This window comes from Plectropomus leopardus, chromosome 18, assembly GCF_026936395.1.
Source record: "Plectropomus leopardus strain MGB_pleo_1.0 chromosome 18, ASM2693639v1, whole genome shotgun sequence".
Classification (NCBI taxonomy): Eukaryota; Metazoa; Chordata; class Actinopteri; order Perciformes; family Serranidae; genus Plectropomus; species Plectropomus leopardus.
The window spans coordinates 4729684-4786070 of record NC_142193.1 but is presented as its reverse complement, the minus strand read 5'-3'; the positions used below and the strand labels follow the sequence as shown (position 1 = coordinate 4786070).

The window sequence follows — 56387 nt, the reverse complement described above, 5'->3', positions numbered from 1 at the left end:
GGTATTAATGCTCATATACCAGCTACTCATGCATGCAGAGACAAAGACGCCCGCAAATCACACCATCATTCAAAGATAAGTGCTTCACTGGCTGCAGGCATGAGCCTCTTACATGTGACAGCAGATCATTGCCCATCAATCAGATCCACACCTTTTCATTCCACGGATCAGATCTCACTTTGCTGCCAACTCAATGGATTAACTCTCAATGTAGATGCTGAAGGCATCTAAAATAACACTCCTTCTCTTAATGTTAATGTAAACACAAAACAGTTTGTTGTCTTTGCAGATGTTTGTAGAGTCAGAGAGAGGCCACAGTGTTCTCAGAGATTGTGAATGATAGACTTAGTACAGCATTTGTTGGCGGTGGATGAATAAATGAATTTGGGTAGAAACCAGATACAAAACAAAACCAACTATCTGAAACCATACCCGAAGTAATGTAATACATTTACTAAAGTTGACATATTTGTACTTTTCTTCAGTATTTTTATGCTATTCTACTCAGGTACACCTCAAGGGGAAATATTGTATTTTTACTCCACTAACTTTAGCTAATTTTGCATGTAGAATACCAACATAGTATACACTTTACTATGCAGTATTAGATTACTAATCTACCTAGAAATACATGTAGAATCTAAAATCCTTGGGTTCAAAAGGTTCACACTATAGGAACACAAAAATATGCCACAGCTGAGACTTCATACAACAAGCTGCTTTCTGCACAACATAGGAGAGCCGTGATAATCTCTGGGTTACCATGACAATAAAACAAACTGTCAGCCAAAGGGCGGTTTCCCACATAGAACAACTGAATTAGGTTGCTGTCATTCAGGTGGGAGCTCGGTGCCAGAGGGCGTTTCACTTGTTGCTGTTGCCATCACTGTGAGCTCTTTGTCCTCTCAGAAAAAAATTGCAACGCCAGCACTAAAAGCATCTACTTTTCGAGGAGATACTGAGTGTTATATCACACAGCCGAGAGGGGATGTGTGGGGGAAGTATTTATATTCTGAAGTTAAAGTACCAGCCGGAACAGATAGCAATAACCTGCATTTACTTAAGAACCGTGAGTTGTTATCATTTTGAGTTACATGTACTTGAGTGTTTGTATTTTATGCTACTTTCTAATCAACTAGTTTAATTTGACAGCTTTTGTTGCAGATTCAGGTAATGAGTACAACCTATCAGTAATTAATAAATACCAGCTGCAACTTCAAAGTGATAATTGCACGAATGCATCAAAAATTACAATCCCATAATATAAAACATACTAATCTGAAATGGGCCATTCTGGATGTTGAAGTGTGTACTTGTAACCAAGTAGAAATGCACTGTGGTAATGGTATTTTCACACCAGGAATAAATTGGAGTACTTCTTCGACCACTGAGACAAAATCAACAACCTGAAAGTACTTCATTGCAAGTCAAGGTTTTGCATAAAAAATCCTTAACTACAAGTACATAAGCATCTCAGGTTCATGCACTAAAATATATATATACATAGCGTAAAAATACGTGAAATATTCTCAAGTCTTTAGTTGGCACTCTTAGGACGTGTTGGTCGTGACTTGGCACAAGTCTTGGGACTCGTTGGCTGGTACTAGTCTCATGCAGGGAAAAGACTACACAATATTAGAGGGCGTCAGCTTTGATCTGGAATGACGATGGGCGTTGGCTGCCTCAATCAAATGTACATTTTTTGATGAAGACTATCATAGTGGACTAATAAGTCCCAAGACTAGTGGCAGGTCAGGACCTGCAAGCCCATAGACAAGAGCCAAGTCAGGACCAACAAGCCTAGACTAGTTCAGTGTCAAAACCAAAGACTAGTGCAAAGTCAAGACCAACCAGCCAAAACACTAATGCAAAAGTCAAAATGGACAGGTCCATAGACAGGTGTCAAGTCAAGATCAACAAGTCTAAGGAATAATGCCAAATCAACACATCTATATAAACTTTAAGTACCAAAAGTAACATTGCATGTAGAGTGGTCCATTTCAGAATAATGTATATTTCTGGCATATAATTAACAAAGCCTTATTTCATTCATCATTTTAATGTTGCAGCTGAACTAGGAGCATCTGTATTGATGCTAAAATTGGTGCAATGTGAAAGGACTGTTTGTTGTTTGGCAGCAGATTTTAAGTTGGAGTAAAGCCTAAAAACTGCATTACAGTCTTCTGACTGAGAGGTTATAAATTACTTTGGCGGAAGTGAAACTAATTTTTGCAATATTTCTGTGCTGCAGAAAAAACATGGCAGAACCAGTTTTGTAATGTGATGTAACTGTTTAAACACTGACCTGAACTCTTGCACAAGTATAACCTGATCAGATAAGGAATCCTGCTGAGGTGTAATGACAATGAAGGAAATGTGGTGCAGTGTAGAGTTGAATTTTTCATCTTAAAGTAGTGGGGCAGAAGTATGAAGTAGCAGTAGATTAAAAATGGCATGAAATGACCAAAAATACAAGTACCTCAAAATCATACCTTGGTGCTGTACTTCATGTACTGGGTTACATTCCACCTCTGGGGGGTGTGGATCATCACCCCTCCCCTCACCTGCAGCACGGCCCACCTGAGCACCTATAAAAGGAGCAAACTGATCCATCTCTCCTCACTTCTCTTCTCTCCTACAACCCTCCGCCTGAGAAGACAGGCCAACACACACCTCCTCTTTTATTACTCCATCATGATGAGCTTTTCACATAGGACCACGATGGGTGGTGGCCTTGGAATGGGGCGATCATCCTATGGCAGAGGCATGAGTTCATTCAGCATGCCAGGAGGACCAATAGGTGGTGGTGTTAGGGTCTCCCAGGCCAGCAGGACCTTCTCTGCAGGCGGCGGCGGCGGCGGTGGCTATGGCTTTGGTGGAGGTTTTGCCTCTGGTGGTGGTGGAGGTGGAGGTTTTGGCGCAGGTGGTGGTGGAAGTTTTGGCTTCGGGGGAGGTGTCGGTGGTGGTGCAGGCTTCGGGGGAGATGACAGCCTCATCGGCAACGAGAAGTTCACCATGCAGAACCTGAACGACCGCCTGGCCGCCTACCTGGCCAAGGTGGCGGCGCTGGAGAAGGCTAACGCTGAGTTGGAGTTGAAGATCAGGCAGTTTGTGGAGAACAAGGTTGGACCCAGCACCAGGGACTACAGTCACTATTTTGAAGTCATCGCAGAACTGCAGGACAAGGTGAGGAAGAGGGGCAGCATGGGAAACGGTCATTTCATTTTCGAAATGTAACCACAAAAGAAAAGCAATATAGAGGAAAAATTAACTCAAGACAAACTAATTGAGTGAGGTATCCATAGTTAACAAAGTTGTTTTGTACTAGTAACTGGCAAGCGTTTTGGAAAAAACAAGGAATCATTATCTCATGAATTTGAGAATAAAACAAAAATCAAGAACAACAGTAAAAAGAGGAAAGCAGCCCAACAATTACAGACAAGGTTTTGTAATTTGAAGCAGTGAGAAGTGAATTAGGGCCCCCAGTGATCAGATGGATGTCGCTGTATAAAAATAGGTCGACCACACCTGCGTGTAAGTGATCCAGGTGAAGCTGCCACGCCCGAAAAACTCAAGCTGCTGCACACAGACTGCCTGGTGTGCAAGCAGAGCTGATTTAATATTTCCCCCAAATTCTGCATTTATGTTTTTTTTTTATCTGGCTGAAATATTTGTCGACTGACAAACCCAGTAACACTTTAATAATTGTTTAATGAATTTTTTTTTCTCCAAATACTCTGGAAAAGCAGATTTTCTCTCCCACAGATCCAAGTTTTGGACAAAATGAAACGTCATTTGAACTGTAATACCTTTTCTTTTACCTTTCATGGAGTAAACATAACAGAATAATAAGTACTTAATAAATCCTTATTAGTTTACCTGCTGTGATTGGGTGGAGTCATGTGGCTGTTATTGTCAGGCTCCAGTGATGTCGACTACACCCTCATAACCTAGGGTGAAGCTTACGCGCAGCTCACTATTACAGATTTCACCACAACATGACCAATGAGTTTTCTTTTTTCACCCCACCCCCAACCCCCTTCTTAAACAGGTTTATTTTTGTGTCATAAAAAAAACCACTGTGATTGGTCGAGTCACACTGGTGAGAAATGATGCCGTACAATCTCATTGGTGGCTGAGACTCAAAAAAAAAAATCTTTATATTTATCTTACAGTTTCTATTACAGTATTACTTTTGAAATGTAAATGAAGCATTTTGGACTCAAAAATTAAGAGAATAAAGTTAAATTTGATCCTTTATCATCATTAAGAAAATGAAAAGCTCATTGTATCTCAGCGGTGTTATGCTATAGCCTATAAAATACGTCTCAAGGAACAGAAACAACAAATGTTTTGGGGTTATTTTTAATAAAGGCAACATCAGAAACATGTATTTTCAGGCCTTTTGATGACACACAACAAGCTCACGAGTTCATGGGTGATGTCTGAAATTACTCAGAGTTACAGCACTGTTTTTTTTTTTTTTAAAGTAAATATGGTGCACTTTACTGTATACCAATACTCTTTTATGAGTTGTCATTACAGTACATGTAAATCTCTAGAGTCACATGGATTTGTACATTTCACTTTTGGTTAATAATTGGATCCCTTTGGCATCATGTGGTGTGTGCTGTAGCAGAAGCAGGATTAATGCTATCTATGTATCCATTGTGGCTGGTGATATAACATCTTTACTATGTTTTGCTTTTGTGTGTTTTCAGATTAAGGATGCCATTATCCTCAAAGGTAATGTCATGCTAAGCATCGACAACGCCAGTCTGGCTCAGGACGACTTCAGACTCAAGTTAGTACCTCATTCTTTTATTTATCCTTGCCTTTTTTTCCTGCAAAAACAGAAACCTAAACAATATTTATAAATGACACATAAATAATGCAAAGTAAAAGGCAAACAATTCTGACACATAACTAAAAATAGATACTGGGTCTCCAGTGTTTTATTATCAGCAGCATCACACCCTCTGCTGGCACACACACACACACACACACACACACACACACACACCAAAAGAAAAAAAATCAACAAGTGCAAACATGTCAGATATTATTCAGGTTTATATAAGAATAAATCAGATTCTAAGTTTGAAAAAACATATGCTGTGAAATCCCTTCAGAGCCTTTATAATCCTGTGAAGAAGTTTGTGAATATGTAGTAAAGATTTATAGAGCAAGTAAAAATGTAGAATTTTTAACCATATCTGTAGCATTATATTGTTTTATTTTTGGATGCTCCTCATTGTTTTACTGTTATACAATAAATAACAGGTTAATAGCTGTTGCTGAATATCTCTGTGTTTTTGACCCTAATGTGATCCCGTACGTGCAGGTATGACAATGAGATGTCAATGCGTCAGTCAGTGGAAGCCGACATCGCCGGGCTGAAGATGTTGTTAGGAGACATGGGTGTGGCCAAGAAGGACCTGGACATGCAGATTGTCAGCCTGAAGGATGAGCTCGAGTCCATGAAGAAGAACCATGAAGAGGTAACAGAGTTTTACAAAACTTCTAAAAAGAAGAGTTCTGTTAACTGACAATCTTTGTTCAGACAGTTTACTTCTCTTGTTTTGTTTTTTTTTTGTTTTTTTTATAACCGCAATGTTTTGGATGCATTAAATTTAACTTCTGAAAACTGAATTGCAGGCAATATAGAAGCTTAATAAAATAGGTTCAACCAAAACATTGTTTATTATTAAAGGGGTTCTTAGTCAGTTTCAATTCTGATATTACCTCCCCCTTCCTCCGACTGCAGGACTTGCTAGCCATGAAAAATCAGATGAGCGGTCAGGTGAATGTGGAGGTGGACGCCGGTCCTCAGCAGGACCTCAACCAGGTCCTAGAAGAAGTGAGGGAACACTACGAGGCCATGAACGCCAAGACAAACAAACAGTTGGAGGCTTGGTTCCGGGAAAAGGTGGGCGTGAAAACTGTGATAAAGTAGAACATCAGCATGCATGTTTTGTTTGATGTATTTTGACCACATCTCTCCTTCTGTCAGTCGGAGGAGCTCAATAAGGAGGTGGCAAATGTGGAGATGACGATACAATCAACGACCTCGGAGGTGAAGGAGGTGAAGAAGCAGCTTCAGGCTCTGGAAATTGAGCTCCAGTCACAGCTCAGCATGGTGAGAGCACAGAGATCAATCAATCAATCAATCAATCAATCAATCAATCAATCAATCAATCAATGTTGCCGTTTCATAGGCAGTGTCAGTTTTTAGGATTATCCAATTACTAATTCTATCTTTGTTAGCATGAAGTGACCCTCAATGAAGTCAAGTCCACGTAGACAAAACAGGCCCCCAGGAGTCCATATAAACAATAAAGACTCACAGGTGTTCACATACAGTAGAAGAGAAAGACTTTCAGGTTACCATGGAGAGACAATAAAGACTCCCATCTGTCCACTTGGACATGATGAAGATTCCCCTATGTCCACTTAGAGATGATTAAGACTCTCAGGTCTCCACATGGAGACAATAAAGCTGCCCAGGTATCCATATAGAGACAATTAAGACATTCAATTGTCCATGTAGAGACAAGAAAGACTTTCAGGTGTCCAAATAGAGACAACAAAGACCTGTAGGTGTCCACATAAAGACTCCCAGTTGTTCATGTGAAGATGAGAAACTCCCAAGTGTCCACATAGAGACAATATAAAGGTCTCCACATAAAGACAGTAAAGTCTCAAAGGAATCCACTGAAAATGCTAAAGACTCCCCGGTGTCCAAATACAAATTTACAAGAAGAGGAACTATTGATCCAAAGTGTATGTGTCATTGAGACAATAAAGACTCCTAGATGTCCACGTTGAGACAATAAAGAATTCCAGGTGTCCACACTGACATGATAAAGACTCTCAGGTGTCCATGCAGAAATGTAACAGAATCCCAGGTGTCCATATAGAGACAATAAAGACTCCTAGGTGTCCACATAGAGACAGTATAGTCTCTTGGGTGTCCTTGTGGTAACAATAACAAACTTTGAGATGGTAATATGTTCAAATCTATACCTTGTGGATTGCTTTTTTTGGACACCTAATCATGTGTTTTTGCTCACATCTGGTCCCTCAGTGGTCCAGTTTTTGTCCTCTAACTCATCTGTCTCCCTGTAGAAAGCGGCCAGTGAAGCCTCACTGGCTGACATCCAGAACCGCTACGCCATGCAGTTGCAATCATACCAGATGCAGGTGACCAGTATGGAGGAGCAGCTGGTGCAGTTGAGGGCCGACCTGGAGAGACAGGGACAGGAGTACCAGATGCTGCTGGACATCAAGTGCAGACTGGAGATGGAGATCGCGGAGTACAGGAGGCTGCTGGACGGAGAGGGCAGCGGGTAAGAAGGGATCAGAAGGGATCTAATGTCCAACATTTCCATTTCTGGTAAACCAGTCCAACCTCAGCGTTGAACTGAGAGTTTTGATTAGCTTCAACACTAACTTCATTCATTTCTGATATAGATCATAGCAAAACAGATTTCTTTAACTTTCTGTGATGTCTCTGTTTCTCAGATCTTCAGGTGGTTCTCTCTCTTCCTCCACCACCACCACAACCGTCAAGGTCATCGAGGAGACCATCTGAGACCAAACACACATCTGTCTGACCCGGAGAGGAGCCAAATCTCAATGCATCCACTCAGAAACGTAATGAAGAGTGTCTCTCCTCTTCATCTGGCTGCTGTTTTGTCACTTCACACTCATTTTCTGCTTTAACTAAAACCATAATCAGTCAAAATATCATGAATTTGTGAGGGAAAATCACATATGATTGATAGTTTGGGTTGGGAACAACTTAACTGCCAACAAATCTGTCTGCTGCCTCAAGAAATAAAACTAAAGTCACCAAATGTGTCTGAATGTTTCGTGATAAAAAGCTACATAAATTATTCTTTCTTCATTTCTTTTTTACTTAGCATATAGCATGTAAAACTTGCCATGTAAATAAATGTATTGTGCTAACAAAAATATTCTTCCATAGTATGTTAGCATTAGTCCCTAAATAGTTCATATAATATGTAAACATAGCATGCATAATTGGACATTGTTAGTCTCAGATGTGTTCATATGTTCATAAGCATAAGATGCTTGCCTCAGCTTGTATACCCTAATTTATTCTATTTAAGCAATAGTTCAGCCATTGATTAGAATTACTTTTTTAGACGTGTCCAGTACGAAGTCACCTTTGTTTTAGTAACAATTTGTTACTCTTTGCATGGTTACTTTCCAGGATAATGTCTATTAAACTCTTAAAACATTTGAAGTTTCTGGACCTGTAAAATGAGCTGGCTTGTATAGATGTACCTAATAACGTGGCCACTCAGGGTATATTCAGAGTGAACAATGTCCAACATGAAAACAACAACAACAACAACAACAACAACAAAGCTGCAATAACCTTTGAAAAGAAAATCAAACAACAACCAACCAACCAACCAAAGAAACAAACAAACAAAAACAGCCAACTGACAGAAACTGAAAAAAAAAAATGAACAAATTTGATCAAAAGAAAAGGTTAACCTCTCCGCTACCTATGACACATGGAAACAAGAAGTTAACAGAAATAGTTCAATGTCATGTTGTTGACATCAGGACAAAAAAAAAGGGTATGAAATGTCAAAATTTGGTCTCACATGGTACAGGATGTCAAATTATTGTTAACTTGCTTGCACCCACTGTGTAAGTCTTAAAATGAGGTCTGGTCATGATATTGCTTTTTTGAAGCAGCAAGGCCTGATGTCAACTGAACAGTATTTTCCTTCTATTTAAAGGGTGCATTACACAGATATTAAGATGGGTGAAATAATGAGAAAAATATTTACATGCTCTAAAATGTGAACATAGCAGAGAACAGAGCAGAGCTGCTGTTGGTTGTTGCTCTACACCAGACTCCCCATTAAGAGACTCTGTGGTGGAAACTGTCCAGCATGACTGCAGTTCTTTGTTGTTGCCCCCTGCTGCCTGATATGTCCACTCTCAAGGCATCGTGACTCTCGTCGCAAACAAGCCTGTTAACTAGCCATCTGACCTGTACTAGTGGTGGAACAGATCAAATATGTGATGAGCCTGTGACTGGTAGGTCTATTAATCTTTTATACTAAACTATAAACAGAAATGTAAGACAGTGATGGTAATTAAAGAAGGTATAGATAATGGAGACGAAAATGGAAATTAAAGCTATACCGACATGCGTGCCTGCAGCACTGCTCATACTTGAAGCCACCCCTGCAGAAGTCAGTGCCCACTTGGGCCACTCCAGTAAAGAAAAGTCTGGACATGCCACTGGTTGTGGTAATCTCAATGTTTGTTCAAGTGTTCCTTTTCCTGATAAATTTGTTTTTTAACAATTTGATACAATAAAAGGGGATTTTTCACCATGAATGACAGCTGTGTATGCCAATCCGTGTGCTCATGTTCAACGGCACAATAGGGGTTTGTCAGACAGGTGTTTTGGCAGGAACTCCTTCATCGTGGAGATCAAAACTGTGTGGACTCTGGCTCCAGATGATGTTGTCTCCTGAATACTTTGGTACACTGAAGCATAGCCGTCAGTAAGTGGGGACGCGTCGTCCATCTTCATAAACAGTATATAGTTTAAACAGTGTAGGTGATACAGCACAAAAGTAAACAAGTAATCAAGTATCAAGTCAAGTTTTTACAGACAATGACAGCCATCAAATATTTGTCTAGCATGTGTAAGTCCTAACAATTAGCAACAGTTGATGTTGCTAATTTACAAATAGGAAATTAGGTTACATTAAATGCTGCTCTCTTACCTGGCATATGTCTGTCGTGGATAATCCTAGCTCAGAAGAGTTGGTACAAAGTACAAAGTATTAGATCAACATGTATAAGTGTGGGCACAAGTGTCGTATTACATATACAGTATTTTGGTATACCTCATTTTGTTATGTTGATACATACTGTACATGTTTGACTCTCAAAAATCACAAGATAAACAATAGGGCTATATTGAAAAAGAAGAGAAATAGAGAGAGAAGATTGCTGCGATACAGTCCTTGCAGCATTTCTAGTGGTGCAGATAAGAGAGAACTGGTCACTCTTTATTCCAACATTGTGAGCAGTTTGTAGTTCAATGTGTTGCTCCATGTTGCTTACAAAGTTAGCTTACAGAGTTCGTTTTAGCTGCTGATGCAAACTTGTCAGGTTTATGTGGGGACCTTATTAACCAAAAACCTTACAGACCCTAAAGTCATCTTCGAGAAAGTTCTGTATTTGCTTTAAGTATGCCTCAAGTGCTGATTAGAGCTAGGCTGCAGCTCCATAGAGGCTTTCCCCTCACATTGACAAATAGTGAGTGAAAACTTGAAGTGTGATAACCGGTAGGATTATGGGGAAACTGATGAGTTTCAACATTGAGAATGAAGGACTTCATCTGCTATTTTGAGTGCGCTGAGCTTGCATGAAATACTTTTACAAGTCCGATCAAACATTTCACAGTGAACACGTCCAGTGATGTCCAGGGATCCCAACACTTAATTTTCTTTCAATATAGGCTGGAACACAGGACAAAGTGATTAATGACTGACTACAAATTGGTAAACTCTGTAGTAACACCCAAGCAATATGAAGCTTGGGATAAATTGTAAAATATACAATATATTTGTTTTGACAAGTGTTGTATGTAAAACAAAATTCTTTATCATGTGTTTTTTTCCCCCAGCTCTCACCAAGTTTTCCTCCCGCTGAGATGGACTGAAAAGGTAGATGCAGAGTGGAGCGTACATTATATTTATTGTTCCAATTATGGCCATGAGCCAGGGGAAGCCAACTGATGCCACTATTGGACCTGCAATAGCTGGACCTTTTGACAGATGAGACAACATTCAATAAAATTAATGTTCAATTTACCCTCAAATTGTATAAAATGAAATAAAAATATGCCTAATGGAAACATGTCAAAGTTTTTATGCTTGAATGATGTGGTATTTTGGGCAATTTGAAAAGGCTATATTTTGAAAAACTGCAACAGAAACACTACATTTGCTTTTATGGGTCCCATGAGAAACACCATCATCACGTAATTGTATTTTATCGATATTTTGAAAATATTTTTTAAGTTTTGTGGAAAATCTGTAACCCACCTACTGATGCTCTTAATTAGCATGGATGTAATTTCACAAAATCCTATGGCTGATTAAACCCCATTGTTGTGTTTTCAGAAGCTGCCATCATCAAAGGTTTAAGTAAAACATACTACAGATCTAATTGAGGGATTTAAAGATTTTTACAGCTCTAAGGTTATTATTTCCTGTCAAGTAAGAGGAGAGTTTAACATTCTGGAAAATATGGATAGTTGCTTTCTTGCCGATAAAGCTGACAAAGTAATTAGTTTGATAATATTCTCATTTCTGTACAGCAAATACAAAGCTACTACCGCTTGACAGATAGCCTAGCTTAGCACAAACGCAAGAAATGGCTAGTCTGACTTGGTCCAAAGCCAACAAACACCACCTATTGGCAGCAGTAGTTTAGTGTAGATTAAACTCAGGTAACCAGGGCTTACCCATCTCTTTTCTGTTTACACTATACCCACCCATAAGCCAAGAAGTCATCAGAATTTATAGGAAGGTATACTTCCTCCGTGGTTAGCTACCCATCTACCTAGCAGTATACCGCCCTCATCAACTTCCATTGAGACTGGTTAAAGTTCATCATGGAATCATCGCTGCATGCGAGTACTGTGCTTACCTATACAGAATCCAGTGCTTACTGCAACATCAGCAATAGCATAAACTGTACCATATACTGGCATGTATCTCAGGTCTACCAGGTAACCCAAAAGAGGCATTATTGAGGAGTCCACTGTGCCTGGAAGAACAAGGTAATGATTATTTCAACTAACAAATTATTTATCAGTTTAACAGCAAATATTAGGCATGACTTACTTACCGACTGAAAATCCAACAAATGCATTCAGAACAAGCAAATGACAAATGGTCTTGGAAAATCCAAACTGAAATTTAAAGGAAGAAATTTACAGTATCATGGATTAAAGCCTAACAAGATCATCAAAAAATTGTATACACCAATTCACATCTGGTTTAATTTTTTTTTCCTTTTTGATGTATTTAATATTTTTTTTTAATCTGGACAAGCAAAATGAAAGTCCTATAGGATGGCTGCTGGACAGAATGTATGACAGTCTATGTGGTTAAGATTACAGCCAGTAAATGATTGGATTTTTGGAGCCAGAAGTGATGTCTGCAAATGTGTTATTCTTTGTTCTTAATCTTTTAATATCATTACAAAAACAAAAAAAATACTGTTTTTGGAGGCTGTAATCCAAAGAGTTAATATGTATGTAAGACTCACAGAAATGGTGGTTATTCCCGCCATAATCATTCCAACAAAAGCATATATCCAACTGTGAGAGATGAACAACATGGCATTAACAGAATGTATATGGTAGTACTGAGATATCAAAAACCATGAAGAAACTTAAACAGCTTACTATGCTTTCAGACTCAGATCAACATACCTTCCACTGTATTTTTGTGACAGGTAACCAAAGATGTTGGATGCAATGAGGTAGGATATACTGTCTGGCAAGAAGACTGTGCCTGACAAAAAGAAGCCATGAGTTGGAATATGACAGCAACAGAAAAAGATACAATATACAGTAGTTTGACTCTCATATTTGGTAGTAAACATTTTCACAGAATATGAAGTTACTAACACATTGGAATCTATTGTTTAAATTACTGCTGAGGGTTATCTCATCTCTGGTGAACTGCCATGTATAGTCATAAATTCACATCACGACTATAGAACACTGGCACCATCAGATTATGACTTATTCAAAATTGCAATTGTCCTTTTGTTAAGTCCCGCCCTTCAATGCAGACTGTTTGACAAGTTCAGAGTGATAATGGGCTGCAGTTGTAGTGTATACATGAAGATTATTTAATTTGGCACTGAATAATGTGAGCATGGGCTGTAAGCACAATAGTGTCAGCATAACATAGATTTATCTTGAATACCTAGCTGCCATTGGCTAGCGCACATGGTCTTCATCATCCAGATAGGAAGGGATGTCTCTATTGTGGCAATAACCATAGTTGTAGAACATATGGCTCCTGGAAAGCAGAGTTAATAGAACATACTTATTACTCTATTACTATATCACTAAGTATGCTTCCTGTTACTTCCTTTTTCTGAGTTTAGTATTTAAAATCACAGTCAGTATGTAGTCAGTATCAACTATATTGTAAATGTATACTATAGGCCATTTCTATACCAGCAGAAATGAGGATGTATGGATCCTTTAAGAGAGTCAGGAGAGGAGTCCCTTTTTCCATCTGTAACATAAGAGAGGAAAAGGTTGAAATAATTTATTTTGTAATAAATAGTTTTTTGATTGATTAAAATAATGATAATGAAAAACTGTTTAGATTTAGAACCTTCATTTATTCAGTCATTTATTTATTATGATTATCTATGTTATTTGTTGTTTATTTAACAGGTCTTCAATAAAGTATTCCTTATACTTAATAGGTCCCTTTACCTTTGCTTGCACCTGCGAGGGTTGAAAGATGAGGACATGTAAACCTGTGTGTGGAGGGTAAAACAGGCTCTTAATACTTAATACATTTGCTTTAAAGTCAGCAGATGATTCTTTTTTTTATTTTCTAAAATACAAAAGTCCATAAACTTCTATCATGTAGTTCTGCATGTGGGTGGTTTGTCAAAGTGGTCTTCCCGTACCTGTACCTCATGCATGCACTGCTCAAGTTTTGTAGTTGCCCTCCATCCAGTAAATTGCTGGGATTTCTTGTTGCCACTACTGCCACTACTTCAAAGTGAGAGTGCGCCGACTGACAACTATTGTATGTTATACACTTACTATGCCCCATACAACCCCAAACCAAATTTTCTGACTTATCTCTTTTCCAGTCGGATTGTAAAGAATTTTTAAGTGTTTAATCATATGTACAACATTCCACAGTACCTCCACCCAACACAGCGATGACCGCCAGGACCAGGAATGGAGCCATCTTTCCTACAAACTCATACATCACACTGCCAAAAGGAGCGCCAGCTTCAACATAAGAAAGAGATCATTGACAACTCAAATTGAGAAAGTTAAACATTGGAGTAGAAGAATAATGTAGTAAGTGGAAAATGTGGAAAACGCCCCCTTAAATTAATCAAAACTCCATGCTAGTTAATGTCTTCTATCAAAGGAAAACTTGCATAATACATAAGGAGGGCAGTTTAAAAGAAGTAAATAATTTAAAAGATCCTTGTTATTGGGTATTTTCAGAACATCCATCCATTTTTATATATCTGCAAATGCGAGGCATTATGGTTTTGGATTGTCCTTCTGTCCATACGTCTGTCCTACCATCCTTCAGGCCTACCTGTTCCTGTGAACGTGATTCGTGTTCACTTCCCATCTGAATGTAATTGGCACAAATTTGGCATAAGATTTGGCACAAACGTCCTTTTGGGCTCAAGGGGAAATGGATTTAATTTTTGGAGGCCATAGTTAAAGGGTTAAGGTCAGTGTGATGTTGTATCCATCTAATTTTTTGACTGTGATATCTCAGGAAGGCCTTGAAGGAATCTTATTAAATTTTATACACACATCCACTTAACTGAGGTTTAGAAGTCCAGGTCACTGAGACTTCACCAAACGTCATTTTAAGTCATAATTCTTGAATTCATCCGCTAATTATGACAAAATTTCACACAAATGTCTAACATAGTAAAAAGGTCAAAGTCAGTCTCAATTTCATCATAATGATTTCATTTATAATGCCAGCTCCTCATCCAAAAGCTATTGTAATCAACTCTACTATTTTTATATGTTTTAATGCAGATCTCGTCTTCAGTTGATCGATGCCATTTCAAATAATTTCTTTTAGTTTATCCATTTGCACAGATATTGACCCCAAATGAGTGTTTAACATGCGCTGGTATTTCAAGTAGAAGAAAATAATGAAATGCTGTAATTCTGTGAACACTGAAGAATAGGTTGCTGTCTGTTTGCATACCTATTAATCCTAAGGCCAAACCAGTGAACGATATACCCATTGCACGTCCTCTCTCCTCGACATCTTTGTACACATCAGCCACCATACTCATTCCTGCAAAACAGAAGTAATAATAATAATAATAACAATAACAATAATTAGTGGAACTGACCATTTAAATAGCATTTTTTCAAATCTATTTGAAAATGAAAATGATTTGGTGGATTGCAGTCAACATTGTAAAATATTCATAAATTAACATATCTGACCTGCCACCGACAAGCAGGATCCACCTACACCTTGTATTGATCTGGCCAGCAGCAGTAAGAGGTAGCTAGATGAAAAGGCAAACACTTCACAGAAACAAGGAGATAGATGTTTAGAGCGATAACACACAGTGAAATCTTAGTTAGTCTGAAGTCTTTGCACTCAAGTCCCAAGTCAAAGGTGAAGTCCCAAGTCTTCAACTCATAGATACAAGTCCTAAACAACTCATGATGCCTCCTCACCAAATCTGAAATCATTTCAACAACAGATTAAAACAGTAAATCTAGGGCTGCTGAACAATTTTGTAATTGCGATTTATCACATGCCTTAATCACATTGTTTAAATCACATTTTTAATACCATTATTTTGCATTATAAAACTTTTTTGAAGTTCATATTTACAAGGTGCAACAGTTTATACCAGATTATCTTGATTAGAACTGAAAGCAAAAAACTGCATGGGACTAGCATATCATGGATTTGTCTTTTAGGAAAGACTCATGGGTACCTACATAATCCATTTTCATTTAGCTCATTGCTCATTAAAGTTATTCGTTCAAAGTTGACCATAATCATTGACCAGGCTTTTAATCTATAAATGCTTTAAAATTGTGAATTTGGCTGCTGAGTGATGACCACAACCCCCTCTGGGTTGTCACAAAATGGCTTGTTATTAAATGCATTTTTCCAACCCATTCTTTTTATTAAGTTTTTAAATAGCTTTTGCAGTGCTCTAGGCATAAGATCCCGATCAGTCATGGTGTTATAGTATGTTGGCGGATTACTGGCTGGCGCCTGTTGTGGCAGTGTAATACACAAATGGGTGTCATCACATAAGAACATGATTGGACAAAACGTGTCATGTCCATATGATACATATCAGGTTAAAAAGCTGCCTGTAACGATGTAATATAAGGAGCATGAGGGTGCCTGAAGGGCAAGCGGGAGGGGTGGTGGATGGGTCCAACAAACCAAGAACATGTTGACTTTTCATTTAACTTCACTGATACCACTCCAAACTGCATGTGCTTGCATGTATCTGACTGGCAATTGCAGGGTCTTGACAGTTGACATTGCATTGGCAGGTGACTACAGTAAAACATTTTGCTTTACAACTTCGTTTTTTTTTGCTGGGTGCCTCTGCATAGGCACCCCTCTCATGGCCTTAATCAATTAAATAAGAGTTCTAGGTTTTTTCATGCAGAGCTGTTGTCTGGATGTACTTTAATGTGATACTTACAAGTGATTGCGAAGATGATTATACTGAAACCAGCACACAATGGGATGTGATATCCAATCCTGTGCAATATACAGTAAAAAGGTAGGCAAAATTATGTGTTTTTGAACTAGGTAAAATCTTATCTTGTTATCCACAGACCACGATCACTCACCTGTCAGTAAGAGGCCCGATGAAGGGGCTAACGATAAGCTGTATGGTGGACTTAGAGGCCAACAGCAGACCGACTTTGATGTTCACTTTGTCCAGCTGAGAATCTGCATCAGAGCAGTTTGACTCAGGGGATTTTAGGGCCACAGTGGGATCAGTGGACAGAGCTGGACTCTGTTGTGGAGGTCCAAATGTGGAGCCCTGACTCGCTGATGTGTTACTGAGTGACTGGATGATAGGAGGACTGACTGTGAGGGCAGTGCTGTTCTCAGAGGTTCTGATGGCAGTCTGGTCAGTCATGTACAGGTAATCTGGAAGGATTGGCACTGTAAACAACAAAAAAAAAAAGCACAACAAAATCTTGCTCAATTAAAGTCTCTGTATTGGTGCTGCTAAATTTAAGTGGTGCCTATGACACAGTGGACCATACAATTTTATGAGAAAGACTCAGTTGGAAACTGTCAGTCAGAGCACACAACTGTGACTTGCCATGTCCCCACAGGGGTCTCATTTTGGGACCTCTCTTGTTTAATCTCTGTGTGCTTTCATCAGGCCATAGTTATGCAGTTGACATGCAAATATACATATTACTTTCACCAGGTTATTATTTTAGATTTTTACTTCTGGTAACGGCATTTAGGCTTAAAAAGTGGTGTTAGTTTGTAAAGATTATCTTGCCAAAAAATTGTATCAGATGTTTGTTTGTCACAGAGCAATAATCCAAATTTTGTTTTGGGTAAGGGTTAGGGTTGACTCATGATTAATGTTGATGATTAACCCATTTTTGGATTCTGCCTGTCAGACACACAAAGGAAAAACAATGTTTTTTCACAATTTGGAGGTTACATACGGTGAGTAAGTGGTCACTTTGCAGATGAAGAATTTCTTTTAGTTATTGTAGTATGCCATGTTCCGCTATCGGGTGTTGAGATAAAGTGTTGTGCAACAGTTTGTATGTTTGAACTTACCAACCACTGACAGCAGCATATGATCCAGGAACAAGGCGATAAACACAATAACCAGGGCCATCTTCTTTAGCTGGACCTCCTGTCTCATCCACTTTAGTAAGTCTAGGTTACACAGCAGACATACAGTATTTGTCCTTGTATTTAAAGTTCAGTAAGTCAATTTTACACTGCAGAAACTTGATCCAAGTCACTTCTGAAAACTGCTTCATTGGAAAAATTTGTTTGTAAAAACATAAAATGTGGCCCAATAATGGGCCAATAATGTCCATTGTGAATAAGCAATAACACCAAATAATTATGCTTTTTCTTCAGTAAACGAGCTGCTCATTTAATATATTAAAGGGGCCAGTTTACCAAGTTGTAAAAAAATACTGGCTAAAGCTTAGATCATGATCATGCCCCAAACAGAAGGAGGATGAAATCCCATTAATATTACAACTTTTTTATGTTGTACTGTCAATATATATATGTTTTGACATAACTAAAGCCTCATTCACCAACTGTTCTTTAGAAGTTTGTTCTTTGGTAAGAACAGAATCTACATATCCAGAAGATCACTCTTGTGCACATTTTGCTCTGACATGTTTGTGCAGAATAATGGCTGAATGCATTTTCTTTACTACAGCTATATAAAATCTTAGGATTTAAATGACAATAACATTTTTATAAAATAATCTTTAATGATTAATTTCATTAGTTAAAAAAGCACCCTTCTTCCCTTTTTTTTTGCTATTAGAGCTGTATGTGTTCTGTACTGTTGTCCCTTTTCTATCCTGCCCAGCCGTGCTGCATCACCTAACGAGGTGTACTGCTTGGCAAGGTGCAGCCAGCCTGGAAACAAACTGCTTTTGGTTTCAATAGTGCATTTTTTTTTTTTGCAGTTAACAATATAAATGTAACACTTTGTATACACAGTGTATTTTAGACTTATTGTAGGAGTTGAGCTGAAAATTCCAAGATGAAACAAAAATACACAATCTTGCCAAGATTTAAGCCATGAACACAGCCAAAATAAGCAAAACATGAAGAATGGAAAACCGCGTAGATATTTTTAGATAAAAATAGCAAAACATGCAGTGCAAAATATGTATTTTACAACACTTCACAAATTTAGAAATGTTCATTAATAATAATTTAAAAAGTAGGCTATAACCAAGAAAGTAAAATATAAGAGCATATTGTAGCTCAAACTTACCCATATCTTCAGTTTTTACAGAGAACAGTGTGTAGCAGCTGGTGTGTGAAATCAGCTTGAACAGTGTTCACTCTGTTAACATAGAAACAATTTACTTAGGGCTGCACCTACTCCTGTTGCATGAGCATGAAAAATAACAAAAGCACTAAAGCTTGACAGCTGGGACTAGTTGATCAAGCTGATAATCAGGATGTCACATTAATTCACAGCACATAGCTGTTTAGTTCTTAACTATTAAGTGGGAATAATTTGCATGTATTCTAAACTATAGCACATTGCAGACCTGGAGTGGGTTGCAGTTCAATAGTTCAAACTTAGCCTATAGTTCAAACTTGAGTGAATAGTCAGTCAAAACAGGGACAAAGTAAAAATAAAACTCCAAACAAAGGAAATTAAAATAATGCGTAATCGAAATTTAAATTAGGTAATTATGATAATAACAAATACAGTTTTTCCCAGCTTTTTTTCCCCTAAACATTTAGTTAACAAGAAGTTCTAAATCTACTAATTTCCTGCAATTTGTTGCTCATTGCATTTTCTCCAGTGTTTTTTTAAAAAAAAATCTGTTTGCTCATAAAAAGCTCAATACATCTGCTTACTTTTTTGAGTAAACTAACATGATGCTTTCCAGTTTTTTGACTGGAAGTTGTTGAGCCTGGACAGACTGAGGTCACACCAATATACAAAAAGGTAAAGCAGATTCAGTGATATACTGTATAGCCTGTAAATTTAGATTTTGGCACATCCACTCATAGGCGTAATTTATGGGGGATATGGGTGGGTTGCAACCCACCCAATAATTTAAACCAGCCACCACAACCCCCCCAATATCATATCATAATTATTTAAAATTAATATTAGGTATTATAAACACGATAATGTGGTAGATTTTCTCAATGGCAGTAAAAAAAAAAAAAAAAAAAGTGACTGGTCTGCGCCCCCCCTCCCGTGCTGAGATTCGATTTCGCCCACCACTGACCTGAGCGTTCCTTTAATGTTATGTTTCGGAAGCATTCGCGGTGGTATGAAGAGAGCTGAGGGGAAAAAGAAAGCCCAGCCAACAATTTATAATTGTTGGCAAAAGAATGAAAATGTCTTCCTCAACAGGAGGTACGATATTGCTAGAGCTTCAGTGCCACCACTTTCATTCATTCAACATTTGAATCGTGGTCAAATGTTGAATGAATGAAAGTTAGTCCTCCTCTCTGCTGTGCTGTGTCTCTGAGCTGTTATTTAACACAGCTGCGGGGCAGACGCTGCTGCTGCTGCTGCTGCTGATGCTGCTGCTGCTGCTGCTGCTGATGCTGCTGCTGCTGCTGCGGGGCAGATGCTGCTGCTGCTGCTGCTGCTGCGGGGCAGATGCTGCTGCTGCTGCTGTAGTGCAGATGCTGCTGCTGCTGCTGCTGCTGCTGCTGCTGCTGCGGGGCAGATGCTGCTGTTGCTGCTGCTGCTGCTGCTGCTGCTGCTGCGGGGCAGATGCTGCTGTTGCTGCTGCTGCTGCTGCTGCTGCTGCTGCTGCTGCTGCGGGGCAGATGCTGCTGCTGCTGCTGCTGCTGCTGCTGCAGGGCAGATGCTGCTGCTGCTGCTGTTGCAGGCACACACACACAGGCACGCACACAGTAAAAAAAAAGTAAACAAAAAAAGACAAAGCAATGCCTGTGTCACTCAACCCCCCCAATGTTCAACTCAAAGTTACGCCCTTGCATCCACTTGATGAGAAGTCGTGATGCTATCACCACTGGCAGTTCCTGTTTCTTGTATTTGTATTTGTATAAGTGTACACCTCCAGAGAGAGTACAGTGACATTAATCAGCTACTGTAATTATTGGCAAATGACTCTTCAAAAAAGAACATGCGTAAATGAAACAATGACACTCCAGTCAACAGGATAACTAAACTGTAGAAAGGCTTAACTGGAAGTGTATGTGTACTTTTAGGAGCTAAAGTGGAACAACTTCAAGAATAATTTGTATACTTTAAGTATATGACTTTATATGTACGAATATACATGCTTAATTAGTGGAATTGAAGTGCACTTTGTTTGTATTATAAGTATATTAAAGAGAGAGTGTCTTACAAATATATAAGCTTTATAAGCTTTATACCTTGTATATATTCTTACTGTGGCACTACTATACTTAGTTATAATTTTGGCTTATTTCAATTACTAAGAAAGCATACTTTGCAGTCAGTATACTTTATTATGCTATTTCTATGTTGCACATTCATGCAAATGCATAACCAGTATACTGAAGGCTGAATGACTTGTGGGACTACTTCCAGGTGAAAACGAACTTTAATTAAATGTATTCAAACCATATCAACAATATAAATGGTACATTGCAAATATTACAGAAACTTCTACCATCTGTAAATGTACAATGTTGTAGCTATGTACACATGGCTACAACATAAACAATTTTCATGATAAAATACAGTCATTCAAATACTAGTATTTTAGTTCACTTTTTAGAAATAGATTAGTTGATAGATTACATTTTAAAAGAACACCAAGGAACAATGAACAATAAAAAACATTACTGATTATTGGACCACTACCCCTTCCACCATACAGAAACAAACGTTGCACGTTATGTTCTTTTTTTTTTGGCTGAACTGCTCAGTATTACACTTTCATCTGAGACGCACATCAGAGACACTTGTCTCAGAAAACTCCAGAAAAACAGCGTCTGTTAACTGAATGGACAAGCAAAACTGTAAGTCATGCAGCATATTTATTCTATTTTATAACAGTAAATCAGAACTCACTCTGAGGAACTATATTTGTATGGCATACCAATATTGCTACCAGCACTTAGTCCAACATGTATTTTTTATAATTACTGGTAATCTGTTTCCTTATGTGATCTTGCTGCTATAGAAATCACAGAGGCTTTTAAATAGACTACATGTAACTCAAAATATGTTGTCCAATCATGTTTTAAGAACATTTTCGATTGAGGTCATATCTATCTGCCAAGAACATAGAAAGAGTGTGAAAACCTTTTGGCCATACATAGGAGATTTTTCTAAATTTACATGCAATTTGAAGGTTAATGGAAACCTGCTTATTGTCTTTTTTTAAGTTACTTTTGAAAACCTATTACTTCAGTCATACATTGACTTAAATGTTTCCTTATTATCTTCTGAAAAGGACTTAATTAAAAAAAAAGGTAGTATTACTGTTGTTATTAATAATATAATTATTAATATTTACATATAACCTCAGTAATAGATTGATAATTCATAATTTATAAATGAAATTACACATTCAAAACAGTAAAAATGTCTTTACTGTATGAATGATTCCATGTTAACCGATAAGGGAATGACTGTAAGGTATTATGTCTTTAAAGCAGTAGGTGTGGAAAAGCCACTGTTGAATTAACAAACCCAGATGATCATTCTGTCAGTCCTCACTTTGATGTGTATGAGTACTTAAGATCTTACAGTTCTGTTTGACATGTCACTGTAATACTTATTTGAAACATTTGACAATTAAGGGTTGCGAAATATGGAGGTGAATAGAGACTTGGGTAAGTTGAAACAAAAACTTTTCATGGTGATGTGTGACTTGAAAGGCATGTGAACATCATAGCAGCAGTTAGATTTTTTGATTGCTATTTGCATGGCATTCTTGTGGACTATACATTTACTCAAATTCTGTACTAACTCTTTGACACCTGACTGAACTGGCGTGATTTCTTTCAAAAAAATGGAAGGAGGGTGATGAGCAACTTAATAATGAATGGCACACAATTTGCAAGAAATTTGTAAAAAAAAAAAAAAAAAAAAAAAAGAGGCCCCAAGGAAATGACCTGAAAATAAGCAACAAAACAAAAAAAATTACAAGAAAAATACTTCTATTCTGCATGCAACATAATGAAATAAGGCTATTTAGACTATCTAAGACTATTATTTTTCTTTTTTATCTTATATATATATATATATATATATATATATATATATATATATATATATATTATTATTATTATTATTTTGTCTTATAATACACCCAGCAAATTTTCAGGCCTTTTTTTCAGTTTGGGGACATGTCTTGCCCAGTTGTTCGTTATGTTTTTGCCCAAGTTTTTGAAAGAAATCCAACTATTTTTCTCAGGTTTCATTGGATTAAATGCTGGTGAAAAGTGTCTGAACTCAGCACAGGATATCATTTCAGGTGTTATAGATATTAAAGTTATTTGAGTACTTCCATTTTAATTGAAACTCAATCTTTATACTTCAACTCCCCACAGGATGTTTTTTTTATTTTTTTTTTTTTTTACCTTTTTACATTTCCTTTTCATATTTTAATGTTTTTCCATGATTTTCTTTTGTGTGTGATAAACTGAAGGATGAATTATCTCTTTATGGGCTGCAAAAATTCTTCTTCTTAAGCTAAATAAACTTCTTAATCCTCTTAATCTTTAACACTGAGATCAGCTGGGAAATGCATCGTCACAAGGCTGAAAACTGGGCTTTTTTTTCTGACACCATGAAAGGTCGACCTTTTAGAGATATTTGGCTCTCATAGGACAGCCAAGCCACAAACATATGAAGATTTTATAGAAAATGATGGATTACTGTAGATTCAATTAACGGACAGTATACAGTTAAAATGACCAAAACCTTAAAGACATAAAATGAAGCAGCAATATACTGTAAATCCCAAAACATAAGATGGAACAGTAAAACACTGACAGGGAACATTTGCTTTTCATCTGCTTTTGAATGCACGACTTTTAATTCTAGTTCATACTTTTTCCACAATGAAGACAAGTAGCTTTAAACAAAACCAGCCTTGTCTGTTGTGTATATACATATTTCAACCTTATGTTAACAACATCTATTCACTGATTTAGTATTGAATGCATTGCTGACTGTCATCCCTTGCAGCACCAGTGACTACAAAAGAATCCGCCATGCATGTTTTGTCCCCCGAACCCCCCATCATTTTAGACAGTGGAGAGCGCATCAGTGATTTCATACAGGACAAAATAAAAGAGCTTCATTCAGTGGTGAGTCTCAGAGGCATCAAGTCACTTAGGTTTCCTTACTATTAATCTCCAACCCATTTTTATCCCAACTTGTCAAATATCGCCACTTGGTCAGTGCCGTGCATGACATGCTATTGTCCTTGTTGACATTCCTTGACGTTGAATGCGTTGTGTCTTTTCAAAATAGACATTTCTTCTCACAGAGAATGTGTAGTTTCTGCTTGTTAGATGCATATTGTCTTTTACAAAATAAATCTGTAAACTTTGTATTTTACAGACTTCTAACCGATTCTTACTTATTTCCATGTGCTACACAAGCACGTGGTTAGGTTTAAAAATCAAGAAGCATAGAGGAAGCGAACTGCAGGCTCCTGAGGGGGTTTGTTAGACACATCCACTGCTCCTCCCACCTGCTCTATAGGGACTTTCAAGCACTTCTGTTATTACACTGTTACCAGCGTTTTCAACTGACGTAATCTGGAAATGTATTATACTCCTGCGTCAGGTGCTGTGTTATAAACTGACACTGTCCGGAGGCGTATCATACTTCCGTTTCAGGTACCGTCCAGCCAACTGATAGCGTATCATACTGCCAATAAAGGTATCATATGGCCGTGTTATACACTGATGCTGCAAAGAATTTTTTGGTTATTATGATGTTCTGAGAATGGTACAATGCAACCAATGCAATGTTTTAGTAATGTTTTCAGCGGCAAGTTTTCTTTTGGTTCACAGAATATTCTTCCTTAAGTTAGGGTAACATTCTTTATAAACATCATTAAATGTTTTTGTTGTTTGTTTGTTTACATATCACATTGCATTACATTTTCATTTTAAAAAAGTCTTAAACCTCAGGCCTCATCAAAATGTTTTGAATGTTGTTTTGAAAATGTTCTTTCTCCGTTCTCATGTAACATTGTGGGAATGTTTTATAAAAGAACATTCTATGATTTGTCATCCCTCAACATCTCCACAACATCTTAGAATGTTGCAGTTATGTCTAAGTTATGTCTTTGTCAGCATTTAACCTTACAGGGACATTATTAGAAATGATAAACATCTTAAAATGCTGTTTGAACGAGATTAAAATGTTTTCTTCTCAGCATTATTGCAACTTGTAGGTAACCTTAGCCAGTGTTGTAGGAACATTCCCTGCTAGCTGTGTTTTGACGTCAGTATCTAAAAATCATTGCCCAAGCAACGATATTTGACAACTAAGGAATGGGTACAGGTTTGTATCTTGGTTATTCTGTAAGACTGTAGAGATTCTTGAGTTGTGCCTTTTTGAAATAAATTGTTAACTTTCTTTCATTTAATCAGGACAGTGAAGAGCCATTCTATGTGGCAAGTCTTGATTGCGTGTTTAAGAAGCATCTCAGGTGGCTAACTGAACTACCTCGAGTCAAGCCTTTCTATGCAGTGAAGTGTAACAACACAGCAGCAGTTTTGAGGATGATAAGCGCTCTGGACATTGGCTTCGACTGTGCCAGCAAGGTACACATAAAGTGTTTCAAAGATAATCTAGCTTTCTGTTTTCCTTGTTAGTAATCTTCATTATGGACTGTGGTTGTTTCCTTCTCACTTTGCTCATTTGAAACAAGTTTTGGTCTAACACAGGGTGAGATCCAGCTGGTCCTGTCCCTTGGAGTGACACCTGATAAAATCATTTACGCACACACAACCAAACCACTGTCGCACATCAAATATGCCTGTGCTCATGGAGTAGATATGATGACTTTTGATAATGAGGACGAACTCCTAAAGATTTCTCTCTGTCACGCCAAAGCCAAGTAAGTGAACAGCTACTTCTGCTTCTATGATTAGTGTAATTTGATTAGAGTACTGATGAAGCCTTTTTCATTGATTTACAGACTTGTACTCCGCATCGCAGTGGATGACTCTGAATCACTGCTAAGACTCAGTTCAAAGTTTGGAGCCAGACTCGTGTCAGTTGGTAAGCTGCTGAAACGTGCTGCAGAGCTGGGCTTAGACGTCATTGGAGTCAGCTTTCATGTAGGCAGCGGGTGCATGGGAAGTTTGGCGTTCAAGCATGCCATAGAAGACGCCCGACATGTTTTTGATACAGCAGTAAGTCATCGTCATAGCAATGCAACATTACAACACTGCAGTACATGTACATGTTTAGAGATACAGGCTAACCCTTAATCAGGCTTGTTGTGTTGATATGCAAATGTGATGTAAATCGAATGACAAAGAAGTGATGGCCAGCGTCAGCAAAGTAAATGAGTGTAACTTTCCCTCCTTACCAAAGACGAAGAGGGGCACTGCTTAAGTACTGGGAGCCATCAGATCATACTGTGGTTATACTGGATAACTTGTGCAAATCTTTGTTGTTTGCTCATGATCCGGGTGTAGTTAAGGAGGATATGAATTCCGTCACCAGCGGTACATATATTGGAATAATAATGACATCCGTCTTATATGAAGGCCTTCAGCCATGTGTGTTTATTGGGTGGTGTACTATGCTTAGTCTAGGGGCAAAGTGTACCAGAGGCTTAATACTTTTTCAACTTGAAAAATCTTTTTGCAAACATGATCAGCATGATCAGCAAGTCTTTGCGTTGTTCTCTCAATGTCAACAATTCTCTTATCATTGTTAGCTTTTCCCAGGGTAATAATAATCTAAATGGCTGCTAACAGCAGCTTCTAACTCGGTCAGCCACTTTTCACTCTTTAATTTATGCATTTCTATGCACTACTTAATCTAGCCCAAAGCTGGTGCATCCGTTTGCGAATTTTTTTTTTCTTTTCCAAAAAAAGCATTAGTATTGGCATGGGCTGCAATGTTTTAGTGTATTTATTTTAATTTTTAATTTCTAAGTATATGTACAAAAAGTAATGCATCAGAGTTCGAACCCATGTAATCGTAAAGGCTGTGATTAAGTGACCGATGCGTTGTTGGATATTATTACAGAGAAATTCTTTGCACAGAGGTAAGTGGGAATAGTGGATGGGTCAAACAAAGACAGGACTTTTCCCCAGGACACTAGTGTTTGTGTCCCACGTGAAACAAAGTGTACTTTGTGCTATGAGAAGGTAAGCCATCAAAATGATTCATTACTATAGACCAACTTGACAACATAAACATTTTAAATGGGGTCCCTTTGTATTTCTTGTTGGACTTTGTTGCAGTATATGTGAATGACATCAGCTGACAGGAAGTAAACATGGACCCAAGCTGCTGCTTAGCAATGCCAGTGAAACAGTCTATACCTAACCTATATAACTTTCCTAAACCTAACCTACATGACTTCAAGTTAAGTACATAACTTGATGTTAAGAATGTAACTTGATGCTACGGTGATGGAGTGTTGTTTTATGAGAATGCATTGCAAACTTCTGCACCCTTTATAAATGGTGCCTTACTAAAAAGTAGAACTGATATGTTTTTCAGAATTTGTTGGGCTTTCAGATGACTCTCTTGGATATTGGTGGAGGGTTCTCCGGAAGGGATGACTTTCAAGTCAAATTTGAAGAGGTAAAATAAAGATATGTAGATATAGTGTTAGGTATTGATTTTTCGTAGTTTTAAAGCACCTTAGCATTGTTATGACATGAACGATTACCTCAATGACAATTCAAGGAAAAATTGTCATTTAAATCTTTATTGGTTGTATGATATCTATATTTTCAAGGTTTCTCTACCTCAAGAAAGCATAAAAATACATTATGCAATGTTGAAGATGTTTGATCAAACACTGTTATTTGGTTTTCATCCTGGTTTTCTAATTGCATGGCTTGTATTTCATAGAAATACATGCAGAAACCTTACTGTAGTCACCCGTGATGTCAGAGATACTGGTTTCTGTAGATCCCCGTGAACTTAAGTCAGCAAAATGTCTGAAACATTATAAGAGGCATACCACTTTTGAAACATGCCATTAACCAGTTGTATTTCTCCCTCCTAGTTTTCAGAGGTCATCAATGGAGCATTGGACAAATTCTTCCCTCCAAGCAGCAAAGTGCAGATTATTGCAGAACCAGGCCGATACTACGTGGAATCAGCCTTCACACTGGTGGCCAATGTCTTTGCCAAAAGAGCAATCTCAGATGATTTGGATGAACATAGCAGTAATGTACAGATATGTCTTTTGAAGCCACATGAATGTTGACTATCCAGTATAAGGCTGGCACAGGGCATTTAAAAAAGTAGGACACAGTATACTGCAACTTTAATCTGAGATTCCTCAGATTCCAAGTAACTAAAATCGCTGCACAACAGATTCACGGCACAGATCGCCAAAGCAGCAAACCGACTCCCTTTTGTACTTACGCAAATACAGATTGTGTCTTACCTCGCTGAGAAATAGGTGATGCAAAGCCCTTGTGCCGTTTTTAGCCTATTCCAGTTGGTCGTCTCCATTGACTTGCATTGCCAGGGGACAGGAATGAGGTCCACTGATGTCCTTGGGAATGTTACAGTGATCAGCTCTCCTTTCAGACATTGACCATTTATGTTTCCATCTGGTGGTTGAAACAGACATGTCTTAGCCCACAAATAATATAGTATAAAGTATAAAGTATTTTAAAGTAAAACTATTCTAAGGTCATGATAAGATGACAAGAGCCCTACCAAAAATAGAAAAGTCTTTCCTTTGCATTAGAAAAAAACAACAAAAAACAGCATTCCTATGATAACATTGTGAAAACAATTGTATTGTGTACACAGATTCACAAATAGTTGGCAGTTTAACTTTGTACTGATATACTGTAGTAGAACACCAGACGTGCAGTTTCCTGTTGCAACTGCATCATTTCAAAGGGATATTCACTCAAAGTCTCTAAACGTTTTGTTAGGTGGGGATGAAATCTTTCGTTTATTATGTCTTATTTATTCATTTACAATGGCCCAGTAGCATATTTCCTAATGATTATACCTCTGCAGTGAGTCTTTCAAGTGTTACTTTTAATGAGATGGAAATTAATTTAAATAGAGAATAGACCTTGTGATGGCAGACAAATATTCCTTTAGTTTTGGACATGTCATTTTATAGCAGAGGCCTGGTGAAGAAGAGGTTTTTATCAAATGGCTTTATAGTTATTATGTTTATTCAAATATATCTTGATTTTAAAAACAAGGAGTGTGGGTGACAGCTGTCAGACGTGTCTGATCTTAACGCACCATAATATCAAGATTCATCTTTAGCCATAATCAGCCTCTGAGTGTCTAGGTCCTCACTTTGTGCAGAGCCCCATAGTTGTATATGGTGGAGATGATTAAAATTATCATTTTCATTATACTTTCTATATATATTTCTATACGTTATATATTGTTCTATATATTTTTTTCAACACCTTTGTATAAATATTGCATATATTTTGGGAATTTTTAATATTTTTATTCTTTTTTTTTCAGATGGTGACGAAAACAGCCCTGAGCGAATAATGATGTACTACCTTAACGATGGAGTATACGGCTCCCTGAGTTGCCTCATCAATGATGCTGCCCACAGTAAGGTGGAACCATACCTTCACAGGGTAAATATCAATATCAGCCCCATCACCACATAAAACATTAAAATACCAGATTACATTTAATAACAAAGTTTTTTTATGTGCAGTGCCAATGATTTAAAATTCTTACTTTCTAAGGCATCTGAGCATGGACACTGCTGAATGGTTAAAAGTCCAAAAAATCTCTGTTAAGGTGTGGTTAGGGTTAGGAAGCTACCATACTTTACTGTAGAGGGATGCTGGGACTCAGGAGGTAGTGCGGTCGTTCGCTAATCAGAAGGTCAGTGCTTCAGTTTTTTTAGTCTACATGATGAAAGGTCCTTTGGAAAGGTACTGAACCCAATACTGGTCTCATGTGAGCTCCTGATGAGCAGTCGGCACCTCGTATGGTAGCCTCTGCCACCAATGTATGACTGTGTTTGTGAATTGGTGAATGCTGGCTTATGTTGTCAAAGTGCTTAGAGTGGTAGTTAAGACTAAAAAAATACTAAATCCATGCAGTTATAATAGTTCTTACTAAATCTCTCGTGTGGACTCCCTCCTTGTCATATTCACTGAGCCAGCAGGGCAACTGTTATTAATACATGTAGACAGTAAATCGGTACACATTGTGGATGTATAAATTACATATTTCAATCTCAGTTGGAGATTAATTGTCCACTGCAACTCTGTGGGCTGCAGCATTGTTGGCTTTTCATACTGTGTTGTTGTGACTTCCTTTGATGAAACTTTTCAGGCTGCAAACAGAGCCAGTTAGTTAAAGTGGACCTATATATCAGCATTTCATTTCTAGCTCAGACAAGTTTTCCCCTGCCTCCCCATGTTGTAAACCCTTGGGGCGAGGCCCCCAAACCCAGAATATTTTGGGTTGGGGTATGTAAAAGACAGTGTTTTTCAGCAGCCACATTAATGAATAGCCAGTCATTCGTACACAGTGATTGGTGAGATGACATTTTGTAAATCACATGCAAACCCTATCACGAGATGATTTCATAACTTGGATCTGCACTGGTTTGTACACTGGATTGATATATAAGATAATGTTTTCAGGTCGTCCGTCTGTCTGTCCATTAAATCTGGTATAAACGTTAACATGGACTCAGCAATGAACTGATGAGAGTTTGTGGTCAAAGGTTTAGGTTAATGGGGCCCTACTTCCATCCTATTCTCATAATTGTTTAGCTCCAAAACACCTTGAGGGAATTTCTTCAAATTTGGCATGAACATCCACTTTCAACAGAAGTCTAAACCAATCAAAATTTGGTGGTCAAAGGTCAAGGGCAGTGTGACCTTGCTAAACAATGTATTTGGCTATAACTAAAAAAATACTTAAATGATGAAGTGATGAGAATTTATATCCAAAAGGTCAAACTTCACTCTGACATCATAATGTTTTTAAAAACACTTTTCTGGCTATAACTCAGAAACAGAAGGGGAGGCAATTAGTCAGATAATGAACTGGTGACACTAACCGTAGGTGCCCACCCTGAAACGAGGCTGCACCTAGAAATGTCCCTACTGTCTCCTACAGTGGAAACACTCAAAATGTTTACCAGAGGGGAACCAGAGGATGGGTGCTACAGCTGCACTGATGCTGTCCCGATATTGGTGGTTCTACCATTTGGACACAGTGCAAAGTGGTGTCGATGAGCTCACCACTGGGATACACACATGCACTAATTTACTAATATATCTACCAAATAGAATATGATAACCATTTTGTGTTTGAATGTTTGTGCAGGCTGTCAAGAGCAGCGAGCAGAGATACCGCTCTGTCATCTGGGGCCCAACCTGCGACAGCATTGACAAAGTAACCAACAGCTGCTGGATTCCTGAGCTGCATGTGGGCGACTGGCTTCTCATCGACAACATGGGCACTTACTCTGTTAGTTTGTCCACTGACTTCAACGGCTTTGAAAGGGCACACATTTACCCTGTAGTTACCGCTGAAATATGGCGCGCCGTAAACTTTTCTCACACCTAGGACATCCATTAATGATCTGGTAACACTGGGATGATGGCAAAATGTGGACATGAAAAAACACTTCACATCTGTAATCGATTGGTAAATTTAAATTGACAAGCATATTATGAATGTTTTGTCATATACATTAATTTCACTGCATTTGCAAGCCATTGTACTTTTCTTCTAATTTAAAATGATTTTTGGGGTACAGCAGCCCAGTTCCCAGAAGAAAATGCTGGTACTGTACATTTCTGAAAACCACAAATATGTTTTATTTTGGCGGTAAAGGGGTTGGTGAATGGCATTGCCCCTCCAAATGTGGATGCTGCTGTTTTTCCCAGCAGGTATTGTGCACCCTGCTGTCTATTTTTACCCAAAACATGGTCTTTTCTTTGTCATAGCTGTTTTTTGTGCCTAAACTAAATAAAACATTAACCACAGCGTCATTAAAACATAGAACTTCAACATATCTCCCACATAATAACATGCAAAATGTTACATATCTGTGGTATGTAGAAATGTACAATGGCAACACTTGGTTATAGTCATACAGTTGATGAAATAGACTTAGATTCAGGTAATCACGGTCAGGGTGCTGCTGAATTGTCACCAATTTACATCGCAAACGATTTTGTCATTTTAAGTCCTCCTTATCGGTAAGATCTGGCTGTAATGAAGCCAGAGGTCGAGACTTAACATTTATAATATATGTTTTTGAAATGCAGCATAATTGTGTTCATTGCATCTACACTATACCTTAACTTTCCTTTTCACTGTCTGCAAAACATGATAAAATGTATTAGTGGTAGAACTCTGTTTGATTGGAAGCTGTTCAGCTCATTCTCTTTCCCATGTTATCAATTATCAAGATTTTGCCAAATGCACCCTTTTTGGTCTTTATGAGATACACAGGGCTTTGAGCTGACTCTGTTGTAAACCCATCTGTGGCAATGATGGCGTGGGAGGAAAGGGAGGTGAAACAGGACTTTAAGCCAGACGACAGCAGACCATGTCCTGTTCGAAAACAAAAAGTCAGCGTTGTCTAATAGCATGATGTGACTTCATCACCTACTGTACATATCATGTGAAACCAAAGTCACTGATGTTGTAATGTTACATATTTTCAACATGTTCTTATCACAACTCGTCACATGGTGCCGCTCTGTCAGTGACCTTCCGCATCTACTTATGATGTTTTACGTATCCTTCTGTTTATGCTCTGGGATGCTGTTACCATGATGTCAACAAATCCACATGGTGGGATGATGCAGCATGGTCCTTATGTTTACACAGCAGTAGATGGCAACCAACGTGACTGATGCAATGGTTACAATTAGGAAACAAAGTCACTAATAATAAGGTTTAGGCAAAAGAGGCACATGGTAAGATGTAGAAAAAAACAACGAAACGAAAAGGAACTTAACTCTAGGCTCCTGCATTAAAGTCTGTTGTTTGTGTGTCCCATCCACCCTGCACACGCCCTATAAATGCACTTGCATTCCTTATATTATGCTGTTACCTGTTGTGTTATAACATGACACTGTCCTTTCGCATGGCATGTGGGCGCAACTGGTGCCATCTGGCTGTCCGCCTGCAAATATAATGCCACCAGTTCTATCTGACCATGTTCTCATCCGATGATGTCCAGCTGCATACTAGTTGGATGCGGAAGGTGGCTTTTGGTGTCACGTTCATATGCCCAAAGCACTGACAAAGCATCACTATTTGAAGAGTCCAATGTGATTTGTGTACGGTTGTCGTGCAGTGATGTCACTCACGTGACATTTACGTCATGTTGTGTAACAAAGCTCAAAACACAATATTTTTTCTAAAAGTGATTTTCCTACCTAAATCTAACTGCGACCGTGTAAACAAACAAAAACAGTAAGCACGTGTCACAATGTGTTTCAGCTGTGCTCCACATAGGTAGGCTACAGGGAGTCCCATGCGTTGCTATCAGATGCTGCGGGGCATGACATAGCGTCATTATTTGATGACCTGGGAGCGGGGGTGTTCGTTAAATCTGTGTGAATTGAATTGCCTGCTAGCTCTTGTTAAGACTGAACATGTACAACACTGCTCATAGCATCACTCTTGGTCACAGAGAATAGCTGTTTTCAGTGACAGAGCACTGATAAATCTCCACTCTCTGCACACCACGTGACCAACAGACAGAAATGCAACTTCAAATCAATGCTAATGTGTCCACTGGATGTGTAAACAGGCAACTTTTTGCTAACCATGTCAATTTTAAAACATATGAGTGTTGTGTTAACAGCTTGTTTCCACCACAAGATTTAATTAAATGGAAAAAATCTGGTTTAAATCTTAAAATCCATACAATGCGTCTAACATTACTGCTTACTTACTGCTTTTTTATTAAACTTATCTGCTGTCAACATAGCATTTCAAACTCCTCCTGACTGTCAAAACTGAACTTTTGGATGATCTAAATGACGATTAAGTCTAGTTTAGGTTTCATTCTCCAGCAAAAACAAAGAGCAAGATTTAGAAATACATAGAGGCAGGTCTCAAATCTTTGTTGAAGTATTGTTCAGGTTCTTCCTTCTTCTATTTTAAAGCCTTGTTCTGTTTTAAAGCCTTGTTTTGAGGTTCTATTTGCAAAGTGTCTGAAGGGTAAGCTTAAGGATTTTATTTGTAATACCCAAATGTATTTAAGGTTTTGCTTGGCATTTTGACTTGTAGAAGATATTTTAAATATCAAGAAAGATGGCATATTTCACAGTGTACACATTGTTTTTATCAAAGAACATGCATATTTTCAGGATAGAAGATGAAAGTCTCACTTTTTTATTGAACTCCTTGTATTTTTTTAATTTGCAATGAGTTTTACCTGACCATACATAGAAGACGACAACACTGAAAATGGACATTTGTACCTGACAGTAAGGACGCTGTAGTGAAACAAACAGTGGCACTATGTAAACATACTTAGAAGAAACAAAATATTAACAAACGGCCTGCCTGTACATCTTCGCCTGTCACCACGGACATCTCCATATCACCTTAATGACATTAAAATTCAGCAGAGCTCAAAAGCTCGTGTGCCACAGTGGGGGTTTGTCACCACATGGGGAAAGTTTTGTGAGCAGTGTGTTGTATGACTTTAAATGAAATGATGTTTCACAGTTTGTTGAAGTTGCTGAAGCTGCATCTGAAAACCGAACGAGGAGTAGTAATTGTTCCCTGCTGTGTCTTTGAGGGGATGGAAAGCAGAGGATTAAATGCAGTATGTGTGTGTGATGGGGTGATAATGGTGGACAGAGGATGAAAAAACAACTATTTACAGCTGAGGAAACGCAGTATATACACATGTACATTTAGGAAAATAACTTCTTGAAAATAACTTCTTATATAAGTCCGTCTCTGTCTTCTTTCACAGTCTTTTCTATGTACAATATATTACACAGTGATTTTGCATATTTTACATGACTTTTCTTAAAAGAAGAAATGTGTGATTAAAGAGGAATCCTCTTCGTCAGTCTGTACACATTTTATTATCTCCATAATCCTTCATTTAGGTTCACACAGTCTGCATATAATCAGCCTTTACGGCATCATAAAAAGGCATTTAATGTATAAAATCAACATATCTACCACCTAGATATTTGTCCTCCTTCCTGGCACACATAAATTAATACCACGGACAAAACATGTCGCCAGTGACCATTTTCTGGGTTCAAACATTCAGGCTTTTTGTCCTCCACATCATGTGTTATTAGCTGCAGTTTCTTTCTGCTTTCAGTCTGCTGTGTGGATGCTTTTCCGCTGAGCAGAGGTGTGTAGAACTTCAGGTGGAGGGGGAGGGAGAAGAGGGGGAGCAGGGCGCCGGACTCGGGCTGGGGCTATGAGAGGGAACGGATTTGGGCGACGGACTTGGATGACAGCTGCCGAGTTCTGATTCATCCTCTTCTCTGCCTCCTTTTTTTGCTTTTCCTCCTCCTCCTCCTCCCCCTTTCCCTCCCCCGGCTCCATGCCCCTCTAGTCCCTCCGAGTTCTCCAGCATCTCCTGGATGAGAGGAGGCATGGAGCCCGGTATTTCCATTTTCAGTGTGATCACTCGCTCTGCTCCTGAGAGAGAAAAGTGGAGAGAGAAAGTTCAGCAAAACAAAAAATGTAATAATGTAGGAACCTGGTGTGGATAATATGGCATGACTGTCATAATGGTATCAATGATGTGAAATTTACATTATACTAATTTTAAATGGACAAGTAGGCCTTCCACAATACCAGAAATTTTGTAGGCAATACAAATACTAGTGTAATCATGATTCTTGATACCTTATATGATACCATGTTAAAAACAAACAAAAAATAAAAACAGCAATTCTCTGTGCTTTGTATCATTCTGTGTCCCCTCTCCATACTCTGACATTTTTGCAGGTCGTGAGTTCTTTTTTTACTCCGCAGTGGTTTACAGAGTTTGAGTTGTGGGGTGGACAATTTATCACAGCTGATAAGATCAATAGATGAGAGGAGCAGCTGCTGCATAAGCGAGGGGGTGCAAACCTTTACACCCAGCTCAATCAACAGTCCAGTTTCACTTTCACTACATATGGTGTTCTGCTGCTCCGTCTGGGCCCAGAGTACACCTGCACTTCGGGAGTGTGGTGCAATAAATAACCAAACAGTATGTATATTCTAATGGCAATTCTAATGACAGTCCAGCTGTTTTAGTCATGGTGGGCCGCCACAAATATATGAATGTGTGGGAATCCCTGCTTCATCAGTGGACAAGCATAATCATCTGAACAGCAGTATGAACAAAATATGACTTTATCTCGTCATCCACATACATAAATGTATGACCAACATAGCATTATAATCAAGATCAAAATTCATCCAGCAGCGACATCATCGGTGATCAACTTTAACATCGTCCTACAAGAAGGACTGGATGCTCCCAATGGGCAGGCTGCCTCCTTTTCTGTGAGTTTAGAGGGGCTGAGGGGATGAGTGTTTGATCTGTATGTCTTGACTAAGGGGAACCTGAAGCAGCTGCCAGAGGGTAGATGATGGAGAGGTTGGGTGCTGTCAGACAGGCTGGAGTTTGCCCTCTTCACCACCTGACTGTAAGACAGGACATGAAAGGCTACTCTGCTGGACCTTTGTTGCTTGTATTCATTATTTTAGCCAGTGCATTCTTGGAGTCGACATTCGGACTTATCAATGTGAAACTTCAAGCCAATTGATCAAGAACTTGTTGGATTATGTCCAGAAGTTAAGTTTAATCAGTGTCTCAAAGGACTTCACGACCAGGGAGGTCAAAGGCAACTGGCCAATAGTAATCTTTCCCAAAGTAGCACTTTCATTGGGGGAGTTTACTGGCTGAGTAAAATACGTAACGATGATTTGTGAATTCAACTTCCTTAAAGCCTCTGGGAACTTAAATCACCAAAACTTTATTAATATGGTGTTGACTAATATGTAATAAAAAGCATTAAAAAATGATCAGACATAAGCCTAACCCATATTTGAAATATTGCCTTTTTCTTTTAGAGTTTCCTGAAGCTGAGCTGATTTGTGCATGGTTATACCCAATCCATATCCATAATATGGATAGAGCCAATCAAAAATTCAAAGTCAGGTGTCAGTTGATACTTATTTAACATGCCAAACTGAAATCCCTCGATGCTCCTTTTAATACTGTCGATGTAACGTCACCAGACGTGATGATGCCATGTCAAGACTTTAGCTAACGTAACATTATATATGCAGCTCACAGTGTTTGTGTCTGTTACCCGGCTTTTACCAGCATTACACAGATCCACACCAGAGAGTATGTGGCAAATGGGAAAGCAATAAAAAAATACTGATAACCCTTACAGAACCAAAATTTATCATTGCATTCATAGTTTTGATAACAAATGGGTGCATCTAAGCTTGTGTCCCATGTGCTATGTTATGCTAAATGTATGCTAATTATTGATAACATAGCATTTTGTAAACTCCCCACTCAGTGACATGAGTGAAATGTATTATTTTGAGAATCTTCTGATTCTGAAGGTTTAGAGGTTGTGTTCGGAAACACTCACTCTGAGTGCCGGAGCACAATCTGGTACAAACTGTCCCGTTCTTACTTTAGGAGCGCTGTTGGAATGTACCGTTCAGTTATCCAGAGCACGCACTTTCTGTCTGGGGACACGGAGCAGCAAAGAGTGAATGTGTAACAAACACTGGTTAACTTCTATATAACATGTACAGAGAGACAGTTTGGGCTTGAAATGTTGTACTTTTGTCACGATCGGCCCTCGGTGACTCCTGTGTGTCTGCGTGAGTGTGGTTTTTGTTTATTTTTTCCAGTCACTTTTGCGTGTTTCGTGTGTGCCTTTATTTGGTCCCGCCACTCCTTGTCTGCACTCCTTTACTCTACACCTGGTGACCCTCATCAATCAACGCACCTGTCTGCAATCAAGCCAGCTACCTACAAGAGAGCCAGCTCCACAATTATTCACTGCCAGATTCTTGCTGTACACTGTTTGTTGAGTGACATGTCCAGCTCAATTTTGATCTTTTCCACTTTTGCCCGCTTACCAATTCTTTTGTTGATCTTTTGTTTTTGTGATCCCTGCAAGCCACCCTGTCCAAACCTCAAGCTGAAGAAAACCTCAGTGACACAGATCAGCCCTCACCTCAGCCAGTCATCTTGTTAATCATTCACCTGCACGCTTCACTTTTTTACTTAACATCTGTCTGCTTTTGGCTTACTCACAAGTGTGGCTATTAGGACTAACCTTACCACCACTGCTCATGTGTGTGAGCAGAAGCCTGTAAATTATTACCAGGTACCAAGTAAATGATCACCATCATTGCGCGCGCGCATGTGTATGTGTGTGTGTGTCTCTCACCCTTCACACTGATACTCCTGAGGTCAGTAATCTTCATCAGTATTTTGGGGAACATACAAGGTTTCTCAGGCCTCCTTCTCCTCACATATATCTATGCACACACACAAAGACATGGATAAAAATAAATGTATTGTAATTTGTAATCTCAAACAAATGCACAACTCCCTCTGTTTTAGGAGCGTTTGCTTGTAGCTACATCGTGAGCTGTTTTACTGAGCCTTTTTAAGTCATGTAAAACAAAACTGTATATTTGAAATTTACACCTTCCCGTAAAAAACAAATTGGCTCAGTACTGACAAAAGGACTCAGACATTAATAGTTTAAGACTTTGTGGAAGTTGTTGGCAATAAGAAACATGTATGATTGATGCAGCTTTAACCTTAAACGCATGTGTTTCAGTCTTGTTAACCAAAGCCTTCACTGACCCGTTACACTCTGCTGTCTGTGTAAGTACATATCTTTGTTTTGGATCTTGAGGGTGTCTCACTCTGCAATAAAAACCCAAGTTTGTAACAGTGTCATGCTATAAGAATAATAAGTAGATGTCAAACCTTTAAGGCTTCAAGCATTGGTTCCTGAAGAATATCCACCTTCTCTGACTCCTCCAGATCCTGACGATCTGCACATGCACACACACACACACAAAGTTCACACAACACAAATGTGTAGAACCCCACTACACACGATCTCTTTATGTTTTTTTTACCACAGCACTAACACTTTAGCAGCACTATGTTCTTTTATTAACTATTTAATTTTATATACCTACAAAAGAACGTACTGTATGTCTCCAAGTTTAAATCCATGTCTATGAAAACATGGATGCTTCACACACATCTTCCCCACAGAAGCACAGACGATCTCTACAATCAGCACAGTTTTAAGGTGGACGACCGAGATTAGAGTCACCAAATCAGTATCTGACCAAATGTTGACAAGCTATGATGTTGAATAGCAGTCAGAAAAGTGTTTCTGCAATTCCCTCAAGGTGTTCTTTTTTATTTTTTGGCATTTAAACCTTTATTAGATAGGACAGATCGATAGCGTGAATAGGGCAGAGAGAGAGGGGACGATATGCAGCAAAGGGCCACGTGCAGGAGTGGAACCCGAGGCTGCTGCGGCAAGGACACTGCCTTCATCCATGAGGCCCCTGCTTTATCCACTCAGCCACTGGACACCCCCTTCAAGGTGTTCTTGAGATATTATGTTCACTAGACTGCGACAGAAGAGGTCAAAGTGACCCATGACCTTTGACTCAATGATGAATTGATTCAAATTTGGTGGTCAAAGGGGATGTTTGTGCCAAAGTTTAAAAAATTTCCCCCAAGGTGTTCTGGAGATTGTACTCGGGAGAATGAAATGGATGCAAGGTCAGGGTGACCTCGACCTTCAACCTCAAAAATCTAATCGGTTCATTCTTGAGTCCAAGTACACGTATTTAAAAAAAAAAATCATTTTGGGCATTCTTCAAACATGATATCATGAGAATCAGACAGACAAGATCACAGTGACCTTGACCTCTGCTGATGCGGAGCACTAAAAAATAAAAAATGCAGTACCTCCACAGAGCAGACAGATGGCGCTGAGTAATCCTGTCTCTGCATCATCCATCTCTAATGGGAGCAGCTGGTTGGCGAAGGAGAACACCAGGTCAGTGAGAGGTCCGAACCCGGCGTTGTGCATCTGGGTGCGGTTCAGAGTCAAACCATCGGAGAAGGTCATGGTGTCCTGGTCCGGAGTGTAGCGTGTGCAGATCCTTAGAATCTAGGGAAAGCGGAAGGGAAATACATTATTTAAAGGACTTTTTTTCACGTAACTGTACATTTGCCCATGTGTTGAAGATTTGTCTCTGTTTTGTGGAACTTGCTCTGAGTGTGTCTATGTGTGACATGAGTGATAAACTCACCAATATGTCGAGGCAGGCGGCTTTGAGCAGGGTGATCTGATCAGCGATGGTTAACGTTGTGAAACCAGGGAGCTGCTTGGCGAACTCCACTGTCTTTATAATGCATTTGGTGGACAATTCGCTGAACTTGTCCCAAAGACTGACATCCAGGGCGACGCGGTGCTCTGAGCTGTTGCTCTGCAGGGTAAGGAACACAGAAAGAGACATTTTTTCTCACAAAATGCCAAAGAGAACACCTTAAGAGCATCGGCTATACCTGTCTGTTGCACTTGTTTTTAGTCTTTTTTTATTAAAAGAAAAATAGAATCAGCCTGTTGGTGTGTGTGTACCGTGGTGTATTTTCCCAGCTGACAGAGGGAGGGAAATGTGTCCTGATGGGCCTGACGGACTCGTTCAATCATCTGCTCTGTGTCTGCTGACAGGACGTAGATCTCTGTCTCCACCTGCCGCTTCTCTTCCTTCTTTTTCTTCATTCTGTCATTTCGCACCACTGTCAGTGGGAGGAAAAATGGGAGGATTTAGCTCAAAAGTTTTAAGCAGGTGTTAACACTGACATCTTGAATAAAGCACACTGATTTTGAAATTCAGGGCCAATACCGTTTAAAATAACTATTTGGCCGACAGCCAATATAAATATTTTTGTTATTTGTTTTGTTTTTGTTGTTATATATCCCCCTATAAGCCCTTCATTACACTACCTTTGAATGGTGACTAATTCAATGATGCACATTTATGAAACAACCTTCAATATAACCTTTCAAGTGCAAAACATCAAAATAATGGCCATTTACTAACTGCAAAACATCAACAGAGTTCTCCTTCAAACAGCTGTATTTATTCATAACACCTGGAACACACTCAGAGTAAACCTTCAAGATTTTGAAAAGTCCATGTTATAGTGATGCAGGTTATTACACGTTAATAGTGGTGGTTTTGTGGAGCATGTGTCACCTGATGAAGGCCACCAGAGGGAGACAAATATCAAGGTTAAAACATCACTGTGTTGCGTGAGTAGAGCACTGAGCTGGAGCTGCAGTGCATCTGCTACAGTATAGAGGTCACACTATGCTCTGCTTTATTATTGCATGACGACAAAACAGCTTAAAAAATTAACAACATTAACCCTTTGCAGTTTAGAAGCTCATTCTTTTCCACACGTTACTCCACACAAACAGGAATGGCACTGCATCTATAGAGCAGTGGCTCCCTACTGGTCTAGCAACTGGGTCCAGATTTATCCTTGTTCATTAGTTCAAGGTCCGTACATAAAAGATATTAAAGCATATTCAGTTTAATTTGACAAAATGTAAATGACATATGGGCTTAAAACAGAATGAAATAAAACATATTGCAAGAGTAAAGTGCAATTAGGTAACACCAGGGGTGTTTCTTGGATTTGGTGGCTTAGCAAAGAAAGAAAGAAAAATTAAAATAATTTTACAAGTAACAATATGTTACTCTTTTTTTTCTTAAAATTTTTGGTGATTATAAGAATTTTTTGCAATTTTTTGCAACTACATTTTGGCGATTTAAAAGAAAAATCAAATTTTTACTTTAAAAAAATGGCAGTTTTTTTTTCTTTCAAGCTTTTGGGCAATTTCTTTTTTTTATGCTTTGGTGATTTTTTTTTATTGCCTAATTTATTTTTCTCAATGGCAGTGGGCAAAGAAATAGTTACAGTTCTCAAAAAACTATGACAAAAAACTACAGCAAGAAACCAAAACTCTGCAAATTCACTGTACTTCAAACTAAAGTGTGTTTTTTCCCAACTTGATATGGTTGCAGTCCTTTCAAAATGGACCCGTGACCCATGTTTGGACCTGTGACCCACCAGTAAACACTGCTATAGAGTATACTCACACTCCTTGGACATTCCGACTTCTAGGCATTTCTGCAGTCGACAGGACTGACACCGGTTCCTCGTCACCTTGTTTATGACACAGACTTTGTCTCGGTGGCACGTGTACACCATGTTCTTCTGGATGCTCCTCCGAAAAAAACCCTGACACAGAAAAGATGGAGGCAAGAGAAAAGAATACAACAGCATTGTCAAAATTTGGAAGTGCTACTTTGTAAACCAGGGTTTGGGGTATAACCTAAACAAGGCTAAAATTGGTCCCAGGTTGGTGATTGGTGGAACAGGACATGAACTTGAACACGAGCATGCAAAAACACACACAGATATCAAAGTCGATACTAACTGCATGCACAGATTAGTTGTGTGCGTGTGTGTATGTGTGGGTGTAGGATTAGATGACGCAAAGAGGCTTACAGATCCTAAGGGAGGTGCAAAGGTCGTGACCTCTTCGCTTACACATTATGCAAATACTCAGTCGTCTCACGTTAGTATTTTTCATTCAGGTTTTCCGGTTGTAACTTGTTCGTATACATGATCAAGTTATCCAGAATGAATGCTGTAGCGCAGTGGTTCTCAACTTTTTCAATAATTTACCGCCCTTAAATATTTTTTAGCCATCTGACCAAGCATATTATTTTGGTAGATCTCATGCGCACCATGCAGTGCTCCAGGGTACTTCTAGGATACACATACCAATTCATGACAAACACTGATATGTTGTGCGTCATGTCTTTGTAAGTTGAGCTCACTCATATGTTTTGCTGCGTACCTTGCAACCCTCGCAGGCACTGACTCCATAATGGTATCCTGAAGATTTGTCCTGACATACGAAGCAGGGCTTGTAGACACGGGGCGGAGGTGGAGGCGAGGGAGGGCTGGGGACAAGCAGATCCTCTCCTGAACTCGTGCTCTCAGTCTCTATAGCTGCAGGAGGAGGCAGACGGAGGAAAACCACACTTACATTTAGTCAGAATGCAATTAAGGTGCATTTCTGGTACCCATCACATACTATCGGGCCAATACTGACTCATATAGCTGAATTGGGTATAAGCGACAACAAGACTTATCTACTCAATTCTTTTGATTTTATTGGAATCTAAATTCTATTTTGCACAGAACTTTGAGAGGAAATTCCAAAATCTTTTTCATTTTAACAGTTTATTCTAAAAGTTTAATATTTATCAAGTTCAACACGGACTTCAAAACTGTTTTCAAATGCGAAAAAACTGAATCATAATCGTGATTAAAACATTTTAAAAAATAATCGTTAGACAGCCCTGATTTAATTCTTTTTTACCACTCGCCCGAGAAGCGGGGCACACTGGCCAGGTCGCCGGACTACCACAGGGCTGACACACATTAGACAACCATTCACATTAACATTCACACATACAAGTTATCTTGAGTCACCAATTCACCTGCATGTCTGTGGACTTTGCATGCGTGTGGCTGCTAAAGGACCAAAAAGCAGGAAAAAAACACATAAAATGAGAAAACCCTTTGAAACACGGAGAGAACAACTCCTCGCCTCAGTCAGTTGGCAGGTTCAAACCTGGAACCCTCTTGAGGTGACAGTGCTATCCATCTTTAGGACTGTACCCAGCCCTGAATTATGTCAGTCGATTTTGGCAGTTCAATGCCTATATTTGACAATTCCTTTTCTTTCCATACAAAGTTTTAAAGTTTGAATGTGTAATAGAGTAAACGAGCTAACAATGGATCACAAATGCACAACAACATACATTTTGCTGACACTAGATCATACTAAAGCCAGACACTGTATCATTTTAATTTGCTATGAGCTGTAAATTCACCACTTCTTCCCCTTACAGCACAGTCTGTCTCTACCCCTATGCCGCTGTGTGCATATCCACAGCTGCTTTTGTCAAAGAGTAGTTTGAAGGTCTGGAGCACTCACTCCGCAGCAAAATCTGGGGACCAAAACGTCCCCAGAAGTACACTGCACAGCACACTGAATTGCAAAAAAAAAGAAAAAAAAACTGCTAGAGTTAAGGTAATTGGGGGGGTCTCCAACTGATGATTCAAATCTCCAACTTTTCAGGGGCAGCCCTATTCAGCCTCACAGAAAATTTCATTGCATTGAAGCCTGAAGCAGCCCTACTGTCTAAAGACGGGTTTCAATTACAGATCTGCGCAAAACTTGAGAGATATTTTAAAAATTTCGAGAAAACACAATTGAGAGATGACTGCGTTTCCATTGAGTGACGTTCTGTGACTTCTGCTCTTGTGATAACATTTCAAGAAGCATGGTGACGGATGCTCAAAATATTAGCAGGTTGATTTTCATTGCAGTCACCGTACAGGCCGTCATTCCTTTATTTAGCCATAATTTCCAATTGAAAGCAAGGTAGGCATGATATGAGAGCAAAAACGGAAAGGCGAGCCCCTTATACATGGGAGCAGCCACATATAAAGGATTTCTGGGAGGTGATAGTCCATGATTTCACAGAGGAATTGTGGATTCAAAACTTCCAGATGATCCGCTTATATTTTAAAGAGTTATGTGATGCAATAACACCTCTTGTAGCTCCTGCTGCATCATGAGGGAGGCACTTCCTACAAGCACATAGCCATAGCATCATGAGACCTAGAAAAGCAGAAAAAAAAAATGTTTCCATTGCAGTCTTGGGAAATATGGCCTAGCCTAAAATACCACCTCATGTGAGCGTTATATATATATATATTGCAATGCATTTTCAATTTGCACAAATGAAGGGTGAACAGAAACCTGCCTTATGTTGAGATTTGTTTTAACAGCTGGATCAACCAACAGCTCCAGGTGAAGTAGGGAATGCTTTATCTCCTATGAAATAAGTTACGTTGCACTTCATTTCTACTGGGGGCCACAGTTTTTGTTTTAAATTCCTGTATTGAACAAATTGTACTCCATAGCGTGTTGGCATAATGTTGTGTCATTAAACTCTAATCCAATCTAAACTCTAATCTCTTAATCACATATTGCTTTGGTGAGGTGAACATCAAGGTTACAATCTGGTCAGTCTGGACGGGGAATTTGTGCCCACTGGCAGTGAAAGCAACTACAGTGGTCAGATTATGCCTTTTCAAAAGGATTTCGTTTGTATTCTGTTATTTTGTTGTCCTGCTCCTCACGTCAGTTCAAGCAACGGTAAAGGAGTCAGCTGCACATCAGCAGCTATGTGCTGAGTGAACCATAACATCCCATTTCTGCGTCTGGGCTTATTTTGTCAAAGTGGTTGTTTTATTTTTGTTCAGAGACCTGGCAAAGACACACTGTGACCCAATTTAAGGTCCTGACCCTTCAGATTAAGATACCAGGAACAGCCACAACTCTCTCTTTCACTCTGCCTGCTCTAACCTCTAACCTAACAACCACACACACACACTTCTCCCCTCCCCCCAGTAGCCATACCAGACATTCCACTATGGAGGAGATGCAACTCCCCTCTGCTGGTCTGCTCTGTTTACATAGAGAGGGAGAGAGAAATGAAGAAAGATCCTCCTCCTCCTCCTCCTCCTCAGCCACCATACCATCCCTCCATCTTCCCTCCTCTTTATCTCCCCTCTATTTGTCTTTGCTCTTCTCTCACTGACACGCTAGCCAGCAGTTCCCCTCAGCGCTGTCTGACCTCTTTTAAACCTCTCTCTCCTCTTCGCCTCAAATTTCCAAGTGACGCTCTGTGTGTTTGGTAATCTCTTCTTATTATTTCCCACTTCTGCTTTAGTGGGGCAGGAAATGACGCAGTCGACAGCATGTCATAACAGTACGTCAAGCTTTTAGCTGGAGGTTTGGATTCAGAGAAAGACTTATTATTGTTGAGATGAGATCTTTAACAGAGAAGAATATTGGTGACTCATCTTTGTGCCTCAGGAGGATCGTATCCTTACATTTTTATTGGATAAAGATGATAGCATTAACAAATGATTGTTGGCTTCTTCCTAGCTTGCAATAACAAACAAAAATGAATTAATACATTAATCTCAGTAGTTGTATCCTATCATCATAAAAAATATACTATGCAGTAGGGGTCGACAGATTATTGGCCTGGCCGATTTATTGGGGTCAGTGTTTGGCATTTTGCCGATTATCTGTATTGATGTTTTATTCTCGTGATCATCAATAAAATTTATGGATGAAAAAGTGTGCGTGTTACACTCAACCAACACCAGGGAAGGCAGTCTGCAATACATGCAAACAAAGTGTCAGCATGGGAGGAACTTTTACTTTATTAAACCAAAATAACACTCCACTTGGTAGCGATGGATGTTCAAAACATTAGCAGGTTTATTTCTATTGCAGCCTCCGCACTAGCCGTCATTATTTCCAACTGAAGGTGCGGCAGGCGTGTTATGGAGCGACAATGGAAAGGCAAGTCCTTTACATGTGTGAGCGGCCACGTATGAGGGATTGCTGGGTGGTGATAGTCCACGATTTCACAGAGGAATTGTGAATTCAAAACTTCCAGATGATCCACTCATCTTTTAGTCTTAGTCTAAGAGACTTTTAGTCTAAGAGTTATGTGATGTAATAACAGCTCTTGTAGCGCCTGCTGCATCATGAGGGAGCCAGTTCCTACTGATGAGCACATAGATGGCATCATGAGACCTGGAAAAGTGTTTCAATTGCAGTTTTGGATAATATAGCTTTTCTGAATCGCCTGACATACCACCTCATGCGAGCGTAAAAGCTTTTTTGCGATAAATGGGAGGGGTTTTTTTTGGGGTTTTTTTCAAAACGGACATGTTTCCATTAGGTGTATTGTGTATTTGCAATTTCAATTTGCGCAATTTGAGGGTTAATGGAAACCTGCCTACTGCTGCAGATTTTTTTTGTGTCTTCTCAGTGATAAATTATTTAAAAATGCTTTGGCTTGTCAGTGTTTAGAGTAAAAGTTTCAGTTTCAGTGTACTGTAAATATTAACAACACATTATTTACATACATTAATTATAAGCTTGGCGTTTACCCTGGTCTGAGCTACAAATAATGCATGGTTTCAGCCTCTCTGGAGCATCCCTGCTCCCGGGTAAAGCAGCCAGTTTGTGTCCTTGGGTCAGCTGAGTTAAAATCCAATAGTGACAATGTTAAATGTTAGCCAGTGTTGGGGTAAGTCGTTTTCCAAATCTGATTTAAAATACTGCTAAATGGTCTCCTCAGGCGGTCCTGGCTATATGCCAGCAAACAGTTCCTGAATAGAGAGCATGCTCTATGCGCTGTGAAACCAGCCCCTAATCACAGTATTTCATCCCCCTCGCCGGATAGGTAACAGGAGGTAGATGTAAATTGTAACACATGATTTTTAGAGGGGAAAAAAAGGGTAATGACCAACTTGGCAAGAAATGTCCCAAAAATTGCAAGAAATTAGTAAAAGGTGGCAAGAAAATTACCTGAAAATTGGGCTTTAAAAAAGGTGGGAGAATGACTGGAAAATTTTTAAAAAAATGTCGAGAAAACTATGTTTATAATAATTATTATACCGTATTCAATATTATGTTGCAAAAAAAATTCCTGCACTTTTTGCAGGACATTTTCTTGTTTGTTTTTTACTTTTCTGTTTTTAATTATTCTCATGTTATTTTCTTGCAACATTTGACTAATTTCTGGCTCTTTTTTTTCCCTTTTTGGAGCACATGTTGTTTAGTTGTTTATTGCCTTCTCCCCATGTTTAAAAAAATCAACATAGTTTGCTCTGGTTTCGAAGGGTTAACCATAATGTATGCAGTTTTATTATAATATCAATATTAATATATACCAAGATACCATATGTTTATAGGGGAATGTGTAGTCCAATTAGAGACCAATTATGGGTAACATAACCAGATGGGAGTGTCTTTGTGATTAATCAAGTAACATTTGACGAATTGTGGTATTTTATCACACTGATGCAATAATCCTGTAAATCCAATATTATCAAAAAGCAGTGACAGTTCATTGATTTGCTCACACTGGCCCTAATGTGACCAGAGATGTTAAAGAGATAGCTACCACGGAACAAACCAGGGCTTCTCAATGTCCGGACCAAGGTCCACGTCTGGACTGAACGATAAGCCAGAATTTTAAGTGGTTGTTTTGTGTGCTTTCTACAGCTGAGGGAAGAAAATCTACTCTATAACACCACTGTCAATCAATCTCCAGCGATCTCAGTGTTTCTGTACCTACGATACAATCAGTGATGGATTTTTTTCCAGTACGACCATCAGCTGACTGCATCCCGCCAGTTTCTGGAGACACATTCTCCCACTTAAACATTCATTATAAAACATTTTAGCTTATCAGCTCCATGATTTTGAGCCAGGGTCTGTGTTTTTATTAAGTAGCCAAAGAAGAATAATGTGTGCAACATTTAGAAGGCCACTGGAATGGCCTTCTAAATGTTGTCAGATACATATTTAATCAACCCTGCGTACCTTCTGCTGCTAAGTTTACAATTTCTAAACTATGTGTACTGAGCATCTTTGCAAGGGATGCAGCAAATGTGCAATCCTGGGCTGATAACCAATACTGATGTTTGTTGTTGTTGTTTTTGTTTATTTTGATTTTTTGTAATGTTTCCCCTTTTTGTGCCACGTAAAAAAATCACTATGAAAAAATAACTGAACTGTTTACAGTCATTCAGTTCTTCAATACATGAGCAATAGGCAACAAAACCTGTTCATACAAATTTATGAAATATGAAAAACACCTTTAAAAAACAACTACTTCAAAAGCCTTTATATGTGTGTATATATATATATATATATATATATATATATATATATATATATATATATATATATTATAGTTCCCTGTCTAATATCTATTTTACATTGCTGTGAAAACATTAACATTTTTTTCCCTTCGAACAGCTGTATTTATTTGCCAAGAAACCTTCAACTAATACTCATCTTTACAAAACAGATTAGTTCAATTGCTTGAACGCATCATAACATAACTCAGTGCAACCTCCGTTAGCTGTTGGTTCTGGCTATCGGCTGCTAATAGGTAATGTGAAGCAGCTCTCCTCTTGCTGATTTCAGCACAGATTTGTTGTTCAATTTAGCATTATCAGTGTAAAATAATAAGGTGCGTACTGACACTTCTATAGTCGGAACATTTACATGATGTTTTACAAGTTGAATTATTGTGTTAGTCTGACAAAAACTGTTTTTTTGTTTGTTTTTCAAAATGCATATAAACATTTGAATTTGTACCAAGTCCAATTTCTGAGTTGTAAGAACACACCTAGACAATGCTGCTGGGGATCGATTTACTCTTTCATGTATACGCCTCAAGCAGACCTGAACTGGCTTTGACGTTCATGCTCCACAGTTCCCGCGTTGAACTTTGAAACGGAAGTCGAATAGCATAACTTCGTAGACTAAAGCCGGGAAAAACAAAAGAAGAAGAAGGGAAGGAAACAAAAAAAGACTAAGGTACCAAGTAAAGTGCAGAGTACATACAAAATGTACAGCACCGAAAAGTTATCCATGTTTTCACCATTCGACATGCAACCTGTTTGCTGCTTGCTAACTTGTTCAGTATGTGACATAATAGGTAATCCGGAAGATGGTCCAGTAGCAACCAGCTGAAAGAGGGCATATCACTACCTGCCTTGGAGGAGTTTTACTGACATACTTTTGTCAGTAAATCGATTCTCCCCCGGTGCTTGTATACTGGGACAAGGACAGTAGTCCAGTTAAATGGCCTTATGGAACTATAAACATAGCTCAACTTAACTGTGCATATAAACATACTGAATGAGTTAACTATGGTCTCTTGCCATGAAGGCATTCTAGGGAAACAATTTGTCCCGTTTGTCCCCTGGACAATGGGACCTGCTTTTCAGCCTATGCAAAAATTATGTGAGACAACAGAAAAAAAACATTGACCACTGCCATCAGCAAATGTCATCTTATTTGCCTTATGGCCGTCAACACGGAAATTATTGTCTGATATCTATGTGAATCTCTTATCTTTGGCACAAAAATGTCACTCGGGGTAAATTTCTATCTTGTGAAATTTTGTAGCTTGAGTGTCATCTGAGCAGCTGTGTCATTTAGATAAACATAAATTGCATGAATTGCATTGGTGTGGCGGCTCAAAGAAATGTCATAGGAACATCCTGAATTTGTAAATATAAATTAGAGAAACCCATGCAACTAGTGTCGTTTTGACAGTCTTGCAAGTCACGTGACAGGAAAATGCAAAGTAAACCAAGATAAAAACAACCGACTTGAGCTCTACAGAGCTGTTCATATTGAAGCTGTATTGAAGTAAGCCTAATGCTAGCACTCTGTGCACACTCCAAGACAGAAATCTGTATAATAGCAGTCAAGGTTAACATTGTTCTTTCCCTCTTTTATTCTATCTCTAAAGTAAACAAAAGATGTGACACAAGAGAACACATTTCAACACAGTCAAATACAGACAAAGACATGTCATGCCTAAGGACTCTGACTAGAACAAATGAATTAATAACCAGCTTTCCACTGCCTCTCTGTTAGCATTCATCTGCTAGTAGTGCAATCCCAAACACACACATACAGAGATAAAGCCATCTGAAAACACTGACAAACAACCATCCACCTCCTCCCATTTTCACACACTCACACTCAGGTCAAACTTGGTCAGTACACACTCACATTCCCAGACAAACTGTGAGTGTGAGTCAATGTGTGTGTGTGTGTGTGTGTGTGTGTGTGTGTGTGTATCCAACAGAGAGAAAAGAGAGGTCATTCAGTGCAGAGAAATGATGACTGGGCAGCTGACACAGGAAAGAAAGAGGCAGATAGAAGGAGAAATAAAGAGAGGGAGAGATGTAGGTCACTTCCCAATTGTCAGTGAGTCATTGCGCTGGATCACACCCAACCACACACACACACACACACACACACATACGCACACACACACACAGAGTGAACCACTATCCCCAGGCCATTGCTTACATGTAGCTGGAGCAGTCACTAAATGTGCGTGCCTGCCTGCATCTGTGTACGGCCTTTGACCTTTGAACCTGTTTGACGCTCTTCATTCCAGTCACGCACAAAGACCCCCCCCCCAAACACACACTAAGGATAATCCTTCTTGTCTTTACAACCAAATTTACGAGCACTCCCCTCTCGCCTCTATATGTCTCTCTTTCCTTGTGTTTCTCAGCGGCCGAGTTGAGCACTTTGCGCTCTCTGTCTTCATGACTTAACTCGGTTGTGCAAGGCCCATGTCGCAGTGACATCACCATGTCATCACCCTTGGGTAACTGTCTGACTCTGAGGCAGACTGTCTCTAACATGCGACACTGTGCTGGGCCGGCACTGTCAACTCAGAGCAAGAAGGTCTTGTGTTTCTGTGTTTATGTGTGTTACTCTTGTGAAAGACGGGCATTGCCTCTTAGCCGATGCATGCTGATGTTAAGCAGGTATAGAAAATAACTGGATGGAAAATTTTCACATCAAGGCTACGTATCAAACCTCAAAATAAAAAAAAAAAACCCTCTAAAAATCCTCCAATTGAATGTATTGTATATTTCTATGTTTATACATCTGTTTATTTTTCATGTTTTTCTTTTTTGTTTTGTTTGGTTTCTTGCTTTTTATTTATTTATTTACCTATTCATTTTTCTCTTTTTTATGTATCTGTATCACCTTTATCATTTGTATACTGCATTTTTACTTGAATTTTTTTCTTGACCTATGCTTTTTTTTATATGTTCAGTTTGTCAATTAAAAAGAAAAAATTAACATACAAAAATGTCCTCAAGCAGCCTGCATCAGGTCAAGTACTGACCGTCTGGTGTTGTTCACTCATTCGCTCATCAAATAGTTCCTGACTGAAATAATCATTTTACCACTTTTAGTGTTTTATTTCATTTTGTAAAATGTCTTCTACAGTTTGTGATGAGGCAACAGTTTGGCATCCTTTATTAAAATGAGCAAGGGCCATTTTCGATAAACATTTGCAAACATAAGCTTTCTAATGATATTGGTATTGTTTATTTTCTCAAAATATTAAACAAAATGTGTCACATTACATCATGACTATCACCCTGCCATGATTTTGAAGAAAAGGCCATTAAAGCGCACAGTAAATCAAAGTTCCTCTTACAAGCAGGGACTTTTGCAGCGCTGATTTATCTCAGCTCCCATGCAACCCGCAGCATACATCGTTCAGAACAAGCACTGGAAAACTGACTGACTACAATCATGAATTGTGACTTATAAGAATAACAGCTCTTCCCACCATGGCCGCAAAGATACACAACAGAGCAAATTGGCCTCCCAAATTGGGATCACGTGTTGTTTACCATGAAAAGCTTTTATTTTGCACCCAGCGAGGACACTAAAACAAGCATACCTAACTAAATGGTGCAGGAAGATGTGAAAATATTGCTTTCATCACAATAACAGTAGTCTGTTTGATCAATAAAGTTAGCAAACATGAACAATGGGATTATGGTATGAAAATATTGCGGTGTAACAGTATTACAGAATTGTTATTATTATCTGTTATAATGAGCCTGAAAGGAATTGAAAGTGACATTGTTTTTTAGATAAAAAATGTATTGCTATAATCCAAACTTGAAACATTTTTTTAAATGAAAGTTATGTGTAAAATTTCTTTGGAAAATAACTTAAAAAACTAAAGTTGAGTTTTTCCAGTGCCATGGATTTTACATGACAATATTCACAGCTCTTATTATAATAGATGCATGGACACATATAATGAGGGCCCAAAATGACCACAAATCAAGATGTTAGCATGAATCCGTTTATCTAGAAATGAGCGCACCATGTATCGTAAAACATATCCTTATAGAACCCATACCAAAACTTTCTACTAATAGTATAGTATCATTTTGCTAATAGTATTTTCAAACTTCCTAATGATACCCAACATGATACAATTAGCGAAAAATGTGTAAAACCCAGGAAATGTTCACCACATGGAAAATGATGACCAAAAATTTGATGACCAAATAATTACACTTACTAGTATTTTTAATGTTACTATGTGATTTATTAGCATCTGCGTGAATATATTATAATATTTCTTTGTTGGTATTAACCCCCTATCCTCTGCACTCATTTTCACAACAAACTGTCTTATAGACTAACAAAACAAAAAATGCTTATATTAACAATAATTTGGAAGGTTCCATAATCATCTAAAAAATGATTTAATGACCATAAACTATACAATGATTATTAGCAATATTATTTCACATAGGAGTGGTATTCTTGTGGGAGAGTATGGTTAAATTAATTATACAGAACACCTGTTTTACTCTGTATTTCACATGGCATTTATACATTATTGCACAAAGTAACTTACAGAACCTGTGACACATTGAAAACCCTTTTCTGGTTGCAACTAACCATATTAATTATTTATCATCATGATGATTATTTTTCAATTAATTTCCTAACTCACTGGTCTGAACGGTCAGAAATTAAATCTAAGAGGATGTTTTCAGAAATTATTTTATCTAACCAAGTCTAAAGCCCATCAACTATCAGTTTGCAGTCACATAAAATAAATAAATGCAGAAAACCCTATAAGTTCGAGGAACTGAAAACTAAGTAGTGTTTAGAAGTTTCGCTTGAAAATTCATGGATAATTAAAATTTTCTGTAAATCTACTAATTTATTAATCATCTAAATGTTTCAGCTCTACATCATTTATACATTAAAAACATCTCTATGCTGACAAACTGGAAACATTTTCACCCACTGAGAAGCACTGAGCTTCAGGTCAGGATGGGCTAGATTTGTCAAATGCGTGCAGGCAGCTGCTGACCTACTAAGGTCATCCCAGTCTTTCCATGGAAACACAAACCAAACCCTGAAATTGCGTGATTCACAGTGCACACACACAGCTACAAAGCAAGGCTGCAAACTGTAAGCACTTTCCTTAATTGATTAATCGGTAAAATTTAAAGAGCAATCAATAAATTGTTATTTGAAGAAAAAAAAAACACACATAAAAACTTTGCTTATTTTAAACAATACCGAATGCATTTTATCCTCAGTCAAGGCTCACAGCAACATATTGCATATATTTTGACAGCATTTCATAGCCTATCAATTACATTTCACTTGTTCAATTAAATTTTTAACGGTCAATTGATTAATCATTAGTTGATTGTTATCATCTCTACTGCAGAGTTTAAGTCTCACCATACGTTTTTGACTAATATGGACCACCTCAGACTGAATGTAGCATTTGTCAGATATTAGGGGATTTATATAATGGTCATAAAAAGAGGAACTGTTTTGGTGACAGTAATAAGCTCATAAATGCTGTAAGGAACTACAGTGTGTAAGACAGGAAGCATGCTGAGCAGGCTAGTAAAGCCAAAGTGAATGACAGCACATGTAAAGCACAGTGGTGTGTTCATTTCAAATATATTTAATAGGGGTGCTAAAAAGGAGGCTGTGGGGCACCTGATACTAGAAGAAGGCGCTGGCATGTGTCCCAGTTGAAACCGGTGAACTCATGCATTCATCCCCTCGAGCTGACAGCAGATACCAAAGCACAAGCAAAGGGTTTTACACCGGCACCCCTTGTCATTTCAGATTAAACAACAACAAATCAACAGTTCAACAAATTAAACTGCCCACACTGACTAACGGGATCTGTACCCTGCAGGTATTTTCTTTAGAAATAGTTTTTCATTGGGACTCACAGTGGCTGGATCCGCTCCAGTGTCTCACGGTCACCAGGGATCCTCCGAACGGACGCTGGAGTCCTCCTACCCCGGACAGGAGTCCCTTCTCCTGCCCGAGCCCCGGGGGTCTGTGGTAGTAGTCCATGCTGAGGAAAGAGCCCGGGCTGGGGCTGCTGGGGCTGGGGCTGAGACCCACAACATCCACGCTTTCGTACATCCCGCGAGAATCGCGAGCAGCCTTTGATCTCTTTGTACCGAATAGAGGAGAAAAAAAAGATCAAAGTGTCCTGGACGGCGGAGAGAGAAAGAGGAAGGGAGGGAGGTAAGAGTTCACATCTTCATGACAGACTGATGGGAGGAGGAGGAGGAGGAGGAGGAGGAGGAAGAGGAGCAGGAGGAGGAGAGAAAGGGGATGAGCGGTCCCGGTGACCTTTCAGCCCTTGGAGAAGTTTACTGTCAAACTTTGGCGTCCGTTATGTCGCTTTTGCACGAGCGAAGGCGACAAAAAGCGTTCAGCCTTAATGCTGCAAGTGCCAATTTAAATGTGCTAGTGGAGTCACTTTAAAATACTAAAAAGAGTAAAAGTCAAACTGTAACGACACACATGTGGCGTGTATTATCTTCATAGTTTATTATATCGTCTACTTCCACCGTCGGATACTACGTCGCTATCGTTAGCAGTGTTTTCGCTGTTTTCAAAGTAACGTTAGCTAAAATGATATTATGTAACGATCATATAAGCTCTGTAGCAAGCCGCGCGCACAGTGTATTTAATGGACAGACTGCTCCGTAATGTCATGCTGTTTGTCCTTATATCCCTGCATGCTGTCAATGACTGTTCTTCACCGGAAAGTCAAAAAAAGGTCCAGTCGGTGCTCCGTCCGCTCCAGTTCACAGACACACGGCAGCAAAACGCAGCCGCGACACATTCATGCTAAAAACGAGCTGTCACGAGTGTGAACTTGCAGCTAATGTCCGAGTAGAGCGATATCCGGAGGTAAAACTGGCGGCGGTGAGGTAGGTCAACGAGGAGATATCCGAGGCAGTTTGCGCAGCTCTTGTTGCTGTTGTGGAGGTCCGGCAGAGGTACGGGCAGCGGTGTCCTGTGGTCCCCTCGCCTCTGTACCCGACGGCCCCTCTCTCTCTCTCTCTCTCTCTCGCTCCAGTTTGATGAGTGACACCAGCTGCGCACGAGCTCCACCTATCTGCCCTGCGCGTGCCTTCAAAATGCTCTCTGCCTAATCTCAGTGTGTCTATTACTGACAACTATGCATAGTAGTTAGTTGTGGTCCATATTGTAATATTTTAATGATTAACTAATATTTTCTAAATAGCGTATAAATCATATTCCTTTACATTTCCGGGTTGACTTTGCCGGCAAGTAGACTGTTCCATTTGCCAGCCTATAGAGCTCCATTGTGAACCGTGAAATGTTGAGTACCCTAAAGTTTTTTGTTATAAATGCACAGGATTGTTCCCCAACATTAAGAAACTGGATGCTAATTTGCATATATTGGGGAATTTGCATAGTATGCCCGATTTGCCTAAATTTGCATATCCTAATTGCACATATTGACAGTAATTCTGCCACCCCTTGGTCAATTTGGACATTATTTGGGTGGCTTGGGTTTTTTTTGAGAATGCTGAATCCATTTCTGATATTTTCGAAATTCAAATTTATGATTTAAATTTAGAGATTTCGATTTAGGCGTTTCAGAGGACAATGGATTGACTGGACTAGACAGGTAATTTACTCTGTATATTTAATGTATTTGAAATCATTTCAAATTAGTTATAAATGGTACTGTAATTATAAACACATGAATAAAACAATGCTTGAAGTTAACAT

The 56387-nt window shown here is 38.8% G+C and overlaps 4 protein-coding genes across 4 annotated transcripts; 2 read left to right on the top strand and 2 right to left on the bottom strand.

Annotated features, from left to right (window-relative positions):
- The first annotated feature begins 2618 nt into the window (after positions 1 to 2618).
- On the top strand, positions 2619 to 7859 carry LOC121956365 (keratin, type I cytoskeletal 13-like). The gene is made up of 7 exons (XM_042504540.2): positions 2619 to 3186; positions 4722 to 4804; positions 5345 to 5501; positions 5768 to 5929; positions 6014 to 6139; positions 7129 to 7349; positions 7525 to 7859. Exons 1-7 carry the CDS (start codon positions 2695 to 2697, stop codon positions 7592 to 7594), a joined length of 1311 nt encoding a protein of 436 aa, XP_042360474.1. The 5' UTR covers positions 2619 to 2694; the 3' UTR covers positions 7595 to 7859.
- A 1565-nt stretch (positions 7860 to 9424) lies between these two features.
- Positions 9425 to 15454, bottom strand: LOC121956198 (synaptic vesicular amine transporter-like). The gene is made up of 12 exons (XM_042504334.2): positions 15278 to 15454; positions 15030 to 15122; positions 13982 to 14071; positions 13538 to 13581; positions 13271 to 13331; positions 13014 to 13109; positions 12512 to 12593; positions 12346 to 12397; positions 11923 to 11986; positions 11722 to 11841; positions 10701 to 10834; positions 9425 to 9583 (listed from the first exon to the last, which is right to left on the bottom strand). Exons 2-12 carry the CDS (start codon positions 15118 to 15120, stop codon positions 9425 to 9427), a joined length of 993 nt encoding a protein of 330 aa, XP_042360268.2. The 5' UTR covers positions 15121 to 15122; positions 15278 to 15454.
- Positions 15455 to 22339: 6885 nt separating this feature from the next.
- On the top strand, positions 22340 to 31861 carry LOC121956195 (ornithine decarboxylase-like). The gene is made up of 9 exons (XM_042504331.2): positions 22340 to 22361; positions 23722 to 23843; positions 25143 to 25316; positions 25440 to 25612; positions 25694 to 25910; positions 27238 to 27321; positions 27752 to 27914; positions 29200 to 29321; positions 31039 to 31861. The coding sequence occupies exons 1-9, from the start codon at positions 22340 to 22342 to the stop codon at positions 31279 to 31281; spliced, it is 1320 nt and encodes a 439-aa protein (XP_042360265.2). The 3' UTR covers positions 31282 to 31861.
- A 2181-nt stretch (positions 31862 to 34042) lies between these two features.
- On the bottom strand, positions 34043 to 55679 carry LOC121956359 (retinoic acid receptor alpha-B-like). The gene is made up of 9 exons (XM_042504529.2): positions 54557 to 55679; positions 42666 to 42820; positions 41899 to 42040; positions 40368 to 40528; positions 40039 to 40215; positions 39692 to 39896; positions 38684 to 38751; positions 38133 to 38223; positions 34043 to 35355 (listed from the first exon to the last, which is right to left on the bottom strand). The coding sequence occupies exons 1-9, from the start codon at positions 54753 to 54755 to the stop codon at positions 35075 to 35077; spliced, it is 1479 nt and encodes a 492-aa protein (XP_042360463.1). The 5' UTR covers positions 54756 to 55679; the 3' UTR covers positions 34043 to 35074.
- Between the last annotated feature and the right edge of the window lie 708 nt (positions 55680 to 56387).

Bases quoted from the DNA above. Each gene is read 5' to 3' on its own strand.
- LOC121956198 (XM_042504334.2), bottom strand. From the start codon at position 15,120: ATGAGTATGGTGGCTGATGTGTACAAAGATGTCGAGGAGAGAGGACGT. The intron at 11,987-12,345 runs GTGAGTCTTACA...TTTAAATTTCAG, and splicing joins CGGGAATAACCACCATTTCT to TTTGGATTTTCCAAGACCAT. The intron at 9,584-10,700 runs GTGAGAGCTGGG...CTGTTTATGAAG, and splicing joins CTCAGCGGGAGGAAAACTTG to ATGGACGACGCGTCCCCACT.
- LOC121956195 (XM_042504331.2), top strand. From the start codon at position 22,340: ATGGAGGTGAATAGAGACTTGG. The intron at 23,844-25,142 runs GTGAGTCTCAGA...TCATTTAATCAG, and splicing joins TAAAAGAGCTTCATTCAGTG to GACAGTGAAGAGCCATTCTA. The intron at 25,317-25,439 runs GTACACATAAAG...GGTCTAACACAG, and splicing joins GCTTCGACTGTGCCAGCAAG to GGTGAGATCCAGCTGGTCCT.
- LOC121956359 (XM_042504529.2), bottom strand. From the start codon at position 54,755: ATGTACGAAAGCGTGGATGTTGTGGGTCTCAGCCCCAGCCCCAGCAGC. The intron at 40,529-41,898 runs GTGAGTATACTC...TCCCACTGACAG, and splicing joins AGTCGGAATGTCCAAGGAGT to TGGTGCGAAATGACAGAATG. The intron at 35,356-38,132 runs GTGAGAGACACA...TTTCTCTCTCAG, and splicing joins CAGGAGTATCAGTGTGAAGG to GAGCAGAGCGAGTGATCACA.
- LOC121956365 (XM_042504540.2), top strand. From the start codon at position 2,695: ATGATGAGCTTTTCACATAGGACCACGATGGGTGGTGGCCTTGGAATG. The intron at 5,930-6,013 runs GTGGGCGTGAAA...TCCTTCTGTCAG, and splicing joins AGGCTTGGTTCCGGGAAAAG to TCGGAGGAGCTCAATAAGGA. The intron at 7,350-7,524 runs GTAAGAAGGGAT...TCTGTTTCTCAG, and splicing joins CTGGACGGAGAGGGCAGCGG to ATCTTCAGGTGGTTCTCTCT.